Raw genomic sequence first — 72,089 nt, forward strand, 5'->3', positions numbered from 1 at the left:
AGACACAGAGAAACAGAGTGAGAGACACTGAGACACTGAGCGAGAGGCAATGAGACACGGAGTGAGAGACACAGAGACACTGAGTGAGAGAAACAGAGAAACTGAGTGAAAGAAACAGCGACACTAAGAGACACTGTGAATCAGAGTGAGAGACACAGAGACACTGAGTGAGAAACACAGAGACACAGATTGGGAGACACAGAGACACTGAGTGAGAGACACAGAGAAAATGATTGGGAGACACTGAGAAGCTGAGTCAGAGGCAGAGAGAAACTGAATGCGAGACACAGAGACACTGAATAAGAGACACCGAGGCACTCAGTGAGAGACACAGATAAACAGCGTGGGAGACACAGAGACACAGAATGAGAGACACAGAGACACTGGGTGAGAGACACAGAGAAACTGAGAGAGGTACACAGAGGCATTGAGTGCGAGACACAGAGACACTGAGTGAGAGACACTGAGACATTGAATAAGAGACACAGCGACGCTAAATAAGAGACACAGGGACACTGAGTGGGAGACACAGAGAAACAGAGTGAGAGACACTGAAACTCTGAGTGAGAGGCAATGAGTCACGGTGTGAGAGACAAGGAGAAATAGAGTGAGAGACACAGATACACTGAGTGGGAGGCAGTGAGAAAAAGAGTTGGAGACACAGAGACACTGAGTGAAAGACACAGAGACACTGAGTGAGAGAAACAGAGACACTGAGTGAGAGACACTGAGACATTGAATAAGAGACAAAGGGACACTGAGTGAGAGGCACAGAGAAACTGAGAGAGGTACACAGAGACATTGAGTGCGAGACACAGAGACACTCAGTGAGAGACACAGAGACACTGAAAGACACAGAGACACTGAGTGAGAGACACTGAGACACTGAATTCGAGACAAAGGGACACAGAGTGGGAGACGCAGAGACATTGAGTGCGAGACACAGAGACACTGAGTGAGAGACACTGAGACATTGAATAAGAGACACAGGGACACTGAGTGGGAGACACAGAGAAACAAAGTGAGAGAAAGTGAAACACTGAGCGAGAGGCAATGAGACACGGAGTGAGAGACAAAGAGAAATAGAGTGAGAGACACAGATACACTGAGCGGGAGACAGAGAGAAAAAGATTGGGAGACACAGAGACACTGAGTGAAAGACACAGAGACACAGAGTGAGAGAAACAGAGAAACTGAGTGAGAGAAACAGCGACACTAAGAGACACTGAGAATCAGAGTGAGAGACACAGAGACACTGAGTGAGAAACCCAGAGAAACTGCGTGAGAAACACAGAGACACAGATTGGGAGACACAGAGACACTGAGTGAAAGACAGAGGAACACTGAGCGAGAGACACAGAGAAACTGAGAGAGGTACACAGAGACATTGAGTGAGAGACACAGAGACACTGAGTGAGAGACACAGAGAAACTGAGAGAGGTACACAGAGACATTGAGTGAGAGGCACACAGAAACTGAGTGAGAGACGCAGAGACACTGAATAAGAGACACAGGGACACTGAGTGGGAGACACAGAAAAACAGAGTGAGAGACACAGAAACACTTAGCAAGAGGCAATGAGACACGGAGTGAGAGACACAGAGAAATAGAGTGAGAGACACAGAGACACTGAGTGGGAGACAGAGAAAAAAAGATTGGGAGACACAGAGACACTGAGTGAAAGACACAAAAACACAGATTGAGAGACACAGCGACACAGAGTGAGAAACACAGAGACACAGATTGAGAGACACAGAGACTCTGAGTGAGAAACACAGAGACACAGATTGAGAGACACAGAGACACTGAGTGAGAAATACAGAGACACAGATTGAGAGACACAGAGACATAGCGCGGGAGACTCAGAGACACTGTGCAAGAGACACAGAGAAAAAGATTGGGAGACAGTGAGATACAGAGTAAGAGACACAGAGACACTGAATATGAGACACAGAGCCACTGAGTGAGAGGCCCTGAATCACAGATTGAGAGACACAGAGACAGTGAATGAGAGACCCAGAGGCACTGAGTGAGAGACACAGACACACTGAGGGAGAGACACAGACACACTGAGTGAGAGGCCCTGAGACACAGATTGAGAGACAGAGACAGTGAGTGAGAGACCCAGAGACACTGAGTGAGAGACCCAGAGAAAATGATTGGGAGAAACTGAGATACTGAGTCAGTGGCACAGAGAAACTGAGTGAGAGACACAGAGACACTGAGAGAGACACAGAGAAACAGAATGAGAGTCACTGAAACACTGAGTGAGAGGCACAGAGATAGTGAGTAAGAGACACAGGGACTCTAAGTAAGAGACATGGAGTAGCTGAGTGAGGTACAGAGAGACATTGAGTGAGAGACACAGGGACCCTGAGTAAAAGACACAGAGATAAAGATTGGGAGGCACTGAGATACTGAGTGAGAGGCACTGAGACAATGAGTGAAAGACACAGAGACACTGAGTGAGAGAAACAGAGACACTGAGTGAGAGACACTGAGACATTGAATAAGAGACAAAGGGACACTGAGTGAGAGGCACAGAGAAACTGAGAGAGGTACACAGAGACATTGAGTGCGAGACACAGAGACACTGAGTGAGAGACACAGAGACACTGAAAGACACAGAGACACTGAGTGAGAGACACTGAGACACTGAATTCGAGACAAAGGGACACTGAGTGGGAGACGCAGAGACATTGAGTGCGAGACACAGAGACACTGAGTGAGAGACACTGAGACATTGAATAAGAGACACAGGGACACTGAGTGGGAGACACTGAGAAACAAAGTGAGAGAAACTGAAACACTGAGCGAGAGGCAATGAGACACGGAGTGAGAGACAAAGAGAAATAGAGTGAGAGACACAGATACACTGAGTGAGAAACACAGAGACACAGATTGAGAGACACAGAGACACTGAGTGAGAAACACAGAGACACAGATTGGGAGACACAGAGACACTGAGTGAGAGACACAGAGAAAATGATTGGGAGACACTGAGAAGCTGAGTCAGAGGCAGAGAGAAACTGAATGCGAGACACAGAGACACTGAATAAGAGACACCGAGGCACTCAGTGAGAGACACAGATAAACAGCGTGGGAGACACAGAGACACAGAATGAGAGACACAGAGACACTGGGTGAGAGACACAGAGAAACTGAGAGAGGTACACAGAGGCATTGAGTGCGAGACACAGAGACACTGAGTGAGAGACACTGAGACATTGAATAAGAGACACAGCGACGCTAAATAAGAGACACAGGGACACTGAGTGGGAGACACAGAGAAACAGAGTGAGAGACACTGAAACTCTGAGTGAGAGGCAATGAGTCACGGTGTGAGAGACAAGGAGAAATAGAGTGAGAGACACAGATACACTGAGTGGGAGGCAGTGAGAAAAAGAGTTGGAGACACAGAGACACTGAGTGAAAGACACAGAGACACTGAGTGAGAGAAACAGAGACACTGAGTGAGAGACACTGAGACATTGAATAAGAGACAAAGGGACACTGAGTGAGAGGCACAGAGAAACTGAGAGAGGTACACAGAGACATTGAGTGCGAGACACAGAGACACTCAGTGAGAGACACAGAGACACTGAAAGACACAGAGACACTGAGTGAGAGACACTGAGACACTGAATTCGAGACAAAGGGACACAGAGTGGGAGACGCAGAGACATTGAGTGCGAGACACAGAGACACTGAGTGAGAGACACTGAGACATTGAATAAGAGACACAGGGACACTGAGTGGGAGACACAGAGAAACAAAGTGAGAGAAAGTGAAACACTGAGCGAGAGGCAATGAGACACGGAGTGAGAGACAAAGAGAAATAGAGTGAGAGACACAGATACACTGAGCGGGAGACAGAGAGAAAAAGATTGGGAGACACAGAGACACTGAGTGAAAGACACAGAGACACAGAGTGAGAGAAACAGAGAAACTGAGTGAGAGAAACAGCGACACTAAGAGACACTGAGAATCAGAGTGAGAGACACAGAGACACTGAGTGAGAAACCCAGAGAAACTGCGTGAGAAACACAGAGACACAGATTGGGAGACACAGAGACACTGAGTGAAAGACAGAGGAACACTGAGCGAGAGACACAGAGAAACTGAGAGAGGTACACAGAGACATTGAGTGAGAGACACAGAGACACTGAGTGAGAGACACAGAGAAACTGAGAGAGGTACACAGAGACATTGAGTGAGAGGCACACAGAAACTGAGTGAGAGACGCAGAGACACTGAATAAGAGACACAGGGACACTGAGTGGGAGACACAGAAAAACAGAGTGAGAGACACAGAAACACTTAGCAAGAGGCAATGAGACACGGAGTGAGAGACACAGAGAAATAGAGTGAGAGACACAGAGACACTGAGTGGGAGACAGAGAAAAAAAGATTGGGAGACACAGAGACACTGAGTGAAAGACACAAAAACACAGATTGAGAGACACAGCGACACAGAGTGAGAAACACAGAGACACAGATTGAGAGACACAGAGACTCTGAGTGAGAAACACAGAGACACAGATTGAGAGACACAGAGACACTGAGTGAGAAATACAGAGACACAGATTGAGAGACACAGAGACATAGCGCGGGAGACTCAGAGACACTGTGCAAGAGACACAGAGAAAAAGATTGGGAGACAGTGAGATACAGAGTAAGAGACACAGAGACACTGAATATGAGACACAGAGCCACTGAGTGAGAGGCCCTGAATCACAGATTGAGAGACACAGAGACAGTGAATGAGAGACCCAGAGGCACTGAGTGAGAGACACAGACACACTGAGGGAGAGACACAGACACACTGAGTGAGAGGCCCTGAGACACAGATTGAGAGACAGAGACAGTGAGTGAGAGACCCAGAGACACTGAGTGAGAGACCCAGAGAAAATGATTGGGAGAAACTGAGATACTGAGTCAGTGGCACAGAGAAACTGAGTGAGAGACACAGAGACACTGAGAGAGACACAGAGAAACAGAATGAGAGTCACTGAAACACTGAGTGAGAGGCACAGAGATAGTGAGTAAGAGACACAGGGACTCTAAGTAAGAGACATGGAGTAGCTGAGTGAGGTACAGAGAGACATTGAGTGAGAGACACAGGGACCCTGAGTAAAAGACACAGAGATAAAGATTGGGAGGCACTGAGATACTGAGTGAGAGGCACTGAGACAATGAGTGAAAGACACAGAGACACTGAGTGAGAGAAACAGAGACACTGAGTGAGAGACACTGAGACATTGAATAAGAGACAAAGGGACACTGAGTGAGAGGCACAGAGAAACTGAGAGAGGTACACAGAGACATTGAGTGCGAGACACAGAGACACTGAGTGAGAGACACAGAGACACTGAAAGACACAGAGACACTGAGTGAGAGACACTGAGACACTGAATTCGAGACAAAGGGACACTGAGTGGGAGACGCAGAGACATTGAGTGCGAGACACAGAGACACTGAGTGAGAGACACTGAGACATTGAATAAGAGACACAGGGACACTGAGTGGGAGACACTGAGAAACAAAGTGAGAGAAACTGAAACACTGAGCGAGAGGCAATGAGACACGGAGTGAGAGACAAAGAGAAATAGAGTGAGAGACACAGATACACTGAGCGGGAGACAGAGAGAAAAAGATTGGGAGACACAGAGACACTGAGTGAAAGACACAGAGACACTGAGTGAGAGAAATAGCGACACTGAGTGAGAAACACAGAGAAACAGAGTGAGAGACACAGAGACATTGAGCGAGAGGCAACGAGACAAGGAGTGAGAGACACAGAGAAATAGAGTGAGAGACACAGAGAAACTGAGTGGGTGACAGAGAGAAAAATATTGGGAGACACAGAGACACTGAGTGAAAGACACAGAGACACTGAGTGAGAGAAACAGAGAAACTGAGTGAGAGAAACAGCGACACTAAGAGACACTGAGAATCAGAGTGAGAGACACAGAGACACTGAGTGAGAAACACAGAGAAACTGAGTGAGAAACACAGAGACACAGATTGGGAGACACAGAGACACTGAGTGAAAGACAGAGGAGCACTGAGCGAGAGACACAGAGAAACTGAGAGAGGTACACAGTGACATTGAGTGAGAGACACAGAGACACTGAGTGAGAGACACAGAGAAACTGAGAGAGGTACACAGAGACATTGAGTGAGAGGCACAGAGAAACTGAGTGAGAGACGCAGAGACACTGAATAAGAGACACAGGGACACTGAGTGGGAGACACAGAAAAACAGAGTGAGAGACACAGAAACACTTAGCAAGAGGCAATGAGACACGGAGTGAGAGACACAGAGAAATAGAGTGAGAGACACAGAGACACTGAGTGGGAGACAGAGAAAAAAAGATTGGGAGACACAGAGGCACTGAGTGAAAGACACAAAAACACAGATTGAGAGACACAGCGACACAGAGTGAGAAACACAGAGACACAGATTGAGAGACACAGAGACTCTGAGTGAGAAACACAGAGACACAGATTGAGAGACACAGAGACACTGAGTGAGAAACACAGAGACACAGATTGAGAGACACAGAGACATAGCGCGGGAGAGTCAGAGACACTGTGCAAGAGACACAGAGAAAAAGATTGGGAGACAGTGAGATACAGAGTAAGAGACACAGAGACACTGAATATGAGACACAGAGCGACTGAGTGAGAGGCCCTGAGACACAGATTGAGAGACACAGAGACAGTGAGTGAGAGACCCAGAGACACTGAGTGAGAGACACAGACACACTGAGGGAGAGACACAGACACACTGAGTGAGAGGCCCTGAGACACAGATTGAGAGACAGAGACAGTGAGTGAGAGACCCAGAGACACTGAGTGAGAGACACAGAGAAAATGATTGGGAGAAACTGAGATACTGAGTCAGAGGCACAGAGAAACTGAGTGAGAGACACAGAGACACTGAGAGAGACACAGAGAAACAGAATGAGAGTCACTGAAACACTGAGTGAGAGGCACAGAGATAGTGAGTAAGAGACACAGAGACTCTAAGTAAGAGACATGGAGTAGCTGAGTGAGGTACAGAGAGACATTGAGTGAGAGACACAGGGACCCTGAGTAAAAGACACAGAGATAAAGATTGGGAGACACTGAGATACTGAGTGAGAGGCACTGAGACAATGAGTGAAAGACACAGAGACTCTGAGTGAGAGAAACAGAGACACTGAATGAGAGACACAGAGAATCAGAGTGAGAGACACAGAGACACTGAGTGAGAAACACAGAGACACTGAGTGAGAAACACAGAGACACTGAATGAGAGAAAGAGAAATTGAGTGAGAGACACAGAGAAACTGAGAGAGGTACACAGAGACATTGAGTGCGAGACACAGAGACACTGAGTGAGAGACACTGAGACACAGATTGAGAGACAGAGACAGTGAGTGAGAGACCCAGAGACACTGAGTGAGAGACACAGAGAAAATGATTGGGAGAAACTGAGATACTGAGTCAGAGGCACAGAGAAACTGAGTGAGAGACACAGAGACACTGACAGAGACACAGAGAAACAGAATGAGAGTCACTGAAACACTGAGTGAGAGGCACAGAGATAGTGAGTAAGAGACACAGAGACTCTAAGTAAGAGACATGGAGTAGCTGAGTGAGGTACAGAGAGACATTGAGTGAGAGACACAGGGACCCTGAGTAAAAGACACAGAGATAAAGATTGGGAGACACTGAGATACTGAGTGAGAGGCACTGAGACAATGAGTGAAAGACACAGAGACTCTGAGTGAGAGAAACAGAGACACTGAATGAGAGACACAGAGAATCAGAGTGAGAGACACAGAGACACTGAGTGAGAAACACAGAGACACTGAGTGAGAAACACAGAGACACTGAATGAGAGAAAGAGAAATTGAGTGAGAGACACAGAGAAACTGAGAGAGGTACACAGAGACATTGAGTGCGAGACACAGAGACACTGAGTGAGAGACACTGAGACATTGAATAAGAGACACAGGGATACTAGGTGGGAGACACAGAGAAATAGAGTGAGAGACACTGAGACACTGAGTGAGAGGCAATGAGACACTGAGCGAGAGACAAAGAGAAATAGAGTGAGAGACACAGATACACTGAGTGAAAGACACAGAGACACAGAGTGAGAGACACAGAGACACAGAGTGAGAGAAACAGCGACACTAAGAGACAATGAGACACAGATTGAGAGACACAGAGACACTGAGTGAGAGACACAGAGAAACAGAGTGAGAGACACAGAGACACAGATTGAGAGACTCAGAGACACTGAGTGAAAGACACAGAGACAGAGTGAGTGACACAGAGACACAGAGTGAGTGACACAGAGACACTGAGTGAAAGACACAGAGACACAGAGTGAGAGACACAGAGACACAGAGTGAGAGAAACAGCGACACTAAGAGACAATGAGACACAGATTGAGAGACACAGAGACACTGAGTGAGAGACACAGAGAAACAGAGTGAGAGACACAGAGACACAGATTGAGAGACTCAGAGACACTGAGTGAAAGACAGTGAGACACAGAGTGAGAGACACAGAGACACAGAGTGAGAGAAACAGCGACACTAAGAGACACTGACACACAGATTGAGAGAAACAGAGACACTGAGTGAGAGACACAGAGAAACAGAGTGAGAGACACAGAGACACAGATTGAGAGACACAGAGACACTGAGTGAGAGACACAGAGGAACAGAGTGAGAGACACAGAGACACAGATTGAGAGACACAGAGACACTGAGTGAGAGACACAGAGGAACAGAGTGAGAGACACAGAGACACAGATTGAGAGACACAGAGACACTGATTGAGAGACACAGAGACACTGAGTGAGAGACACAGAGAAAGAGAGTGAGAGACACAGAGACACGAAGTGAAAGACACAGAGGCACTGAGTTAGAGACACAGAGACACTGAGTGAGAGACACAGAGAAGCTGAGTGAGAGACAGAAAGAAATTGAGTGAGAGACACAGAGAAAGAGAGTGAGAGAGCCGGAGACACAGAAAGGGAGACACAGACACACTGAATATGAGACACAGAGACACTGAGTGAGAGGCACTGAGACACAGAGTGAGAGACCCAGAGACAGTGAGTGAAAGACACAGAGAAACCGAGTGAGAGACACAGAGACACTTCGTGAGTCAGATTGGGTCACTGAGTGAGCGACACAGAGAAACAGAGTGAGAGACACAGAGAAACAGAGCGAGAGAAACAGAGACACTTAGTGAGTCAGATTGGGACACTGAGTGAGCGACACAGAGAAACAGAGTGAGAGACACAGAGACACTGAGTGAGAGACACAGAGACACTGAGTGAGAGACACTGAAACACTGAGTAAGAGACACAGAAAAAAAGGAGTGAGAGAAACAGAGACACTTAGTGAGTGAAACTGGGACACTGAGTGAGAGACACAGAGACACTGAGTAAGAGACACAGAGAAACTGAGTGAGAGAAACAGAGACACTTAGTGAGTCAGACTGGGACACTGAGTGAGAGACACAGAGACACTGAATAAGAGACACAGAGAAACTGAGTGAGAGACACAGAGACACTGAGTGAAAGACACAGAGACACAGAGTGAGAGACACAGAGACACAGAGTGAGAGAAACAGTGACACTAAGAGACAATGAGACACAGATTGAGAGACACAGAGACACTGAGTGAGAGACACAGAGAAACAGAGTGAGAGACACAGAGACACAGATTGAGAGACTCAGAGACACTGAGTGAAAGACACAGAGACACAGAGTGAGAGACACAGAGACACAGAGTGAGAGAAACAGCGTCACTAAGAGACAATGAGACACAGATTGAGAGACACAGAGACACTGAGTGAGAGACACAGAGAAACAGAGTGAGAGACACAGAGGCACAGATTGAGAGACTCAGAGACACTGAGTGAAAGACACAGAGACACAGAGTGAGAGACACAGAGACACAGAGTGAGAGAAACAGCGACACTAAGAGACACTGAGACACAGATTGAGAGACACAGAGACACTGAGTGAGAGACACAGAGAAACAGAGTGAGAGACACAGAGACACAGATTGAGAGACACAGAGACACTGAGTGAGAGACACAGAGAAACAGAGTGAGAGACACAGAGACACAGATTGAGAGACACAGAGACACTGATTGAGAGACACAGAGAAACAGAGTGAGAGACACAGAGAAACTGAGAGAGGTACACAGAGACATTGAGTGAGAGGCACAGAGACACTGAGTGAGAGACACACAGACACTGAATAAGAGACACAGGGACACTGAGTGGGAGACACAGAGACACTGAGAGAGGTACACGGAGACATTGAGTGAGAGACACAGCGACACTAAGAGACAATGAGACACAGATTGAGAGACACAGAGACACTGAGTGAGAGACACAGAGAAACAGAGTGAGAGACACAGAGACACAGATTGAGAGACTCAGAGACACTGAGTGAAAGACAGTGAGACACAGAGTGAGAGACACAGAGACACAGAGTGAGAGAAACAGCGACACTAAGAGACACTGACACACAGATTGAGAGAAACAGAGACACTGAGTGAGAGACACAGAGAAACAGAGTGAGAGACACAGAGACACAGATTGAGAGACACAGAGACACTGAGTGAGAGACACAGAGGAACAGAGTGAGAGACACAGAGACACAGATTGAGAGACACAGAGACACTGATTGAGAGACACAGAGACACTGAGTGAGAGACACAGAGAAAGAGAGTGAGAGACACAGAGACACGAAGTGAAAGACACAGAGGCACTGAGTTAGAGACACAGAGACACTGAGTGAGAGACACAGAGAAGCTGAGTGAGAGACAGAAAGAAATTGAGTGAGAGACACAGAGAAAGAGAGTGAGAGAGCCGGAGACACAGAAAGGGAGACACAGACACACTGAATATGAGACACAGAGACACTGAGTGAGAGGCACTGAGACACAGAGTGAGAGACCCAGAGACAGTGAGTGAAAGACACAGAGAAACCGAGTGAGAGACACAGAGACACTTCGTGAGTCAGATTGGGTCACTGAGTGAGCGACACAGAGAAACAGAGTGAGAGACACAGAGAAACAGAGCGAGAGAAACAGAGACACTTAGTGAGTCAGATTGGGACACTGAGTGAGCGACACAGAGAAACAGAGTGAGAGACACAGAGACACTGAGTGAGAGACACAGAGACACTGAGTGAGAGACACTGAAACACTGAGTAAGAGACACAGAAAAAAAGGAGTGAGAGAAACAGAGACACTTAGTGAGTGAAACTGGGACACTGAGTGAGAGACACAGAGACACTGAGTAAGAGACACAGAGAAACTGAGTGAGAGAAACAGAGACACTTAGTGAGTCAGACTGGGACACTGAGTGAGAGACACAGAGACACTGAGTAAGAGACACAGAGAAACTGAGTGAGAGACACAGAGACACTGAGTGAAAGACACAGAGACACAGAGTGAGAGACACAGAGACACAGAGTGAGAGAAACAGTGACACTAAGAGACAATGAGACACAGATTGAGAGACACAGAGACACTGAGTGAGAGACACAGAGAAACAGAGTGAGAGACACAGAGACACAGATTGAGAGACTCAGAGACACTGAGTGAAAGACAGTGAGAAACAGAGTGAGAGACACAGAGACACAGATTGAGAGACTCAGAGACACTGAGTGAAAGACACAGAGACACAGAGTGAGAGACACAGAGACACAGAGTGAGTGACACAGAGACACAGAGTGAAAGACACAGAGACACAGAGTGAGAGACACAGAGACACAGAGTGAGAGACACAGCGACACTAAGAGACAATGAGACACAGATTGAGAGACACAGAGACACTGAGTGAGAGACACAGAGAAACAGAGTGAAAGACACAGAGACACAGAGTGAGAGACACAGAGACACAGAGTGAGAGAAACAGCGACACTAAGAGACACTGAGACACAGATTGAGAGACACAGAGACACTGAGTGAGAGACACAGAGAAACAGAGTGAGAGACACAGAGACACAGATTGAGAGACACAGAGACACTGAGTGAGAGACACAGAGAAACAGAGTGAGAGACACAGAGACACAGATTGAGAGACACAGAGACACTGATTGAGAGACACAGAGAAACAGAGTGAGACACAGAGAAACTGAGAGAGGTACACAGAGACATTGAGTGAGAGGCACAGAGACACTGAGTGAGAGACACAGAGACACTGAATAAGAGACACAGGGACACTGAGTGGGAGACACAGAGACACTGAGAGAGGTACACAGAGACATTGAGTGAGAGACACAGAGAAACTGAGTGAGAGACACAGAGACACTGAATAAGAGACGCAGGGGCACTCAGTGAGAGACACAGAGAAACATAGTGAGAAACACTGAAACACTGAGCGAGAGGCAATGAGACACGGAGTGAGAGACACAGAGAAATAGAGTGAGAGACACAGAGACACTGAGTGGGAGACAGAGAGAAAAAGATTGGGAGACACAGAGACACGGAGTGAGAGAAACAGCGACACTAAGAGACACTCAGAATCAGAGTGAGAGACACAGAGACACTGATTGAGAAACACAGAGACACAGATTGAGAGATACAGAGACACTGAGTGAGAAACACAGAGACACAGATTGAGAGACACAGAGACATAGCGCGGGAGACTCAGAGACACTGTGCAAGAGACACAGAGAAAAAGATTGGGAGACAGTGGGATACAGAGTAAGAGACACAGAGACACTAAATATGAGACACAGAGCCACTGATTGAGAGGCCCTGAATCACAGATTGAGAGACACAGAGACAGTGAACGAGAGACCCAGAGACACTGAGTGAGAGACACACACACACTGAGTGAGAGGCCCTGAGACACAGAGTGAGAGACACAGAGACAGTGAGTGAGAGACCCAGAGACACTGAGTGAGAGACACACACGCACTGAGTGAGAGGCCCTGAGACACAGAGTGAGAGACACAGACACTCTGAGTGAGAGGCCCTGAGACACAGTTTGAGAGACAGAGACACTGAGTGAGAGACCCAGAGACACAGAGTGAGAGACACAGAGACAGTGAGTGAGAGACCCAGAGACACTGAGTGAGAGACACAGACACTCTGAGTGAGAGGCCCTGAGACACAGTTTGAGAGACAGAGACACTGAGTGAGAGACCCAGAGACACTGAGTGAGAGACACAGAGACACTGAGAGAGACACAGAGAAACAGAGTGAGAGTCACTGAAACACTGAGTGAGAAGCACAGAGACAGTGAGTAAGAGACACAGAGACTCTGAGTAAGTGACATGGAGTAGCTGAGTGAGGTACAGAGAGACATTGACAGAGAGACAGAGACACTGACTGACAGACAAAGAGACACTGATCGAGCGACACAGAGACCCTGAGTAAAAGACACAGAGATAAAGATTGGGAGACACTGAGATACTGAGTGAGAGGCACTGAGACAATGAGTGAAAGACACAGAGGCTCTGAGTGAGAGAAACAGAGACACTGAATGAGAGACACAGACAATCAGAGTGAGAGACACTGAAACACTGAGTGAGAGGCACAGAGATAGTGAGTAAGAGACACAGAGACTCTGAGTAAGTGACATGGAGTAGCTGAGTGAGGTACAGAGAGACATTGAGTGAGAGATACAGAGACACTGACTGACAGACACAGAGACACTGATCGAGAGACACAGACACCCTGAGTAAAAGACACAGAGATAAAGATAAGGAGACACTGAGATACTGAGTGAAAGGCACTGAGACAATGAGTGAAAGACACAGAGACTCTGAGTGAGAGAAACAGAGACACTGAATGAGAGACACAGAGAATCAGAGTGAGAGACACAGAGACACTGAGTGAGAAACACAGAGACACTGAATGAGAGACAGAGAAATTGAGTGAGAGACACAGAGAAATGGAGAGATGGACACATGAGACACAGAGCGGGAGACACAGAAACACTGTGTAGGAGACACAGAGACACTGGTTGAGAGACAGAGAAACTGTGTCGAGAGACACTGAAACACTGAGTAAGAGACATAGAGAAATAGAGCGGGAGACACAGAAACACTGTGTAAGAGACACAGAGACACTGAGTGAGAGACACAGAGACTCTGAGTGAGAGAAACAGAGACACTGAATGAGAGACACAGAGAATCAGAGTGAGAGACACAGAGACACTGAGTGAGAGACACAGAGAAAGAGAGTGAGAGACACATAGACACGAAGTGAAAGATACAGAGACACTGAGTGAGAGACACAGAGACACTGAGTGAGAGACACAGAGAAGCTGAGTGAGAGACAGAGAGAAATTGAGTGAGAGACACAGAGAAAGAGAGTGAGAGAGACGGAGACACAGAAAGGGAGACACAGACACACTGAATATGAGACACAGAGACACTGAGTGAGAGGCACTGAGACACAGAGTGAGAGACCCAGAGACAGTGAGTGAAAGACACAGAGAAGCTGAGTGAGAGACACTGAAGCACTGAGTGAGGCAGACAGAGACATTGAATGAGACACACATTGACACTGAGTGAGAGACACAGAGAAACCGAGTGAGAGACACAGAGACACGTGGTGAGTCAGATTGGGACACTGAGTGAGAGACACAGAGAAACAGAGTGAGAGACACAGGGACACTGAGTGAGAGACACAGAGACACTGTGTAAGAGACACTGAAACACTGAGTAAGAGACACAGAAAAAAAGGAGTGAGAGAAACAGAGACACTTAGTGAGTGAGACTGGGACACTGAGTGAGAGACACAGAGACACTGAGTAAGAGACACAGAGAAACTGAGTGGGAGAAACAGAGACACTGAGTAAGAGACACAGAGAAACTGAGTGAGAGAAACAGAGACACTCAGTGAGAGACACAGAGAAACTGAGTGAGAGACACAGAGTAACAGAGTGAGAGAAACAGAGACACTTCGTGAGTCAGACTCGGACACTGAGTGAAAGAAACAGAGACACTGAGTGAGAGACACAGAGACACTTAGTGAGAGACACAGAGAAACTGAGTGAGAGACACAGAGTAACAGAGTGAGAGAAACAGAGACACTGAGTGAGTCAGACTGGGACATTGAGTGAGAGATACAGAGACACTGAGTGAAAGACACAGAGACACAGAGTGAGAGACACAGAGACACAGAGTGAGAGAAACAGCGACACTAAGAGACAATGAGACACAGATTGAGAGACACAGAGACACTGAGTGAGAGACACAGAAACAGAGTGAGAGACACAGAGACACAGATTGAGAGACTCAGAGACACTGAGTGAAAGACACAGAGACACAGAGTGAGTGACACAGAGACACAGAGTGAGTGACACAGAGACACTGAGTGAAAGACACAGAGACACAGAGTGAGAGACACAGAGACACAGAGTGAGAGAAACAGCGACACTAAGAGACAATGAGACACAGATTGAGAGACACAGAGACACTGAGTGAGAGACACAGAGAAACAGAGTGAGAGACACAGAGACACAGATTGAGAGACACAGAGACACAGATTGAGAGACTCAGAGACACTGAGTGAAAGACACAGAGACACAGAGTGAGTGACACAGAGACACAGAGTGAGTGACACAGAGACACTGAGTGAAAGACACAGACACAGAGTGAGAGACACAGAGACACAGAGTGAGAGAAACAGCGACACGAAGAGACAATGAGACACAGATTGAGAGACACAGAGACACTGAGTGAGAGACACAGAGAAACAGAGTGAGAGACACAGAGACACAGATTGAGAGACTCAGAGACACTGAGTGAAAGACAGTGAGACACAGAGTGAGAGACACAGAGACACAGAGTGAGAGAAACAGCGACACTAAGAGACACTGACACACAGATTGAGAGAAACAGAGACACTGAGTGAGAGACACAGAGAAACAGAGTGAGAGACACAGAGACACAGATTGAGAGAAACAGAGACACTGAGTGAGAGACACAGAGGAACAGAGTGAGAGACACAGAGACACAGATTGAGAGACACAGAGACACTGAGTGAGAGACACAGAGACACAGAGTGAGAGAAACAGCGACACTAAGAGACACTGACACACAGATTGAGAGAAACAGAGACACTGAGTGAGAGACACAGAGAAACAGAGTGAGAGACACAGAGACACATATTGAGAGACACAGAGACACTGAGTGAGAGACACAGAGGAACAGAGTGAGAGACACAGAGACACAGATTGAGAGACACAGAGACACTGATTGAGTGACACAGAGACACTGAGTGAGAAACACAGAGACACTGAATGAGAGACAGAGAAATTGAGTGAGAGACACAGAGAAACGGAGAGATGGACACATGAGACACAGAGCGGGAGACACAGAAACACTGTGTAGGAGACACAGAGACACTGAATATGAGACACAGAGACACTGATTGAGAGACACAGAGACACTGAGTGAGAGACACAGAGAAAGAGAGTGAGAGACACAGATACACGAAGTGAAAGACACAGAGACAATGAGTGAGAGACACAGAGAAGCTGAGTGAGAGACAGAGAGAAATTGAATGAGAGACACAGAGAAAGAGAGAGAGAGACAGAGTCACAGAAAGGGAGACACAGACACACTGAATATGAGACACAGAGACACTGAGTGAGAGGCACTGAGACACAGAGTGAGAGACCCAGAGGCAGTGAGTGAAAGACACAGAGAAGCTGAGTGAGAGACACTGAAGCACTGAGTGAGGCAGACAGAGACATTGAATGAGACACACATTGACACTGAGTGAGAGACACAGAGAAACCGAGTGAGAGACACAGAGACACTTAGTGAGTCAGATTGGGACACTGAGTGAGAGACACAGAGAAACAGAGTGAGAGACACAGAGACACTTAGTGAGTCAGACTGGGACACTGAGTGAGAGACACATCGACACTAAGTGAGAGAAACAGAGACACTTAGTGAGTCAGCATGGGACACTGAGTGAGAGACACAGAGACACTGAGTGAGAGACACAGAGAAAGAGAGTGAGAGACACAGAGACACGAAGTGAAAGACACAGAGACACTGAGTGAGAGACACAGAGACACTGAGTGAGAGACACAGAGAAGCTGAGTGAGAGACAGAGAGAAATTGAGTGAGAGACACAGAGAAAGAGAGTGAGAGAGACAGAGACACAGAAAGGTAGACACAGACACACTGAATATGAGACACAGAGACACTGAGTGAGAGGCACTGAGACACAGAGTGAGAGACCCAAAGACAGTGAGTGAAAGACACAGAGAAGCTGAGTGAGAGACACTGAAGCACTGAGTGAGACAGACAGAGACATTGAATGAGACACACATTGACACTGAGTAAGAGACACAGAGAAACCGAGTGAGAGACACAGAGACACTTAGTGAGTCAGATTGGGACACTGAGTCAGAGACACAGAGAAACAGAGTGAGAGACACAGGGACACTGAGTGAGAGACACAGAGACACTGAGTGAGAGAAACTGAAACACTGAGTAAGAGACACAGAAAAACAGAGGGAGAGACACAAACACTGAGTAAGAGACACAGAAAAACAGAGGGAGAGACACAAACACTGAGTGAGAGACACAGAGAAACAGAGTGAGAGACACAGAGACACTTAGTGAGTCAGATTGGGACACTGAGTGAGAGACACAGAGAAACAGAATGAGAGAAACTGAAACACTGAGTAAGAGACACAGAGAAACAGAGGGAGAGACACAAACACTGAGTAAGAGACACAGAAAAAAAGGAGTGAGAGAAACAGAGACACTTAGTGAGTCAGACTGGGACACTGAGTGAGAGACACATCGACACTGAGTGAGAGAAACAGAGACACTTAGTGAGTCAGACTGGGACACTGAGTGAGAGACACATCGACACTGAGTGAGAGACACAGAGACACTGAGTGAGAGACACAGAGAAACAGAGTGAGAGAAACAGAGACACTTTGTGAGTCAGACTGGGGCACTGAGTGAGAGACACATCGACACTGAGTGAAAGACATAGAGACACAGAGTGAGAGAAACAGCGACACTAAGAGACACTGAGACACAGATTGAGAGACACAGAGACTCTGAGTGAGAGACACAGAGAAACAGAGTGAGAGACACAGAGACACAGATTGAGAGACACAAAGACACTGAGTGAGAGACACAGAGAAACAGAGTGAGAGACACAGAGACACAGATTGAGAGACACAGAGACACTGATTGAGAGACACAGAGACACTGAGTGAGAGATACAGAGAAAGAGAGTGAGACACAGAGACACGAAGTGAAAGACACAGAGACACTGAGTGAGAGACACAGAGAAGCTGAGTGAGAGACAGAGAGAAATTGAGTGAGAGACACAGAGAAAGAGATTGAGAGAGCCGGAGACACAGAAAGGGAGACACAGACACACTGAATATGAGACACAGAGACACTGAGTGAGAGGCACTGAGACACAGAGTGAGAGACCCAGAGACAGTGAGTGAAAGACACAGAGAAGCTGAGTGAGAGACACTGAAGCACTGAGTGAGGCAGACAGAGACATTGAATGAGAGACACATTGACACTGAGTGAGAGACACAGAGAAACCGAGTGAGAGACACAGAGACACTTAGTGAGTCAGATTGGGACACTGAGTGAGCGACACAGAGAAACAGAGTGAGAGACACAGAGAAACAGAGTGAGAGAAACAGAGACACTTAGTGAGTCAGATTGGGACACTGAGTGAGCGACACAGAGAAACAGAGTGAGAGACACAGGGACACTGAGTGAGAGACACAGTGACACTGAGTGAGAGACACTGAAACACTGAGTAAGAGACAGAGAAAAAAAGGAGTGATAGAAACAGAGACACTTAGTGAGTGAGACTGGGACACTGAGTAAGAGACTCAGAGACACTGAGTAAGAGACACTGAGAAACTGAGTGACAGAAACAGAGACAATGAATAAGAGACACAGAAAAACAGAGTGAGAGATACTGAAACACTGAGTAAGAGACACAGAGAAACTGAGTGAGAGAAACAGAGACACTTAGTGAGTCAGACTGGGACACTGAGTGAGAGAAACAGAGAAACAGAATGAGAGAAACTGAAACACTGAGTAAGAGACACAGAGAAACAGAGGGAGAGACACAAACACTGAGTAAGAGACACAGAAAAAAAGGAGTGAGAGAAACAGAGACACTTAGTGAGTCAGACTGGGACACTGAGTGAGAGACACATCGACACTGAGTGAGAGAAACAGAGACACTTAGTGAGTCAGACTGGGACACTGAGTGAGAGACACATCGACACTGAGTGAGAGACACAGAGACACTGAGTGCGAGACACAGAGAAACAGAGTGAGAGAAACAGAGACACTTTGTGAGTCAGACTGGGGCACTGAGTGAGAGACACATCGACACTGAGTGAAAGACATAGAGACACAGAGTGAGAGAAACAGCGACACTAAGAGACACTGAGACACAGATTGAGAGACACAGAGACTCTGAGTGAGAGACACAGAGAAACAGAGTGAGAGACACAGAGACACAGATTGAGAGACACAGAGACACTGACTGAAAGACACAGAGACACAGAGTGAGAGAAACAGCGACACTAAGAGACACTGAGACACAGATTGTGAGACACAGAGAAACAGAGTGAGAGACACAGAGACACAGATTGAGAGACACAGAGACACTGAGTGAGAGACACAGAGAAACAGAGTGAGAGACACAGAGACACAGATTGAGAGACACAGAGACACTGAGTGAGAGATACAGAGAAAGAGAGTGAGAGACACAGAGACACGAAGTGAAAGACACAGAGACACTGAGTGAGAGACACAGAGAAGCTGAGTGAGAGACAGAGAGAAATTGAGTGAGAGACACAGAGAAAGAGATTGAGAGAGCCGGAGACACAGAAAGGGAGACACAGACACACTGAATATGAGACACAGAGACACTGAGTGAAAGACACAGAGAAGCTGAGTGAGAGACACTGAAGCACTGAGTGAGGCAGACAGAGACATTGAATGAGAGACACATTGACACTGAGTGAGAGACACAGAGAAAACGAGTGAGAGACAAAGAGACACTTAGTGAGTCAGATTGGGACACTGAGTGAGCGACACAGAGAAACAGAGTGAGAGACACAGGGACACTGAGTGAGAGACACAGTGACACTGAGTGAGAGACACTGAAACACTGAGTAAGAGACAGAAAAAAAAAGGAGTGATAGAAACAGAGACACTTAGTGAGTGAGACTGGGACACTGAGTAAGAGACACAGAGAAACTGAGTGAGAGAAACAGAGACACTTAGTGAGTCAGACTGGGACACTGAGTGAGAGACTCAGAGACACTGAGTAAGAGACACTGAGAAACTGAGTGACAGAAACAGAGACAATGAATAAGAGACACAGAAAAACAGAGTGAGAGACACTGAAACACTGAGTAAGAGACACAGAGAAACTGAGTGAGAGAAACAGAGACACTTAGTGAGTCAGACTGGGACACTGAGTGAGAGAAACAGAGACACTGAGTGAGAGACACAGAGACACTTAGTGAGAGACACAGAGAAACTGAGTGAGAGACACAGAGACACTGAGTGAGAGAAACAGCGACACTAAGAGACACTGAGACACAGATTGAGAGACACAGAGACACTGAGTGAGAGACACATAGACATTGAGTGAGAGACGCAGAGACACTGAGTGAGAGACACTGAGACACTGAATAAGAGACACAGGGACGCAGAGAGAGTGACACAGAGAAACTGAGAGAGGTACACAGAGACATTGAGTGAGAAACACAGAGACACTGAGTAAGAGACACAGAGAAACTGTGTGAGTGAAACAGAGACACTGAGTGAGAGACACAGAGACACTTAGTGAGAGACACAGAGAAACTGAGTGAGAGACACAGAGACACTGAGTGAGAGAAACAGCGACACTAAGAGACACTGAGACACAGATTGAGAGACACAGAGACACTGAGTGAGCGACACAGAGACACTGAGTGAGCGACACAGAGACACTGAGTAAGAGACACAGAGAAACTGTGTGAGTGAAACAGAGACACTGAGTGAGAGACACAGAGACACTTAGTGAGAGACACAGAGAAACTGAGTGAGAGACACAGAGACACTGAGTGAGAGAAACAGCGACACTAAGAGACACTGAGACACAGATTGAGAGACACAGAGACACTGAGTGAGCGACACAGAGACACTGAGTGAGAGACACAGAGACATTGAGTGAGAGACACAGAGACACTGAGTGAGAGACACTGAGACACTGAATAAGAGACACAGGGACGCAGAGAGCGAGACACAGAGAAACTGAGAGAGGTACACAGAGACATTGAGTGAGAAACACAGAGACACTGAGTGAGAGACACTGATGCACTGAATAAGAGACACAGGGACACAGAGAGAGAGACACAGAGAAACTGAGAGAGGTTCACAGAGACATTGAGTGAGAAACACAGAGACACTGAGTGAGAGACACTGAGACACTGAATAAGAGACACAGGGACACAGAGAGAGACACACAGAGAAACTGAGAGAGGTACACAGAGACATTGAGTGAGAGACACATCGACACTGAGTGAGAGACACAGAGACACAGAGTGAGTGACACAGAGACACTGAGTGAAAGACACAGAGACACAGAGTGATAGACACAGAGACACAGAGTGAGAGAAACAGCGACACTAAGAGACAATGAGACACAGATTGAGAGACACAGAGACACTGAGTGAGAGACACAGAGAAACAGAGTGAGAGACACAGAGACACAGATTGAGAGACACAGAGACACAGATTGAGAGACTCAGAGACACTGAGTGAAAGACACAGAGACACAGAGTGAGTGACACAGAGACACAGAGTGAGTGACACAGAGACACTGAGTGAAAGACACAGACACAGAGTGAGAGACACAGAGACACAGAGTGAGAGAAACAGCGACACGAAGAGACAATGAGACACAGATTGAGAGACACAGAGACACTGAGTGAGAGACACAGAGAAACAGAGTGAGAGACACAGAGACACAGATTGAGAGACTCAGAGACACTGAGTGAAAGACAGTGAGACACAGAGTGAGAGACACAGAGACACAGAGTGAGAGAAACAGCGACACTAAGAGACACTGACACACAGATTGAGAGAAACAGAGACACTGAGTGAGAGACACAGAGAAACAGAGTGAGAGACACAGAGACACAGATTGAGAGACACAGAGACACTGAGTGAGAGACACAGAGGAACAGAGTGAGAGACACAGAGACACAGATTGAGAGACACAGAGACACTGATTGAGAGACACAGAGACACTGAGTGAGAAACACAGAGACACTGAATGAGAGACAGAGAAATTGAGTGAGAGACACAGAGAAACGGAGAGATGGACACATGAGACACAGAGCGGGAGACACAGAAACACTGTGTAAGAGACACAGAGACACTGAATATGAGACACAGAGACACTGATTGAGAGACACAGAGACACTGAGTGAGAGACACAGAGAAAGAGAGTGAGAGACACAGATACACGAAGTGAAAGACACAGAGACAATGAGTGAGAGACACAGAGAAGCTGAGTGAGAGACAGAGAGAAATTGAATGAGAGACACAGAGAAAGAGAGAGAGAGACAGAGTCACAGAAAGGGAGACACAGACACACTGAATATGAGACACAGAGACACTGAGTGAGAGGCACTGAGACACAGAGTGAGAGACCCAGAGGCAGTGAGTGAAAGACACAGAGAAGCTGAGTGAGAGACACTGAAGCACTGAGTGAGGCAGACAGAGACATTGAATGAGACACACATTGACACTGAGTGAGAGACACAGAGAAACCGAGTGAGAGACACAGAGACACTTAGTGAGTCAGATTGGGACACTGAGTGAGAGACACAGAGAAACAGAGTGAGAGACACAGAGACACTTAGTGAGTCAGACTGGGACACTGAGTGAGAGACACATCGACACTAAGTGAGAGAAACAGAGACACTTAGTGAGTCAGCATGGGACACTGAGTGAGAGACACAGAGACACTGAGTGAGAGACACAGAGAAAGAGAGTGAGAGACACAGAGACACGAAGTGAAAGACACAGAGACACTGAGTGAGAGACACAGAGACACTGAGTGAGAGACACAGAGAAGCTGAGTGAGAGACAGAGAGAAATTGAGTGAGAGACACAGAGAAAGAGAGTGAGAGAGACAGAGACACAGAAAGGTAGACACAGACACACTGAATATGAGACACAGAGACACTGAGTGAGAGGCACTGAGACACAGAGTGAGAGACCCAAAGACAGTGAGTGAAAGACACAGAGAAGCTGAGTGAGAGACACTGAAGCACTGAGTGAGACAGACAGAGACATTGAATGAGACACACATTGACACTGAGTGAGAGACACAGAGAAACCGAGTGAGAGACACAGAGACACTTAGTGAGTCAGATTGGGACACTGAGTCAGAGACACAGAGAAACAGAGTGAGAGACACAGGGACACTGAGTGAGAGACACAGAGACACTGAGTGAGAGAAACTGAAACACTGAGTAAGAGACACAGAAAAACAGAGGGAGAGACACAAACACTGAGTAAGAGACACAGAAAAACAGAGGGAGAGACACAAACACTGAGTGAGAGACACAGAGAAACAGAGTGAGAGACACAGAGACACTTAGTGAGTCAGATTGGGACACTGAGTGAGAGACACAGAGAAACAGAATGAGAGAAACTGAAACACTGAGTAAGAGACACAGAGAAACAGAGGGAGAGACACAAACACTGAGTAAGAGACACAGAAAAAAAGGAGTGAGAGAAACAGAGACACTTAGTGAGTCAGACTGGGACACTGAGTGAGAGACACATCGACACTGAGTGAGAGAAACAGAGACACTTAGTGAGTCAGACTGGGACACTGAGTGAGAGACACATCGACACTGAGTGAGAGACACAGAGACACTGAGTGAGAGACACAGAGAAACAGAGTGAGAGAAACAGAGACACTTTGTGAGTCAGACTGGGGCACTGAGTGAGAGACACATCGACACTGAGTGAAAGACATAGAGACACAGAGTGAGAGAAACAGCGACACTAAGAGACACTGAGACACAGATTGAGAGACACAGAGACTCTGAGTGAGAGACACAGAGAAACAGAGTGAGAGACACAGAGACACAGATTGAGAGACACAGAGACACTGACTGAAAGACACAGAGACACAGAGTGAGAGAAACAGCGACACTAAGAGACACTGAGACACAGATTGTGAGACACAGAGAAACAGAGTGAGAGACACAGAGACACAGATTGAGAGACACAAAGACACTGAGTGAGAGACACAGAGAAACAGAGTGAGAGACACAGAGACACAGATTGAGAGACACAGAGACACCGATTGAGAGACACAGAGACACTGAGTGAGAGATACAGAGAAAGAGAGTGAGAGACACAGAGACACGAAGTGAAAGACACAGAGACACTGAGTGAGAGACACAGAGAAGCTGAGTGAGAGACAGAGAGAAATTGAGTGAGAGACACAGAGAAAGAGATTGAGAGAGCCGGAGACACAGAAAGGGAGACACAGACACACTGAATATGAGACACAGAGACACTGAGTGAGAGGCACTGAGACACAGAGTGAGAGACCCAGAGACAGTGAGTGAAAGACACAGAGAAGCTGAGTGAGAGACACTGAAGCACTGAGTGAGGCAGACAGAGACATTGAATGAGAGACACATTGACACTGAGTGAGAGACACAGAGAAACCGAGTGAGAGACACAGAGACACTTAGTGAGTCAGATTGGGACACTGAGTGAGCGACACAGAGAAACAGAGTGAGAGACACAGAGAAACAGAGTGAGAGAAACAGAGACACTTAGTGAGTCAGATTGGGACACTGAGTGAGCGACACAGAGAAACAGAGTGAGAGACACAGGGACACTGAGTGAGAGACACAGTGACACTGAGTGAGAGACACTGAAACACTGAGTAAGAGACAGAGAAAAAAAGGAGTGATAGAAACAGAGACACTTAGTGAGTGAGACTGGGACACTGAGTAAGAGACACAGAGAAACTGAGTGAGAGAAACAGAGACACTTAGTGAGTCAGACTGGGACACTGAGTGAGAGACTCAGAGACACTGAGTAAGAGACACTGAGAAACTGAGTGACAGAAACAGAGACAATGAATAAGAGACACAGAGACACTGAGTGAGAGATACTGAAACACTGAGTAAGAGACACAGAGAAACTGAGTGAGAGAAACAGAGACACTTAGTGAGTCAGACTGGGACACTGAGTGAGAGAAACAGAGAAACAGAATGAGAGAAACTGAAACACTGAGTAAGAGACACAGAGAAACAGAGGGAGAGACACAAACACTGAGTAAGAGACACAGAAAAAAAGGAGTGAGAGAAACAGAGACACTTAGTGAGTCAGACTGGGACACTGAGTGAGAGACACATCGACACTGAGTGAGAGAAACAGAGACACTTAGTGAGTCAGACTGGGACACTGAGTGAGAGACACATCGACACTGAGTGAGAGACACAGAGACACTGAGTGAGAGACACAGAGAAACAGAGTGAGAGAAACAGAGACACTTTGTGAGTCAGACTGGGGCACTGAGTGAGAGACACATCGACACTGAGTGAGAGACACAGAGACACAGAGTGAGTGACACAGAGACACTGAGTGAAAGACACAGAGACACAGAGTGAGAGACACAGAGACACAGAGTGAGAGAAACAGCGACACTAAGAGACAATGAGACACAGATTGAGAGACACAGAGACACTGAGTGAGAGACACAGAGAAACAGAGTGAGAGACACAGAGACACAGATTGAGAGACACAGAGACACAGATTGAGAGACTCAGAGACACTGAGTGAAAGACACAGAGACACAGAGTGAGTGACACAGAGACACAGAGTGAGTGACACAGAGACACTGAGTGAAAGACACAGACACAGAGTGAGAGACACAGAGACACAGAGTGAGAGAAACAGCGACACGAAGAGACAATGAGACACAGATTGAGAGACACAGAGACACTGAGTGAGAGACACAGAGAAACAGAGTGAGAGACACAGAGACACAGATTGAGAGACTCAGAGACACTGAGTGAAAGACAGTGAGACACAGAGTGAGAGACACAGGGACACAGAGAGAGACACACAGAGAAACTGAGAGAGGTACACAGAGACATTGAGTGAGAGACACATCGACACTGAGTGAGAGACACAGAGACACAGAGTGAGTGACACAGAGACACTGAGTGAAAGACACAGAGACACAGAGTGATAGACACAGAGACACAGAGTGAGAGAAACAGCGACACTAAGAGACAATGAGACACAGATTGAGAGACACAGAGACACTGAGTGAGAGACACAGAGAAACAGAGTGAGAGACACAGAGACACAGATTGAGAGACACAGAGACACAGATTGAGAGACTCAGAGACACTGAGTGAAAGACACAGAGACACAGAGTGAGTGACACAGAGACACAGAGTGAGTGACACAGAGACACTGAGTGAAAGACACAGACACAGAGTGAGAGACACAGAGACACAGAGTGAGAGAAACAGCGACACGAAGAGACAATGAGACACAGATTGAGAGACACAGAGACACTGAGTGAGAGACACAGAGAAACAGAGTGAGAGACACAGAGACACAGATTGAGAGACTCAGAGACACTGAGTGAAAGACAGTGAGACACAGAGTGAGAGACACAGAGACACAGAGTGAGAGAAACAGCGACACTAAGAGACACTGACACACAGATTGAGAGAAACAGAGACACTGAGTGAGAGACACAGAGAAACAGAGTGAGAGACACAGAGACACAGATTGAGAGACACAGAGACACTGAGTGAGAGACACAGAGGAACAGAGTGAGAGACACAGAGACACAGATTGAGAGACACAGAGACACTGATTGAGAGACACAGAGACACTGAGTGAGAAACACAGAGACACTGAATGAGAGACAGAGAAATTGAGTGAGAGACACAGAGAAACGGAGAGATGGACACATGAGACACAGAGCGGGAGACACAGAAACACTGTGTAAGAGACACAGAGACACTGAATATGAGACACAGAGACACTGATTGAGAGACACAGAGACACTGAGTGAGAGACACAGAGAAAGAGAGTGAGAGACACAGATACACGAAGTGAAAGACACAGAGACAATGAGTGAGAGACACAGAGAAGCTGAGTGAGAGACAGAGAGAAATTGAATGAGAGACACAGAGAAAGAGAGAGAGAGACAGAGTCACAGAAAGGGAGACACAGACACACTGAATATGAGACACAGAGACACTGAGTGAGAGGCACTGAGACACAGAGTGAGAGACCCAGAGGCAGTGAGTGAAAGACACAGAGAAGCTGAGTGAGAGACACTGAAGCACTGAGTGAGGCAGACAGAGACATTGAATGAGACACACATTGACACTGAGTGAGAGACACAGAGAAACCGAGTGAGAGACACAGAGACACTTAGTGAGTCAGATTGGGACACTGAGTGAGAGACACAGAGAAACAGAGTGAGAGACGCAGAGACACTTAGTGAGTCAGACTGGGACACTGAGTGAGAGACACATCGACACTAAGTGAGAGAAACAGAGACACTTAGTGAGTCAGCATGGGACACTGAGTGAGAGACACAGAGACACTGAGTGAGAGACACAGAGAAAGAGAGTGAGAGACACAGAGACACGAAGTGAAAGACACAGAGACACTGAGTGAGAGACACAGAGACACTGAGTGAGAGACACAGAGAAGCTGAGTGAGAGACAGAGAGAAATTGAGTGAGAGACACAGAGAAAGAGAGTGAGAGAGACAGAGACACAGAAAGGTAGACACAGACACACTGAATATGAGACACAGAGACACTGAGTGAGAGGCACTGAGACACAGAGTGAGAGACCCAAAGACAGTGAGTGAAAGACACAGAGAAGCTGAGTGAGAGACACTGAAGCACTGAGTGAGACAGACAGAGACATTGAATGAGACACACATTGACACTGAGTGAGAGACACAGAGAAACCGAGTGAGAGACACAGAGACACTTAGTGAGTCAGATTGGGACACTGAGTCAGAGACACAGAGAAACAGAGTGAGAGACACAGGGACACTGAGTGAGAGACACAGAGACACTGAGTGAGAGAAACTGAAACACTGAGTAAGAGACACAGAAAAACAGAGGGAGAGACACAAACACTGAGTAAGAGACACAGAAAAACAGAGGGAGAGACACAAACACTGAGTGAGAGACACAGAGAAACAGAGTGAGAGACACAGAGACACTTAGTGAGTCAGATTGGGACACTGAGTGAGAGACACAGAGAAACAGAATGAGAGAAACTGAAACACTGAGTAAGAGACACAGAGAAACAGAGGGAGAGACACAAACACTGAGTAAGAGACACAGAAAAAAAGGAGTGAGAGAAACAGAGACACTTAGTGAGTCAGACTGGGACACTGAGTGAGAGACACATCGACACTGAGTGAGAGAAACAGAGACACTTAGTGAGTCAGACTGGGACACTGAGTGAGAGACACATCGACACTGAGTGAGAGACACAGAGACACTGAGTGAGAGACACAGAGAAACAGAGTGAGAGAAACAGAGACACTTTGTGAGTCAGACTGGGGCACTGAGTGAGAGACACATCGACACTGAGTGAAAGACATAGAGACACAGAGTGAGAGAAACAGCGACACTAAGAGACACTGAGACACAGATTGAGAGACACAGAGACTCTGAGTGAGAGACACAGAGAAACAGAGTGAGAGACACAGAGACACAGATTGAGAGACACAGAGACACTGACTGAAAGACACAGAGACACAGAGTGAGAGAAACAGCGACACTAAGAGACACTGAGACACAGATTGTGAGACACAGAGAAACAGAGTGAGAGACACAGAGACACAGATTGAGAGACACAAAGACACTGAGTGAGAGACACAGAGAAACAGAGTGAGAGACACAGAGACACAGATTGAGAGACACAGAGACACCGATTGAGAGACACAGAGACACTGAGTGAGAGATACAGAGAAAGAGAGTGAGAGACACAGAGACACGAAGTGAAAGACACAGAGACACTGAGTGAGAGACACAGAGAAGCTGAGTGAGAGACAGAGAGAAATTGAGTGAGAGACACAGAGAAAGAGATTGAGAGAGCCGGAGACACAGAAAGGGAGACACAGACACACTGAATATGAGACACAGAGACACTGAGTGAGAGGCACTGAGACACAGAGTGAGAGACCCAGAGACAGTGAGTGAAAGACACAGAGAAGCTGAGTGAGAGACACTGAAGCACTGAGTGAGGCAGACAGAGACATTGAATGAGAGACACATTGACACTGAGTGAGAGACACAGAGAAACCGAGTGAGAGACACAGAGACACTTAGTGAGTCAGATTGGGACACTGAGTGAGCGACACAGAGAAACAGAGTGAGAGACACAGAGAAACAGAGTGAGAGAAACAGAGACACTTAGTGAGTCAGATTGGGACACTGAGTGAGCGACACAGAGAAACAGAGTGAGAGACACAGGGACACTGAGTGAGAGACACAGTGACACTGAGTGAGAGACACTGAAACACTGAGTAAGAGACAGAGAAAAAAAGGAGTGATAGAAACAGAGACACTTAGTGAGTGAGACTGGGACACTGAGTAAGAGACACAGAGAAACTGAGTGAGAGAAACAGAGACACTTAGTGAGTCAGACTGGGACACTGAGTGAGAGACTCAGAGACACTGAGTAAGAGACACTGAGAAACTGAGTGACAGAAACAGAGACAATGAATAAGAGACACAGAGACACTGAGTGAGAGATACTGAAACACTGAGTAAGAGACACAGAGAAACTGAGTGAGAGAAACAGAGACACTTAGTGAGTCAGACTGGGACACTGAGTGAGAGAAACAGAGAAACAGAATGAGAGAAACTGAAACACTGAGTAAGAGACACAGAGAAACAGAGGGAGAGACACAAACACTGAGTAAGAGACACAGAAAAAAAGGAGTGAGAGAAACAGAGACACTTAGTGAGTCAGACTGGGACACTGAGTGAGAGACACATCGACACTGAGTGAGAGAAACAGAGACACTTAGTGAGTCAGACTGGGACACTGAGTGAGAGACACATCGACACTGAGTGAGAGACACAGAGACACTGAGTGAGAGACACAGAGAAACAGAGTGAGAGAAACAGAGACACTTTGTGAGTCAGACTGGGGCACTGAGTGAGAGACACATCGACACTGAGTGAGAGACACAGAGACACAGAGTGAGTGACACAGAGACACTGAGTGAAAGACACAGAGACACAGAGTGATAGACACAGAGACACAGAGTGAGAGAAACAGCGACACTAAGAGACAATGAGACACAGATTGAGAGACACAGAGACACTGAGTGAGAGACACAGAGAAACAGAGTGAGAGACACAGAGACACAGATTGAGAGACACAGAGACACAGATTGAGAGACTCAGAGACACTGAGTGAAAGACACAGAGACACAGAGTGAGTGACACAGAGACACAGAGTGAGTGACACAGAGACACTGAGTGAAAGACACAGACACAGAGTGAGAGACACAGAGACACAGAGTGAGAGAAACAGCGACACGAAGAGACAATGAGACACAGATTGAGAGACACAGAGACACTGAGTGAGAGACACAGAGAAACAGAGTGAGAGACACAGAGACACAGATTGAGAGACTCAGAGACACTGAGTGAAAGACAGTGAGACACAGAGTGAGAGACACAGAGACACAGAGTGAGAGAAACAGCGACACTAAGAGACACTGACACACAGATTGAGAGAAACAGAGACACTGAGTGAGAGACACAGAGAAACAGAGTGAGAGACACAGAGACACAGATTGAGAGACACAGAGACACTGAGTGAGAGACACAGAGGAACAGAGTGAGAGACACAGAAACACAGATTGAGAGACACAGAGACACTGATTGAGAGACACAGAGACACTGAGTGAGAAACACAGAGACACTGAATGAGAGACAGAGAAATTGAGTGAGAGACACAGAGAAACGGAGAGATGGACACATGAGACACAGAGCGGGAGACACAGAAACACTGTGTAAGAGACACAGAGACACTGAATATGAGACACAGAGACACTGATTGAGAGACACAGAGACACTGAGTGAGAGACACAGAGAAAGAGAGTGAGAGACACAGATACACGAAGTGAAAGACACAGAGACAATGAGTGAGAGACACAGAGAAGCTGAGTGAGAGACAGAGAGAAATTGAATGAGAGACACAGAGAAAGAGAGAGAGAGACAGAGTCACAGAAAGGGAGACACAGACACACTGAATATGAGACACAGAGACACTGAGTGAGAGGCACTGAGACACAGAGTGAGAGACCCAGAGGCAGTGAGTGAAAGACACAGAGAAGCTGAGTGAGAGACACTGAAGCACTGAGTGAGGCAGACAGAGACATTGAATGAGACACACATTGACACTGAGTGAGAGACACAGAGAAACCGAGTGAGAGACACAGAGACACTTAGTGAGTCAGATTGGGACACTGAGTGAGAGACACAGAGAAACAGAGTGAGAGACACAGAGACACTTAGTGAGTCAGACTGGGACACTGAGTGAGAGACACATCGACACTAAGTGAGAGAAACAGAGACACTTAGTGAGTCAGCATGGGACACTGAGTGAGAGACACAGAGACACTGAGTGAGAGACACAGAGAAAGAGAGTGAGAGACACAGAGACACGAAGTGAAAGACACAGAGACACTGAGTGAGAGACACAGAGACACTGAGTGAGAGACACAGAGAAGCTGAGTGAGAGACAGAGAGAAATTGAGTGAGAGACACAGAGAAAGAGAGTGAGAGAGACAGAGACACAGAAAGGTAGACACAGACACACTGAATATGAGACACAGAGACACTGAGTGAGAGACACTGAGACACAGAGTGAGAGACCCAAAGACAGTGAGTGAAAGACACAGAGAAGCTGAGTGAGAGACACTGAAGCACTGAGTGAGACAGACAGAGACATTGAATGAGACACACATTGACACTGAGTGAGAGACACAGAGAAACCGAGTGAGAGACACAGAGACACTTAGTGAGTCAGATTGGGACACTGAGTCAGAGACACAGAGAAACAGAGTGAGAGACACAGGGACACTGAGTGAGAGACACAGAGACACTGAGTGAGAGAAACTGAAACACTGAGTAAGAGACACAGAAAAACAGAGGGAGAGACACAAACACTGAGTAAGAGACACAGAAAAACAGAGGGAGAGACACAAACACTGAGTGAGAGACACAGAGAAACAGAGTGAGAGACACAGAGACACTTAGTGAGTCAGATTGGGACACTGAGTGAGAGACACAGAGAAACAGAATGAGAGAAACTGAAACACTGAGTAAGAGACACAGAGAAACAGAGGGAGAGACACAAACACTGAGTAAGAGACACAGAAAAAAAGGAGTGAGAGAAACAGAGACACTTAGTGAGTCAGACTGGGACACTGAGTGAGAGACACATCGACACTGAGTGAGAGAAACAGAGACACTTAGTGAGTCAGACTGGGACACTGAGTGAGAGACACATCGACACTGAGTGAGAGACACAGAGACACTGAGTGAGAGACACAGAGAAACAGAGTGAGAGAAACAGAGACACTTTGTGAGTCAGACTGGGGCACTGAGTGAGAGACACATCGACACTGAGTGAAAGACATAGAGACACAGAGTGAGAGAAACAGCGACACTAAGAGACACTGAGACACAGATTGAGAGACACAGAGACTCTGAGTGAGAGACACAGAGAAACAGAGTGAGAGACACAGAGACACAGATTGAGAGACACAGAGACACTGACTGAAAGACACAGAGACACAGAGTGAGAGAAACAGCGACACTAAGAGACACTGAGACACAGATTGTGAGACACAGAGAAACAGAGTGAGAGACACAGAGACACAGATTGAGAGACACAAAGACACTGAGTGAGAGACACAGAGAAACAGAGTGAGAGACACAGAGACACAGATTGAGAGACACAGAGACACCGATTGAGAGACACAGAGACACTGAGTGAGAGATACAGAGAAAGAGAGTGAGAGACACAGAGACACGAAGTGAAAGACACAGAGACACTGAGTGAGAGACACAGAGAAGCTGAGTGAGAGACAGAGAGAAATTGAGTGAGAGACACAGAGAAAGAGATTGAGAGAGCCGGAGACACAGAAAGGGAGACACAGACACACTGAATATGAGACACAGAGACACTGAGTGAGAGGCACTGAGACACAGAGTGAGAGACCCAGAGACAGTGAGTGAAAGACACAGAGAAGCTGAGTGAGAGACACTGAAGCACTGAGTGAGGCAGACAGAGACATTGAATGAGAGACACATTGACACTGAGTGAGAGACACAGAGAAACCGAGTGAGAGACACAGAGACACTTAGTGAGTCAGATTGGGACACTGAGTGAGCGACACAGAGAAACAGAGTGAGAGACACAGAGAAACAGAGTGAGAGAAACAGAGACACTTAGTGAGTCAGATTGGGACACTGAGTGAGCGACACAGAGAAACAGAGTGAGAGACACAGGGACACTGAGTGAGAGACACAGTGACACTGAGTGAGAGACACTGAAACACTGAGTAAGAGACAGAGAAAAAAAGGAGTGATAGAAACAGAGACACTTAGTGAGTGAGACTGGGACACTGAGTAAGAGACACAGAGAAACTGAGTGAGAGAAACAGAGACACTTAGTGAGTCAGACTGGGACACTGAGTGAGAGACTCAGAGACACTGAGTAAGAGACACTGAGAAACTGAGTGACAGAAACAGAGACAATGAATAAGAGACACAGAGACACTGAGTGAGAGATACTGAAACACTGAGTAAGAGACACAGAGAAACTGAGTGAGAGAAACAGAGACACTTAGTGAGTCAGACTGGGACACTGAGTGAGAGAAACAGAGAAACAGAATGAGAGAAACTGAAACACTGAGTAAGAGACACAGAGAAACAGAGGGAGAGACACAAACACTGAGTAAGAGACACAGAAAAAAAGGAGTGAGAGAAACAGAGACACTTAGTGAGTCAGACTGGGACACTGAGTGAGAGACACATCGACACTGAGTGAGAGAAACAGAGACACTTAGTGAGTCAGACTGGGACACTGAGTGAGAGACACATCGACACTGAGTGAGAGACACAGAGACACTGAGTGAGAGACACAGAGAAACAGAGTGAGAGAAACAGAGACACTTTGTGAGTCAGACTGGGGCACTGAGTGAGAGACACATCGACACTGAGTGAGAGACACAGAGACACAGAGTGAGTGACACAGAGACACTGAGTGAAAGACACAGAGACACAGAGTGATAGACACAGAGACACAGAGTGAGAGAAACAGCGACACTAAGAGACAATGAGACACAGATTGAGAGACACAGAGACACTGAGTGAGAGACACAGAGAAACAGAGTGAGAGACACAGAGACACAGATTGAGAGACACAGAGACACAGATTGAGAGACTCAGAGACACTGAGTGAAAGACACAGAGACACAGAGTGAGTGACACAGAGACACAGAGTGAGTGACACAGAGACACTGAGTGAAAGACACAGACACAGAGTGAGAGACACAGAGACACAGAGTGAGAGAAACAGCGACACGAAGAGACAATGAGACACAGATTGAGAGACACAGAGACACTGAGTGAGAGACACAGAGAAACAGAGTGAGAGACACAGAGACACAGATTGAGAGACTCAGAGACACTGAGTGAAAGACAGTGAGACACAGAGTGAGAGACACAGAGACACAGAGTGAGAGAAACAGCGACACTAAGAGACACTGACACACAGATTGAGAGAAACAGAGACACTGAGTGAGAGACACAGAGAAACAGAGTGAGAGACACAGAGACACAGATTGAGAGACACAGAGACACTGAGTGAGAGACACAGAGGAACAGAGTGAGAGACACAGAGACACAGATTGAGAGACACAGAGACACTGATTGAGAGACACAGAGACACTGAGTGAGAAACACAGAGACACTGAATGAGAGACAGAGAAATTGAGTGAGAGACACAGAGAAACGGAGAGATGGACACATGAGACACAGAGCGGGAGACACAGAAACACTGTGTAAGAGACACAGAGACACTGAATATGAGACACAGAGACACTGATTGAGAGACACAGAGACACTGAGTGAGAGACACAGAGAAAGAGAGTGAGAGACACAGATACACGAAGTGAAAGACACAGAGACAATGAGTGAGAGACACAGAGAAGCTGAGTGAGAGACAGAGAGAAATTGAATGAGAGACACAGAGAAAGAGAGAGAGAGACAGAGTCACAGAAAGGGAGACACAGACACACTGAATATGAGACACAGAGACACTGAGTGAGAGGCACTGAGACACAGAGTGAGAGACCCAGAGGCAGTGAGTGAAAGACACAGAGAAGCTGAGTGAGAGACACTGAAGCACTGAGTGAGGCAGACAGAGACATTGAATGAGACACACATTGACACTGAGTGAGAGACACAGAGAAACCGAGTGAGAGACACAGAGACACTTAGTGAGTCAGATTGGGACACTGAGTGAGAGACACAGAGAAACAGAGTGAGAGACACAGAGACACTTAGTGAGTCAGACTGGGACACTGAGTGAGAGACACATCGACACTAAGTGAGAGAAACAGAGACACTTAGTGAGTCAGCATGGGACACTGAGTGAGAGACACAGAGACACTGAGTGAGAGACACAGAGAAAGAGAGTGAGAGACACAGAGACACGAAGTGAAAGACACAGAGACACTGAGTGAGAGACACAGAGACACTGAGTGAGAGACACAGAGAAGCTGAGTGAGAGACAGAGAGAAATTGAGTGAGAGACACAGAGAAAGAGAGTGAGAGAGACAGAGACACAGAAAGGTAGACACAGACACACTGAATATGAGACACAGAGACACTGAGTGAGAGGCACTGAGACACAGAGTGAGAGACCCAAAGACAGTGAGTGAAAGACACAGAGAAGCTGAGTGAGAGACACTGAAGCACTGAGTGAGACAGACAGAGACATTGAATGAGACACACATTGACACTGAGTGAGAGACACAGAGAAACCGAGTGAGAGACACAGAGACACTTAGTGAGTCAGATTGGGACACTGAGTCAGAGACACAGAGAAACAGAGTGAGAGACACAGGGACACTGAGTGAGAGACACAGAGACACTGAGTGAGAGAAACTGAAACACTGAGTAAGAGACACAGAAAAACAGAGGGAGAGACACAAACACTGAGTAAGAGACACAGAAAAACAGAGGGAGAGACACAAACACTGAGTGAGAGACACAGAGAAACAGAGTGAGAGACACAGAGACACTTAGTGAGTCAGATTGGGACACTGAGTGAGAGACACAGAGAAACAGAATGAGAGAAACTGAAACACTGAGTAAGAGACACAGAGAAACAGAGGGAGAGACACAAACACTGAGTAAGAGACACAGAAAAAAAGGAGTGAGAGAAACAGAGACACTTAGTGAGTCAGACTGGGACACTGAGTGAGAGACACATCGACACTGAGTGAGAGAAACAGAGACACTTAGTGAGTCAGACTGGGACACTGAGTGAGAGACACATCGACACTGAGTGAGAGACACAGAGACACTGAGTGAGAGACACAGAGAAACAGAGTGAGAGAAACAGAGACACTTTGTGAGTCAGACTGGGGCACTGAGTGAGAGACACATCGACACTGAGTGAAAGACATAGAGACACAGAGTGAGAGAAACAGCGACACTAAGAGACACTGAGACACAGATTGAGAGACACAGAGACTCTGAGTGAGAGACACAGAGAAACAGAGTGAGAGACACAGAGACACAGATTGAGAGACACAGAGACACTGACTGAAAGACACAGAGACACAGAGTGAGAGAAACAGCGACACTAAGAGACACTGAGACACAGATTGTGAGACACAGAGAAACAGAGTGAGAGACACAGAGACACAGATTGAGAGACACAAAGACACTGAGTGAGAGACACAGAGAAACAGAGTGAGAGACACAGAGACACAGATTGAGAGACACAGAGACACTGATTGAGAGACACAGAGACACTGAGTGAGAGATACAGAGAAAGAGAGTGAGAGACACAGAGACACGAAGTGAAAGACACAGAGACACTGAGTGAGAGACACAGAGAAGCTGAGTGAGAGACAGAGAGAAATTGAGTGAGAGACACAGAGAAAGAGATTGAGAGAGCCGGAGACACAGAAAGGGAGACACAGACACACTGAATATGAGACTCAGAGACACTGAGTGAGAGGCACTGAGACACAGAGTGAGAGACCCAGAGACAGTGAGTGAAAGACACAGAGAAGCTGAGTGAGAGACACTGAAGCACTGAGTGAGGCAGACAGAGACATTGAATGAGAGACACATTGACACTGAGTGAGAGACACAGAGAAACCGAGTGAGAGACACAGAGACACTTAGTGAGTCAGATTGGGACACTGAGTGAGCGACACAGAGAAACAGAGTGAGAGACACAGAGAAACAGAGTGAGAGAAACAGAGACACTTAGTGAGTCAGATTGGGACACTGAGTGAGCGACACAGAGAAACAGAGTGAGAGACACAGGGACACTGAGTGAGAGACACAGTGACACTGAGTGAGAGACACTGAAACACTGAGTAAGAGACAGAGAAAAAAAGGAGTGATAGAAACAGAGACACTTAGTGAGTGAGACTGGGACACTGAGTAAGAGACACAGAGAAACTGAGTGAGAGAAACAGAGACACTTAGTGAGTCAGACTGGGACACTGAGTGAGAGACTCAGAGACACTGAGTAAGAGACACTGAGAAACTGAGTGACAGAAACAGAGACAATGAATAAGAGACACAGAAAAACAGAGTGAGAGATACTGAAACACTGAGTAAGAGACACAGAGAAACTGAGTGAGAGAAACAGAGACACTTAGTGAGTCAGACTGGGACACTGAGTGAGAGAAACAGAGAAACAGAATGAGAGAAACTGAAACACTGAGTAAGAGACACAGAGAAACAGAGGGAGAGACACAAACACTGAGTAAGAGACACAGAAAAAAAGGAGTGAGAGAAACAGAGACACTTAGTGAGTCAGACTGGGACACTGAGTGAGAGACACATCGACACTGAGTGAGAGAAACAGAGACACTTAGTGAGTCAGACTGGGACACTGAGTGAGAGACACATCGACACTGAGTGAGAGACACAGAGACACTGAGTGAGAGACACAGAGACACTGAGTGAGAGACACAGAGAAACAGAGTGAGAGAAACAGAGACACTTTGTGAGTCAGACTGGGGCACTGAGTGAGAGACACATCGACACTGAGTGAAAGACATAGAGACACAGAGTGAGAGAAACAGCGACACTAAGAGACACTGAGACACAGATTGAGAGACACAGAGACTCTGAGTGAGAGACACAGAGAAACAGAGTGAGAGACACAGAGACACAGATTGAGAGACACAGAGACACTGACTGAAAGACACAGAGACACAGAGTGAGAGAAACAGCGACACTAAGAGACACTGAGACACAGATTGTGAGACACAGAGAAACAGAGTGAGAGACACAGAGACACAGATTGAGAGACACAGAGACACTGAGTGAGAGACACAGAGAAACAGAGTGAGAGACACAGAGACACAGATTGAGAGACACAGAGACACTGAGTGAGAGATACAGAGAAAGAGAGTGAGAGACACAGAGACACGAAGTGAAAGACACAGAGACACTGAGTGAGAGACACAGAGAAGCTGAGTGAGAGACAGAGAGAAATTGAGTGAGAGACACAGAGAAAGAGATTGAGAGAGCCGGAGACACAGAAAGGGAGACACAGACACACTGAATATGAGACACAGAGACACTGAGTGAAAGACACAGAGAAGCTGAGTGAGAGACACTGAAGCACTGAGTGAGGCAGACAGAGACATTGAATGAGAGACACATTGACACTGAGTGAGAGACACAGAGAAAACGAGTGAGAGACAAAGAGACACTTAGTGAGTCAGATTGGGACACTGAGTGAGCGACACAGAGAAACAGAGTGAGAGACACAGGGACACTGAGTGAGAGACACAGTGACACTGAGTGAGAGACACTGAAACACTGAGTAAGAGACAGAAAAAAAAAGGAGTGATAGAAACAGAGACACTTAGTGAGTGAGACTGGGACACTGAGTAAGAGACACAGAGAAACTGAGTGAGAGAAACAGAGACACTTAGTGAGTCAGACTGGGACACTGAGTGAGAGACTCAGAGACACTGAGTAAGAGACACTGAGAAACTGAGTGACAGAAACAGAGACAATGAATAAGAGACACAGAAAAACAGAGTGAGAGACACTGAAACACTGAGTAAGAGACACAGAGAAACTGAGTGAGAGAAACAGAGACACTTAGTGAGTCAGACTGGGACACTGAGTGAGAGAAACAGAGACACTGAGTGAGAGACACAGAGACACTTAGTGAGAGACACAGAGAAACTGAGTGAGAGACACAGAGACACTGAGTGAGAGAAACAGCGACACTAAGAGACACTGAGACACAGATTGAGAGACACAGAGACACTGAGTGAGAGACACATAGACATTGAGTGAGAGACGCAGAGACACTGAGTGAGAGACACTGAGACACTGAATAAGAGACACAGGGACGCAGAGAGAGTGACACAGAGAAACTGAGAGAGGTACACAGAGACATTGAGTGAGAAACACAGAGACACTGAGTAAGAGACACAGAGAAACTGTGTGAGTGAAACAGAGACACTGAGTGAGAGACACAGAGACACTTAGTGAGAGACACAGAGAAACTGAGTGAGAGACACAGAGACACTGAGTGAGAGAAACAGCGACACTAAGAGACACTGAGACACAGATTGAGAGACACAGAGACACTGAGTGAGCGACACAGAGACACTGAGTGAGCGACACAGAGACACTGAGTAAGAGACACAGAGAAACTGTGTGAGTGAAACAGAGACACTGAGTGAGAGACACAGAGACACTTAGTGAGAGACACAGAGAAACTGAGTGAGAGACACAGAGACACTGAGTGAGAGAAACAGCGACACTAAGAGACACTGAGACACAGATTGAGAGACACAGAGACACTGAGTGAGCGACACAGAGACACTGAGTGAGAGACACAGAGACATTGAGTGAGAGACACAGAGACACTGAGTGAGAGACACTGAGACACTGAATAAGAGACACAGGGACGCAGAGAGCGAGACACAGAGAAACTGAGAGAGGTACACAGAGACATTGAGTGAGAAACACAGAGACACTGAGTGAGAGACACTGATGCACTGAATAAGAGACACAGGGACACAGAGAGAGAGACACAGAGAAACTGAGAGAGGTTCACAGAGACATTGAGTGAGAAACACAGAGACACTGAGTGAGAGACACTGAGACACTGAATAAGAGACACAGGGACACAGAGAGAGACACACAGAGAAACTGAGAGAGGTACACAGAGACATTGAGTGAGAGACACATCGACACTGAGTGAGAGACACAGAGACACAGAGTGAGTGACACAGAGACACTGAGTGAAAGACACAGAGACACAGAGTGAGAGACACAGAGACACAGAGTGAGAGAAACAGCGACACTAAGAGACAATGAGACACAGATTGAGAGACACAGAGACACTGAGTGAGAGACACAGAGAAACAGAGTGAGAGACACAGAGACACAGATTGAGAGACACAGAGACACAGATTGAGAGACTCAGAGACACTGAGTGAAAGACACAGAGACACAGAGTGAGTGACACAGAGACACAGAGTGAGTGACACAGAGACACTGAGTGAAAGACACAGACACAGAGTGAGAGACACAGAGACACAGAGTGAGAGAAACAGCGACACGAAGAGACAATGAGACACAGATTGAGAGACACAGAGACACTGAGTGAGAGACACAGAGAAACAGAGTGAGAGACACAGAGACACAGATTGAGAGACTCAGAGACACTGAGTGAAAGACAGTGAGACACAGAGTGAGAGACACAGAGACACAGAGTGAGAGAAACAGCGACACTAAGAGACACTGACACACAGATTGAGAGAAACAGAGACACTGAGTGAGAGACACAGAGAAACAGAGTGAGAGACACAGAGACACAGATTGAGAGACACAGAGACACTGAGTGAGAGACACAGAGGAACAGAGTGAGAGACACAGAGACACAGATTGAGAGACACAGAGACACTGATTGAGAGACACAGAGACACTGAGTGAGAAACACAGAGACACTGAATGAGAGACAGAGAAATTGAGTGAGAGACACAGAGAAACGGAGAGATGGACACATGAGACACAGAGCGGGAGACACAGAAACACTGTGTAGGAGACACAGAGACACTGAATATGAGACACAGAGACACTGATTGAGAGACACAGAGACACTGAGTGAGAGACACAGAGAAAGAGAGTGAGAGACACAGATACACGAAGTGAAAGACACAGAGACAATGAGTGAGAGACACAGAGAAGCTGAGTGAGAGACAGAGAGAAATTGAATGAGAGACACAGAGAAAGAGAGAGAGAGACAGAGTCACAGAAAGGGAGACACAGACACACTGAATATGAGACACAGAGACACTGAGTGAGAGGCACTGAGACACAGAGTGAGAGACCCAGAGGCAGTGAGTGAAAGACACAGAGAAGCTGAGTGAGAGACACTGAAGCACTGAGTGAGGCAGACAGAGACATTGAATGAGACACACATTGACACTGAGTGAGAGACACAGAGAAACCGAGTGAGAGACACAGAGACACTTAGTGAGTCAGATTGGGACACTGAGTGAGAGACACAGAGAAACAGAGTGAGAGACACAGAGACACTTAGTGAGTCAGACTGGGACACTGAGTGAGAGACACATCGACACTAAGTGAGAGAAACAGAGACACTTAGTGAGTCAGCATGGGACACTGAGTGAGAGACACAGAGACACTGAGTGAGAGACACAGAGAAAGAGAGTGAGAGACACAGAGACACGAAGTGAAAGACACAGAGACACTGAGTGAGAGACACAGAGACACTGAGTGAGAGACACAGAGAAGCTGAGTGAGAGACAGAGAGAAATTGAGTGAGAGACACAGAGAAAGAGAGTGAGAGAGACAGAGACACAGAAAGGTAGACACAGACACACTGAATATGAGACACAGAGACACTGAGTGAGAGGCACTGAGACACAGAGTGAGAGACCCAAAGACAGTGAGTGAAAGACACAGAGAAGCTGAGTGAGAGACACTGAAGCACTGAGTGAGACAGACAGAGACATTGAATGAGACACACATTGACACTGAGTGAGAGACACAGAGAAACCGAGTGAGAGACACAGAGACACTTAGTGAGTCAGATTGGGACACTGAGTCAGAGACACAGAGAAACAGAGTGAGAGACACAGGGACACTGAGTGAGAGACACAGAGACACTGAGTGAGAGAAACTGAAACACTGAGTAAGAGACACAGAAAAACAGAGGGAGAGACACAAACACTGAGTAAGAGACACAGAAAAACAGAGGGAGAGACACAAACACTGAGTGAGAGACACAGAGAAACAGAGTGAGAGACACAGAGACACTTAGTGAGTCAGATTGGGACACTGAGTGAGAGACACAGAGAAACAGAATGAGAGAAACTGAAACACTGAGTAAGAGACACAGAGAAACAGAGGGAGAGACACAAACACTGAGTAAGAGACACAGAAAAAAAGGAGTGAGAGAAACAGAGACACTTAGTGAGTCAGACTGGGACACTGAGTGAGAGACACATCGACACTGAGTGAGAGAAACAGAGACACTTAGTGAGTCAGACTGGGACACTGAGTGAGAGACACATCGACACTGAGTGAGAGACACAGAGACACTGAGTGAGAGACACAGAGAAACAGAGTGAGAGAAACAGAGACACTTTGTGAGTCAGACTGGGGCACTGAGTGAGAGACACATCGACACTGAGTGAAAGACATAGAGACACAGAGTGAGAGAAACAGCGACACTAAGAGACACTGAGACACAGATTGAGAGACACAGAGACTCTGAGTGAGAGACACAGAGAAACAGAGTGAGAGACACAGAGACACAGATTGAGAGACACAGAGACACTGACTGAAAGACACAGAGACACAGAGTGAGAGAAACAGCGACACTAAGAGACACTGAGACACAGATTGTGAGACACAGAGAAACAGAGTGAGAGACACAGAGACACAGATTGAGAGACACAAAGACACTGAGTGAGAGACACAGAGAAACAGAGTGAGAGACACAGAGACACAGATTGAGAGACACAGAGACACTGATTGAGAGACACAGAGACACTGAGTGAGAGATACAGAGAAAGAGAGTGAGAGACACAGAGACACGAAGTGAAAGACACAGAGACACTGAGTGAGAGACACAGAGAAGCTGAGTGAGAGACAGAGAGAAATTGAGTGAGAGACACAGAGAAAGAGATTGAGAGAGCCGGAGACACAGAAAGGGAGACACAGACACACTGAATATGAGACACAGAGACACTGAGTGAGAGGCACTGAGACACAGAGTGAGAGACCCAGAGACAGTGAGTGAAAGACACAGAGAAGCTGAGTGAGAGACACTGAAGCACTGAGTGAGGCAGACAGAGACATTGAATGAGAGACACATTGACACTGAGTGAGAGACACAGAGAAACCGAGTGAGAGACACAGAGACACTTAGTGAGTCAGATTGGGACACTGAGTGAGCGACACAGAGAAACAGAGTGAGAGACACAGAGAAACAGAGTGAGAGAAACAGAGACACTTAGTGAGTCAGATTGGGACACTGAGTGAGCGACACAGAGAAACAGAGTGAGAGACACAGGGACACTGAGTGAGAGACACAGTGACACTGAGTGAGAGACACTGAAACACTGAGTAAGAGACAGAGAAAAAAAGGAGTGATAGAAACAAAGACACTTAGTGAGTGAGACTGGGACACTGAGTAAGAGACACAGAGAAACTGAGTGAGAGAAACAGAGACACTTAGTGAGTCAGACTGGGACACTGAGTGAGAGACTCAGAGACACTGAGTAAGAGACACTGAGAAACTGAGTGACAGAAACAGAGACAATGAATAAGAGACACAGAAAAACAGAGTGAGAGATACTGAAACACTGAGTAAGAGACACAGAGAAACTGAGTGAGAGAAACAGAGACACTTAGTGAGTCAGACTGGGACACTGAGTGAGAGAAACAGAGAAACAGAATGAGAGAAACTGAAACACTGAGTAAGAGACACAGAGAAACAGAGGGAGAGACACAAACACTGAGTAAGAGACACAGAAAAAAAGGAGTGAGAGAAACAGAGACACTTAGTGAGTCAGACTGGGACACTGAGTGAGAGACACATCGACACTGAGTGAGAGAAACAGAGACACTTAGTGAGTCAGACTGGGACACTGAGTGAGAGACACATCGACACTGAGTGAGAGACACAGAGACACTGAGTGAGAGACACAGAGACACTGAGTGAGAGACACAGAGAAACAGAGTGAGAGAAACAGAGACACTTTGTGAGTCAGACTGGGGCACTGAGTGAGAGACACATCGACACTGAGTGAAAGACATAGAGACACAGAGTGAGAGAAACAGCGACACTAAGAGACACTGAGACACAGATTGAGAGACACAGAGACTCTGAGTGAGAGACACAGAGAAACAGAGTGAGAGACACAGAGACACAGATTGAGAGACACAGAGACACTGACTGAAAGACACAGAGACACAGAGTGAGAGAAACAGCGACACTAAGAGACACTGAGACACAGATTGTGAGACACAGAGAAACAGAGTGAGAGACACAGAGACACAGATTGAGAGACACAGAGACACTGAGTGAGAGACACAGAGAAACAGAGTGAGAGACACAGAGACACAGATTGAGAGACACAGAGACACTGAGTGAGAGATACAGAGAAAGAGAGTGAGAGACACAGAGACACGAAGTGAAAGACACAGAGACACTGAGTGAGAGACACAGAGAAGCTGAGTGAGAGACAGAGAGAAATTGAGTGAGAGACACAGAGAAAGAGATTGAGAGAGCCGGAGACACAGAAAGGGAGACACAGACACACTGAATATGAGACACAGAGACACTGAGTGAAAGACACAGAGAAGCTGAGTGAGAGACACTGAAGCACTGAGTGAGGCAGACAGAGACATTGAATGAGAGACACATTGACACTGAGTGAGAGACACAGAGAAAACGAGTGAGAGACAAAGAGACACTTAGTGAGTCAGATTGGGACACTGAGTGAGCGACACAGAGAAACAGAGTGAGAGACACAGGGACACTGAGTGAGAGACACAGTGACACTGAGTGAGAGACACTGAAACACTGAGTAAGAGACAGAAAAAAAAAGGAGTGATAGAAACAGAGACACTTAGTGAGTGAGACTGGGACACTGAGTAAGAGACACAGAGAAACTGAGTGAGAGACACAGAGACACTGAGTGAGAGAAACAGCGACACTAAGAGACACTGAGACACAGATTGAGAGACACAGAGACACTGAGTGAGCGACACAGAGACACTGAGTGAGAGATACAGAGACATTGAGTGAGAGACACAGAGACACTGAGTGAGAGACACTGAGACACTGAATAAGAGACACAGGGACGCAGAGAGAGAGACACAGAGAAACTGAGAGAGGTACACAGAGACATTGAGTGAGAAACACAGAGACACTGAGTGAGAGACACTGATGCACTGAATAAGAGACACAGGGACACAGAGAGAGAGACACAGAGAAACTGAGAGAGGTTCACAGAGACATTGAGTGAGAAACACAGAGACACTGAGTGAGAGACACTGAGACACTGAATAAGAGACACAGGGACACAGAGAGAGACACACAGAGAAACTGAGAGAGGTACACAGAGACATTGAGTGAGAGACACATCGACACTGAGTGAGAGACACAGAGACACTGAGTGAGAGACACAGAGAAACAGAGTGAGAGAAACAGAGACACTTAGTGGGTCAGACTGGGACACTGAGTGAGAGACACATCGACACTGAGTGAGAGACACAGAGACACTGAGTGAGCGACACAGAGACATTGAGTGAGAGACACAGAGACACTGAGTGAGAGACACTGATACACTGAATAAGAGACACAGGGACACAGAGAGAGACACACAGAGAAACTGAGAGAGGTACACAGAGACATTGAGTGAGAAACACAGAGACACTGAGTGAGAGACACTGATACACTGAATAAGAGACACAGGGACACAGAGAGAGACACACAGAGAAACTGAGAGAGGTGCACAGAGACATTGAGTGAGAAACACAGAGACACTGAGTGAGAGACACTGATACACTGACTGAGATACACAGAGACACTGAGTGAGAGACACAGAGACACAAAGGGAGAGACACAGAGAAGCTGAGATACACAGAGACACTGAGTGAGAGACACAGGGACATGGAGTGAGAGACTCTGTGACATTGAGTAAGAGACACAGATACAGTGAATGAGAGGCACTCAGACACAGAGTGAGAGACAGCGAAAATGAGCAAGAGACACAGAGAAACAGAGTGAGAGACACTGAAACACTGAGTAAGAGACACAGACACTCTGAGTGAGAGACGGAGAGGAACAGAGTGAGAGACACTTAAACACTGAACGAGAAACATTGCGTGAGTGACACCGAGAAACATATCGAGAGACTCCGTGGCACTGAGTGAGAGACACAGCGGTACGGAGTGAGGGACACAGAGTGAAAGACGCTGAGACACTGAGTGAGAAACATAGAGACACTGAGTGAGAGACACAGAGACACTGAGTGAGGGAAACTGAGTGAGAGACACTGAGACACTGAGTGAGAAACATAGAGTCACTGAGTGAGAGACACAGCGATATGGAGTGAGAGACAGTGAGTGAGAGACACTGAGACACTGAGTGAGAAACATAGAGACACTGAGTGAGAGACACAGAGAAACCGAATGAGAGACACAGAGTGATAGACACTGAGACACTGAGTGAGAAACATAGAGACACTGAGTGAGAGACACAGAGAAACAGAATGAGAGACACAGAGTGAGAGACACTGAGACACTGAGTGAGAAACATAGAGACACTGAGTGAGAGACACAGCGATACGGAGTGAGAGACACTGAGTGAGAGACACTGAGACACTGAGTGAGAAACATAGAGACACTGAGTGAGAGACACAGAGAAACAGAATGAGAGACACAGAGTGAGAGACACTGAGACACTGAGTGAGAGACACTGAGACACTGAGTGAGAAACATAGAGACACTGAGTGAGAGACACAGAGACACTGAATGAGAGACACTGAGACACTGAGTGAGAAACATAGAGACACTGAGTGAGACACAGAGACACTGAGTGAGAAACATAGGGACACTGAGTGAGAAACACAGAGACACTGAGTGAGAAACATAGGGACACTGAGTGAGAGACACAGCGATACGGAGTGAGAGACACTGAGCCACAGTTTGAGAGATTCAGAGACACTGAGTCAGTGACAGTGAGGGAGGGACAATGAGAGAGTGTGTGAGAGACACAGAGACAGAGTGAGGGACACAACGGCACTGAGTGAGAGACACTGAGAGAGAGGCACAGAGGCACTAAATGAGAGACACAGAGAAACTGAATGAAAGTCACAGAGAAACAGAGTGAGAGACACCGAGAAACTGAGTTTGAGACATAGAGACACTAAGTGAGGGACGCAGAGAAACAGAGTGAGAGAAAGAGGCTGTGTGAGAGGCACTGAGACACTGAATGCAAGACCCTGAGATACTGAGGGAGAGACACAGAGACACTGAGTGAGAGACATTGAGTGAGAGACACTGAGACACTGAGTGAGAAACACAGAGATATCGAGTAAGAGACAGAGAGACACAGAGCGAGAGACAGAAAGACACTGAGTGAGAGACAGGGAGAAACAGATTGAGAGACACTGTGATACAGAGTGAGAGACACAGAGATATTGAGTGAGAGAGAGAGGAACACAGATTGAAAGAAAAGATGCTGAATGGGAGACACTGAGACACTGAATGAGAGACACAGAAAAACAGAGTGAGAGACACTGAGACACTGAATGAGAGACCCTGAGTTACCGAGTGAGAGACACAGAGAATCAGTGTGAGAAACGCAGAGACAATGAGTGAGAGGCACTGAGACACAAAGTGATTGACACAGAGACACTGAATGAGGGAGAAAGGGACATTGAGTGTGAGACACACAGACATTGAATGAGAGACGCTGACATACTGTCTGAGAGAGACAGGGATACAGAGTGAGAGACAGTGCATGAAAGACACTGAGGCACTGGTCGAGAGAGAGAGAGAGACACTGAGTGAGCGACTCAGAGACAGAGTGAGAGACCAAGGGACACTGAGCGAGAGACACTGAGACACTGAATGAGAGACACAGAGAATCAGTGAGAGAGACACAGATACACTGAGTGAGAGATAGTTAGACACTGAGTGAGAGACACAGAGAAAAAGAGTGAAGAAAAAAGATACTGAGTGAGAGACAGAGAGACACAGAGCGAGAGACACAGAAACACTGTGTGAGAGACACAGAGTCTGAGTGAGAGGCACTGAGACACTGAATGCAAGACTCTGAGATACTGAGGGAGAGACACAGAGACACTGAGTGAGAAACATAGAGACACTGAGTGAGAGACAAAGAGACACAGAGCGGTAGACAGTAAGACACTGAGTGAGAGACAGGGAGAAACAGATTGAGAGACACAACGACACTGAGTGAGAGACACTGAGAGAGAGACACAGAGAAACGGAGTGAGAGATACCGAGACACTGAATGAGAGACGCTGAGTTACTGTGTGAGGGACGCAGGGATACGGAGTGTGAGACAAAGACAGAGTGGGAGACAAAATGACATTGAGCCAGAGCCATAGAGCACTGAATGAGGAACACAGAGAAACAGTGTGAGAAACGCAGTGACACTGAGTCAGGGACAGACAGACTGAGAGAGATACAGAGGCACTGAGTGAGGAGGCCGGAGATACTGAGTGAGTGACACAGAGAAACAGAGTGAGAGACACTGAAACATTGAGTGAGAGATAGAGAGAAACAGACTGAGAGATACACAGATAAATTGAGTGAGAGGCACAGAGAAATTGAGCAAGAAACACAGAGACAGAGTGAGAGACACAGAGACACAGAGGGAAAGACACAGAGACACAGTGAGAGACAAAGGGACACTGAGTGATAGACACTTAGAAACTGAGATACACAGAGACACTGAGTGAGAGACACAGAGACACAAAGGGAAAGACACAGAGACACAGTGAGAGACAAAGGGACACTGAGTGAGGAGGCCGGAGATATTGAGTGAGTGACGCAGAGAATCAGTGAGTGAGAGACACAGAGAAAAAGAGTGAGAAACACAGAGACACTGAGTGAGAGAAACTACAACACAGAGTGAGAGACACAGAAAAACAGAGTGAGAGACACAAAGAAACCGAATGAGAGAGGCTGACATACTGTCTGATAGAGGCACGGATACGGAGTGAGAGACAGTGAATGAAAGACACTGAGACACTGATAGAGAGACAGAGAGACACTGAGTGAGACACAGAGACAGAGTGAGAGACAAAGAGACACTGAGCGAGAGACACTGAGAATCAGTGTGAGAGACACAGAGACACTGAGTGAGAGACACAGAGAGAGACACACAGAGACAGTGAGTGAGAGACGCAGAGAAAAAGAGTGCGAAACACGGAGATACTGAGTGAGAGACCGAGAGACACTGAGCGAGAGGCACAGAGACCCTGAGTGACATACACCGAGAGACTGAGTGAGAGACACAGCGACACTGAGTGAGAGACACAGAGACAGAGAGTGAGAAACACTGAGTGAGAGACTCAGAGATACAGAGTAAGCAACACAGAGATACTGAATGAGAGACACAGAGACACAATGTGGGAGACACAGAGACACAGAGTAAGAGACACAGAGAAACAGATTGAGAGGCACTGAGACACTGATTGAGAGACACAGAGCAAAAGTTTGCGAGACGAGACACTGAGTGAGAGGCACTGAGGTTCAGAGTGTGAGACACAGACACGGGGTGAACGACACAGAGAAAAAGAGTGAGAGACACTGAGACACTGAGTGAAGACAGAGAGAAACTGAGTGAGAGACACTGAGATACTGAATGAGAGGCAATGAGGGAGAGGCGGTGAGACACAGAGTAAGAGACACCGAGACACTGAATGAGAAACACAAAGAAACTCAGTGAGGGACACGGAGACATGAGTGAGAGATACTGAGATATTGAGTGAGAAACAGAGACAGTGAGTGAGGGACAAAGAGATTCAGAGTGAAATACACAGACAAACTGCGTGAGAGACACTGAGACACTGAGTGAGAGATGCAAAGATGCTGAGTGAGAGACACAGAGACACTCAGAGGGAGACAGAGTGACACTGAGTGTGAGACACATAGAAACTGAGTGAGGGACATGGAGACACTGAGTGAGAGGCACAGAGAACCTCTGTGAGAGATTCAGAGACACTGAGTGAGAGACACAGAGACACTGAGTGAGAGACTCCGAGACACTGAGTGAGAGACACAGAGACACTGAATGAGAGACTCCGAGACACTGAGTGAGAGACACAGAGACACTGAGTGAGAGGCAAAGCAGCTGAGTGAGAGGCACTGAGATACAGAGTGAAAGATACAGGGATATGGAGTGAAAGACTGTGCATGAAAGACACTGAGTGAAAGACACAGGGACACTGAGTGAGAGACACAGAGATACTGAGTGAGTGACAGTGAGGGAGAGACACTGAATGACAGACACAGAGACACTGAATGTGAGACTCAGAGAAACAGAGTGAGAAACATTGAGAGACTGAGTGAGAGACACTGAGACACTGAGGGAGAGACAGAGAGACATTGAGTGAGAGACGGAAACACTGAGTGGGGGACACTGAGAAACAGAGTGAGAGACACGGACACACTGGGTGAGATACACTGAGACACTGTGTGAGGGACACAGAGAAATTGAGCAAGAAACACAGTGTAAGAGACATTAAGGCAGAGACACAGAGGCACTGAGTGAGAGACACAGAGACATTGATGGAGACACAGAGACAGAGTGAGCGACACAGAGAAAGGGTGTGAGAGACACAGAGACACAGTATGAGAGACATAGAGACACTGAGTGAGTGACAGTTAGTGAGAGACACTGAGTGAGAGACAGAGAGACACTGAATCAGAGACACAGAGACACTGAGTGAGACACAAAGAGACACTGAGTGCAAGACACAGAGATACTGAATGTGAGACAGAGAGACACTGAGTGAGAGACAGAGAGACACTGAATCAGAGACACAGAGACACTGAGTGAGACTCAAAGAGACACTGAGTGCAAGACACAGAGATACTGAATGTGAGACTCAGAGAAACAGAGTGAGAGACATGGAGTGAGAGACACTGAGACATGGAGTGAGAGACACAGACACTGAGCGAGAGACAGAAACACTGAGTGGGAGACGCTGAGAAACAGAGTGAGAGACACCGAGACACTGAGTGAGAGACACTGAGTGAGAGACACTGAGAAACAGAGTGAGAGACACCGAGACACTGAGTGAGAGACAGTGAGACACTGAATGAGAGACACAGAGACACTGAATGAGAGACAAAGAGACATGGAGTAAGACACAGAGACAGAGTGAGAGAAACAGAGACAGAGAGAGAGAGACAGAGAGAGACTGAGTGAGAGACACAGAGACACAGAGTGGGAGATACGGAGACACTGAGTGAGAGACACCGAGAAAGAGAGTCAGAGACTCAGACAGACAGAGTGAGAGACACAGAGAAACAGAGGGAAAGTCACAGAGACACTGAGTGAAAGACACTGACTGAGAGACACAGAGACAGTGAGCAAGAGACAGTGAGGCAGAGATACTGAGACACTGAGTAAGAGACACCGAGCCACTGAGTGAGAGACACAGACACATTGATTGAGACACAGAGACAGAGTGAGAGACACAATGAAACAAAGTGAGAGATACAGAGACACAGTGTGAGAGACAGTGATGGATAGACATTGAGTGAGAGACAGAGAGTCACTGAATGACAGACACCGAGAGACTGAGTGAGACACAAAGAGACATTGAATGCGAGAAACAGAGGCATTGAATGTGAGATTCAGAGTAACAGAGTGTGAGACACTGAGACACTGAGTGAGAGACACAGAGGCACTGAGTGAGAGACACAGACACACGGAGTGAGAGACACAGAGACACTGAGTGACAGACACAGAGACATTGAGCAAGAGACCCAGAGACACTGAGCAAGAGACACAGAGATATTGAGTGAGAGACATAGAGACACTGAGTGAGAGACACAGAGACACTGAGTGAGAGGCCCAGAGACACTGATCGGGAGATGCAGACACACTGGGGAGATACACAAAGACACTGAGTCAGACAGACTGAGGCAGATAGAGACTTCGCAGTACAAAATAGTCAACACATTTTCCTGATATGTTTTGATCTGTGAAATCTGTTCCCAACCCTGAGTCAGGCGCTGTTACTCCGAGTGCATCCCTAATTGCATCTGTTAAATAGCTGAACAGGCCCAGGGCAACAATTGTCTTCAGTTGTTGCTGTTTCTAGTGTCGTAGTCATGTTCTCCCTCTATCCCTCACTCTCTCTCTCTATCCCTCACTCTCTCTCTCTATCCCTCACTCTCTCCCACTATCCCTCACTCTCTCCCACTATGCCTCACTCTCTCCCTCTATCCCTCACTCTCTCTCTCTATCCCTCACTCTCTCTCTCTATCCCTCACTCTCTCCCACTATCCCTCACTCTCTCCCACTATGCCTCACTCTCTCCCACTATCCCTCACTCTCTCCCTCTATCCCTCACTCTCTCTGTCTATCCCTCACTCTCTCTCTCTATCCCCAACTCTCTCCCACTATCCCTCCCTCTCTCCCACTATCCCTCACTCTCTCTCTCTATCCCTCACTCTCTCCCTCTATCCCTCACTCTCTCCCACTATCCCTCACTCTCTCCCACTATCCCTCACTCTCTCTCTCTCTATCCCTCACTCTCTCCCTCTATCCCTCACTCTCTCCCACTATCCCTCACTCTCTCTCTCTATCCCCAACTCTCTCCCACTATCCCTCCCTCTCTCCCACTATCCCTCACTCTCTCCCACTATCCCTCACTCTCTCCCACTAGCCCTCACTCACTCTCTCTATCCCTCACTCTCTCCCACTATCCCTCAATCTCTCTCTCTATCCCTTACTCTCTCCCACTATCCCTCACTCTCTCCCACTAGCCCTCACTCACTCTCTCTATCCCTCACTCTCTCCCACTATCCCTCACTCTCTCCCTCTATCCCTCACTCTCTCCCACTATGCCTCACTCTCTCCACTATGCCTCACTCTCTCCCACTATCCCTCACTCTCTCTCTCTATCCCTCACTCTCTCTCTCTATCCCTCACTCTCTCTCTCTATCCCAAACTCTCTCCCACTATCCCTCACTCTCTCCCACTATCCCTCACTCTCTCTCTCTATCCCTCACTCTCTCCCTCTATCACTCACTCTCTCCCACTATGCCTCACTCTCTCCCACTATCCCTCACTCTCTCCCACTATCCCTCACTCTCTCTCTCTATCCCTCACTCTCTCTCTCTATCCCTCACTCTCTCTCTCTATCCCAAACTCTCTCCCACTATCCCTCACTCTCTCCCACTATCCCTCACTCTCTCTCTATCCCTCACTCTCTCCCTCTATCACTCACTCTCTCCCACTATGCCTCACTCTCTCCCACTATCACTCACTCTCTCTCTCTATCCCTCACTCTCTCCCACTATCTCTCACTCTCTCCCACTATGCCTCACTCTCTCCCACTATCACTCACTCTCTCTCTCTATCCCTCACTCTCTCCCTCTATCCCTCACTCTCTCCCACTATGCCTCACTCTCTCCCACTATCCCTCACTCTCTCTCTCTATCCCTCACTCTCTCTCTCTATCCCCAACTCTCTTCCACTATCCCTCACTCTCTCCCACTATGCCTCACTCTCTCCCACTATCCCTCACTCTCTCCCACTATCCCTCACTCTCTCTCTCTATCCCTCACTCTCTCCCTCTATCACTCACTCTCTCCCACTATGCCTCACTCTCTCCCTCTATCCCTCAATCTCTTCCACTATCCCCAACCCTCTCCCACTATCCCTCACTATCTCCCACTATCCCTCACTCTCTCTCTCTATCCCTCACTCTCTCCCACTATCACTCACTCACTCTCTCTATCCCTCACTGTCTCCCACTATCCCTCATTCTCTCCCACTAGCCCTCACTCTCTCTCTCTATCCCCAACCCTCTCCCACTATCCCTCACTCTCTCCCACTATCCTTCACTATCTCCCACTATCACTCACTCACTCTCTCTATCCCTCACTCTCTCTCTCTATCCCTCACTCTCTCCCACTATCCCTCACTCTCTCTCTCTATCCCTCACTCTCTCTCTCTATCCCTCTCTCTCTCTCTCTATCCCCAACTCTCTCCCACTATCCCTCACTCTCTCTCTCTATCCCTCACTCACTCTCTCTATCCCTCACTCTCTCCCACTATCCCTCCCTCTCTCCCACTATCCCTCACTCTCTCTCTCTATCCCTCACTCTCTCCCTCTATCCCTCACTCTCTCCCACTATCCCTCACTCTCTCCCACTATCCCTCACTCTCTCTCTCTATCCCTCACTCTCTCCCTCTATCCCTCACTCTCTCCCACTATCCCTCACTCTCTCTCTCTATCCCTCACTCTCTCTCTCTATCCCCAACTCTCTCCCACTATCCCTCCCTCTCTCCCACTATCCCTCACTCTCTCCCACTATCCCTCACTCTCTCCCACTATCCCTCACTCACTCTCTCGATCCCTCACTCTCTCCCACTAGCCCTCACTCTCTCTCTCTATCCCTCACTCTCTCCCACTATCCCTCAATCTCTCTCTCTATCCCTCACTCTCTCCCACTATCCCTCACTCTCTCCCACTAGCCCTCACTCACTCTCTCTATCCCTCACTCTCTCCCACTATCCCTCACTCTCTCCCTCTATCCCTCACTCTCTCCCACTATGCCTCACTCTCTCCACTATGCCTCACTCTCTCCCACTATCCCTCACTCTCTCTCTCTATCCCTCACTCTCTCTCTCTATCCCTCACTCTCTCTCTCTATCCCAAACTCTCTCCCACTATCCCTCACTCTCTCCCACTATCCCTCACTCTCTCTCTCTATCCCTCACTCTCTCCCTCTATCACTCACTCTCTCCCACTATGCCTCACTCTCTCCCACTATCCCTCACTCTCTCCCACTATCCCTCACTCTCTCTCTCTATCCCTCACTCTCTCTCTCTATCCCTCACTCTCTCTCTCTATCCCAAACTCTCTCCCACTATCCCTCACTCTCTCCCACTATCCCTCACTCTCTCTCTCTATCCCTCACTCTCTCCCTCTATCACTCACTCTCTCCCACTATGCCTCACTCTCTCCCACTATCACTCACTCTCTCTCTCTATCCCTCACTCTCTCCCACTATCTCTCACTCTCTCCCACTATGCCTCACTCTCTCCCACTATCACTCACTCTCTCTCTCTATCCCTCACTCTCTCCCTCTATCCCTCACTCTCTCCCACTATGCCTCACTCTCTCCCACTGTCCCTCACTCTCTCTCTCTATCCCTCACTCTCTCTCTCTATCCCCAACTCTCTTCCACTATCCCTCACTCTCTCCCACTATGCCTCACTCTCTCCCACTCTCCCTCACTCTCTCCCACTATCCCTCACTCTCTCTCACTATCCCTCACTCTCTCCCTCTATCACTCACTCTCTCCCACTATGCCTCACTCTCTCCCTCTATCCCTCAATCTCTTCCACTATCCCCAACCCTCTCCCACTATCCCTCACTATCTCCCACTATCCCTCACTCTCTCTCTCTATCCCTCACTCTCTCCCACTATCACTCACTCACTCTCTCTATCCCTCACTGTCTCCCACTATCCCTCATTCTCTCCCACTAGCCCTCACTCTCTCTCTCTATCCCCAACCCTCTCCCACTATCCCTCACTCTCTCCCACTATCCTTCACTATCTCCCACTATCACTCACTCACTCTCTCTATCCCTCACTCTCTCTCTCTATCCCTCACTCTCTCCCACTATCCCTCACTCTCTCTCTCTATCCCTCACTCTCTCTCTCTATCCCTCTCTCTCTCTCTCTATCCCCAACTCTCTCCCACTATCCCTCACTCTCTCTCTCTATCCCTCACTCACTCTCTCTATCCCTCACTCTCTCCCACTATCCCTCACTCTCTCCCACTATCCCTCACTATCTCCCACTATCCCTCACTCTCTCTCTCTATCCCTCTCTCTCTCTCTATCCCCAACTCTCTCCCACTATCCCTCACTCTCTCCCACTATCCCTCACTCTCTCTCTCTATCCCTCACTCTCTCCCACTATCCCTCACTCTCTCCCACTATCCCTCACTCACTCTCTCTATCCCTCACTCTCTCCCACTAGCCCTCACTCTCTCTCTCTATCTCTCACTCTCTCCCACTATCCCTCAATCTCTCTCTCTATCCCTCACTCTCTCCCACTATCCCTCACTCACTCTCTCTATCCCTCACTCTCTCCCACTATCCCTCACTCTCTCCCACCAGCCCTCACTCTCTCTCTCTATCCCTCACTCTCTCCCACTAACCCTCACTCTCTCCCACCAGCCCTCACTCTCTCTCTCTATCCCTCACTCTCTCCCACTATCCCTCACTCTCTCCCACTATCCCTCACTCACTCTCTCTATCCCTCACTCTCTCCCACTATCCCTCACTCTCTCCCACCAGCCCTCACTCTCTCTCTCTATCCCTCACTCTCTCCCACTAACCCTCACTCTCTCCCACCAGCCCTCACTCTCTCTCTCTATCTCTCACTCTCTCCCACTATCCCTCAATCTCTCTCTCTATCCCTCACTCTCTCCCACTATCCCTCACTCACTCTCTCTATCCCTCACTCTCTCCCACTATCCCTCACTCTCTCCCACCAGCCCTCACTCTCTCTCTCTATCCCTCACTCTCTCCCACTAACCCTCACTCTCTCCCACCAGCCCTCACTCTCTCCCACGATCCCTCACTCTCTCCCACTATCCCTCACTCACTCTCTCTATCCCTCACTCTCTCCCACTATCCCTCACTCACTCTCTCTATCCCTCACTCTCTCCCCCTATCCCTCACTCACTCTCTCTATCCCTCACTCTCTCCCACTATCCCTCACTCTCTCCCACTAGCCCTCACTCTCTCTCTCTATCCCTCACTCTCTCCCACTATCCCTCACTCTCTCCCACTAGCCCTCACTCTCTCTCGCTATTCCTCACTCTTTCCCACTATCCCTCACTCTCTCTCTCTTTCCCCAAATCTCTCCCACTATCCCTCACTCTCTCTCTCTATCCCCAACCCTCTCCCACTATCCCTCACTCTCTCTCGCTATTCCTCACTCTTTCCCACCATCCCTCAATCTCTCTCTCTTTCCCCAACTCTCTACCACTATCCCTCACTCTCTTCCACTATCCCCAACCCTCTCCCACTATCCCTCACTATCTCCCACTATACCGCACTCTCTCTCTCTATCCCCAACTCTCTCCCTCTATCCCTCACTCCCACTATCCCTCACTCTCTCTCTCTATCCCTCACTCTCTCCCACTATCACTCACTCTCTCTCTCTATCCCCAACTCTCTCCCACTATCCCCAACTCTCTCCCACTATCCCCAACTCTCTCCCACTATCCCTCACTCTCTCCCACTATCCCGCACTCTCTCTCTCTATCCCCAACTCTCTTCCACTATCCCTCACTCTCTCCCCCTATCCCTCACTCACTCTCTCTATCCCTCACTCTCTCCCACTATCCCCAACTCTCTTCCACTATCCCTCACTCTCTCCCACTGTCCCTCACTCTCTCCCACTATCCCTCACTCTCTCTCTCTATCCCTCACTCACTCTCTCTATCCCTCACTCTCTCCCACTATCCCTCACTCTCTCTCTCTATCCCCAACTCTCTCCCACTATCCCGCACTCTCTCTCTCTATCCCCAACTCTCTCCCACTATCCCTCACTCTCTCCCCCTATCCCTCACTCACTCTCTCTATCCCTCACTCTCTCCCACTATCCCCAACTCTCTCTCTCTATCCCCAACTCTCTCCCACTATCCCTCACTCTCTCCCACTATCCCGCACTCTCTCTCTCTATCCCCAACTCTCTCCCACTATCCCTCACTCTCTCCCCCTATCCCTCACTCACTCTCTCTATCCCTCACTCTCTCCCACTATCCCTCACTCTCTCCCACTATACCGCACACTCTCTCTCTATCCCCAACTCTCTCCCTCTATCCCTCACTCTCTCCCACTATCCCTCACTCTCTCCCACTATCCCGCACTCTCTCTCTCTATCCCTCACTCTCTCTCGCTATTCCTCACTCTCTCCCACTATCCTTCAATGTCTCTCTCTTTCCCCAAATCTCTCCCTCTATCCCTCACTCTCTCCCACTATCCCGCACTCTCTCTCTCTATCCCCAACTCTCTCCCACTATCCCTCACTCTCTCCCCCTATCCCGCACTCTCTCTCTCTATCCCTCACTCTCTCTCGCTATTCCTCACTCTCTCCCACTATCCTTCAATGTCTCTCTCTTTCCCCAAATCTCTCCCTCTATCCCTCACTCTCTCTCTCTATCCCCAACTCTCTCCCACTATCCCTCACTCTCTCCCACTATACCGCACTCTCTCTCTCTATCCCCAACTCTCTCCCTCTATCCCTCACTCCCACTATCCCTCACTCTCTCTCTCTATCCCCAACTCTCTCCCTCTATCCCTCACTCCCACTATCCCTCTCTCTCTCCCACCATCCCCAACTCTCTCCCACTATCCCTCACTCTCTCCCACTATCCCGCACTCTCTCTCTCTATCCCCAACTCTCTCCCACTATCCCCAACTCTCTCCCACTAGCCCTCACTCTCTCCCACTATCCCGCACTCTCTCTCTCTATCCCCAACTCTCTCCCACTATCCCTCACTCTCTCCCACTATCCCTCACTCTCTCTCTCTATCCCCAACACTCTCCCACTATCCCCAACTCTCTCCCACTGTCCCTCACTCTCTCCCACTATCCCTCACTCACTCTCTCTATCCCTCACTCTCTCCCACTATCCCTCTCTCTCTCCCACTATCCCCAACTCTCTCCCACTATCCCTCACTCTCTCCCACTATCCCGCACTCTCTCTCTCTATCCCCAACTCTCTCCCACTATCCCTCACTCTCTCCCACTATCCCTCACTCTCTCCCACTATCCCGCACTCTCTCTCTCTATCCCCAACTCTCTCCCACTATCCCCAACTCTCTCCCACTATCCCTCACTCTCTCCCACTATACCGCACTCTCTCTCTCTATCCCCAACTCTCTCCCTCTATCCCTCACTCCCACTATCCCTCACTCTCTCTCTCTATCCCCAACTCTCTCCCTCTATCCCTCACTCCCACTATCCCTCACTCTCTCTCTCTATCCCCAACTCTCTCCCACTATCCCTCACTCTCTCCCACTATCACTCACTCTCTCTCTCTATCCCTCACTCTCTCCCACTATCTCTCACTCTCTCCCACTATGCCTCACTCTCTCCCACTATTCCTCACTCTCTCTCTCTATCCCTCACTCTCTCTCTCTATCCCTCACTCTCTCTCTCTATCCCAAACTCTCTCCCACTATCCCTCACTCTCTCCCACTATCCCTCACTCTCTCTCTCTATCCCTCACTCTCTCCCTCTATCACTCACTCTCTCCCACTATGCCTCACTCTCTCCCACTATCCCTCACTCTCTCCCACTATCCCTCACTCTCTCTCTCTATCCCTCACTCTCTCTCTCTATCCCTCACTCTCTCTCTCTATCCCAAACTCTCTCCCACTATCCCTCACTCTCTCCCACTATCCCTCACTCTCTCTCTCTATCCCTCACTCTCTCCCTCTATCACTCACTCTCTCCCACTATGCCTCACTCTCTCCCACTATCACTCACTCTCTCTCTCTATCCCTCACTCTCTCCCACTATCTCTCACTCTCTCCCACTATGCCTCACTCTCTCCCACTATCACTCACTCTCTCTCTCTATCCCTCACTCTCTCCCTCTATCCCTCACTCTCTCCCACTATGCCTCACTCTCTCCCACTATCCCTCACTCTCTCTCTCTATCCCTCACTCTCTCTCTCTATCCCCAACTCTCTTCCACTATCCCTCACTCTCTCCCACTATGCCTCACTCTCTCCCACTATCCCTCACTCTCTCCCACTATCCCTCACTCTCTCTCTCTATCCCTCACTCTCTCCCTCTATCACTCACTCTCTCCCACTATGCCTCACTCTCTCCCTCTATCCCTCAATCTCTTCCACTATCCCCAACCCTCTCCCACTATCCCTCACTATCTCCCACTATCCCTCACTCTCTCTCTCTATCCCTCACTCTCTCCCACTATCACTCACTCACTCTCTCTATCCCTCACTGTCTCCCACTATCCCTCATTCTCTCCCACTAGCCCTCACTCTCTCTCTCTATCCCCAACCCTCTCCCACTATCCCTCACTCTCTCCCACTATCCTTCACTATCTCCCACTATCACTCACTCACTCTCTCTATCCCTCACTCTCTCTCTCTATCCCTCACTCTCTCCCACTATCCCTCACTCTCTCTCTCTATCCCTCACTCTCTCTCTCTATCCCTCTCTCTCTCTCTCTATCCCCAACTCTCTCCCACTATCCCTCACTCTCTCTCTCTATCCCTCACTCACTCTCTCTATCCCTCACTCTCTCCCACTATCCCTCCCTCTCTCCCACTATCCCTCACTCTCTCTCTCTATCCCTCACTCTCTCCCTCTATCCCTCACTCTCTCCCACTATCCCTCACTCTCTCCCACTATCCCTCACTCTCTCTCTCTATCCCTCACTCTCTCCCTCTATCCCTCACTCTCTCCCACTATCCCTCACTCTCTCTCTCTATCCCTCACTCTCTCTCTCTATCCCCAACTCTCTCCCACTATCCCTCCCTCTCTCCCACTATCCCTCACTCTCTCCCACTATCCCTCACTCTCTCCCACTATCCCTCACTCACTCTCTCGATCCCTCACTCTCTCCCACTAGCCCTCACTCTCTCTCTCTATCCCTCACTCTCTCCCACTATCCCTCAATCTCTCTCTCTATCCCTCACTCTCTCCCACTATCCCTCACTCTCTCCCACTAGCCCTCACTCACTCTCTCTATCCCTCACTCTCTCCCACTATCCCTCACTCTCTCCCTCTATCCCTCACTCTCTCCCACTATGCCTCACTCTCTCCACTATGCCTCACTCTCTCCCACTATCCCTCACTCTCTCTCTCTATCCCTCACTCTCTCTCTCTATCCCTCACTCTCTCTCTCTATCCCAAACTCTCTCCCACTATCCCTCACTCTCTCCCACTATCCCTCACTCTCTCTCTCTATCCCTCACTCTCTCCCTCTATCACTCACTCTCTCCCACTATGCCTCACTCTCTCCCACTATCCCTCACTCTCTCCCACTATCCCTCACTCTCTCTCTCTATCCCTCACTCTCTCTCTCTATCCCTCACTCTCTCTCTCTATCCCAAACTCTCTCCCACTATCCCTCACTCTCTCCCACTATCCCTCACTCTCTCTCTCTATCCCTCACTCTCTCCCTCTATCACTCACTCTCTCCCACTATGCCTCACTCTCTCCCACTATCACTCACTCTCTCTCTCTATCCCTCACTCTCTCCCACTATCTCTCACTCTCTCCCACTATGCCTCACTCTCTCCCACTATCACTCACTCTCTCTCTCTATCCCTCACTCTCTCCCTCTATCCCTCACTCTCTCCCACTATGCCTCACTCTCTCCCACTGTCCCTCACTCTCTCTCTCTATCCCTCACTCTCTCTCTCTATCCCCAACTCTCTTCCACTATCCCTCACTCTCTCCCACTATGCCTCACTCTCTCCCACTCTCCCTCACTCTCTCCCACTATCCCTCACTCTCTCTCTCTATCCCTCACTCTCTCCCTCTATCACTCACTCTCTCCCACTATGCCTCACTCTCTCCCTCTATCCCTCAATCTCTTCCACTATCCCCAACCCTCTCCCACTATCCCTCACTATCTCCCACTATCCCTCACTCTCTCTCTCTATCCCTCACTCTCTCCCACTATCACTCACTCACTCTCTCTATCCCTCACTGTCTCCCACTATCCCTCATTCTCTCCCACTAGCCCTCACTCTCTCTCTCTATCCCCAACCCTCTCCCACTATCCCTCACTCTCTCCCACTATCCTTCACTATCTCCCACTATCACTCACTCACTCTCTCTATCCCTCACTCTCTCTCTCTATCCCTCACTCTCTCCCACTATCCCTCACTCTCTCTCTCTATCCCTCACTCTCTCTCTCTATCCCTCTCTCTCTCTCTCTATCCCCAACTCTCTCCCACTATCCCTCACTCTCTCTCTCTATCCCTCACTCACTCTCTCTATCCCTCACTCTCTCCCACTATCCCTCACTCTCTCCCACTATCCCTCACTATCTCCCACTATCCCTCACTCTCTCTCTCTATCCCTCTCTCTCTCTCTATCCCCAACTCTCTCCCACTATCCCTCACTCTCTCCCACTATCCCTCACTCTCTCTCTCTATCCCTCACTCTCTCCCACTATCCCTCACTCTCTCCCACTATCCCTCACTCACTCTCTCTATCCCTCACTCTCTCCCACTAGCCCTCACTCTCTCTCTCTATCTCTCACTCTCTCCCACTATCCCTCAATCTCTCTCTCTATCCCTCACTCTCTCCCACTATCCCTCACTCACTCTCTCTATCCCTCACTCTCTCCCACTATCCCTCACTCTCTCCCACCAGCCCTCACTCTCTCTCTCTATCCCTCACTCTCTCCCACTAACCCTCACTCTCTCCCACCAGCCCTCACTCTCTCTCTCTATCCCTCACTCTCTCCCACTATCCCTCACTCTCTCCCACTATCCCTCACTCACTCTCTCTATCCCTCACTCTCTCCCACTATCCCTCACTCTCTCCCACCAGCCCTCACTCTCTCTCTCTATCCCTCACTCTCTCCCACTAACCCTCACTCTCTCCCACCAGCCCTCACTCTCTCTCTCTATCTCTCACTCTCTCCCACTATCCCTCAATCTCTCTCTCTATCCCTCACTCTCTCCCACTATCCCTCACTCACTCTCTCTATCCCTCACTCTCTCCCACTATCCCTCACTCTCTCCCACCAGCCCTCACTCTCTCTCTCTATCCCTCACTCTCTCCCACTAACCCTCACTCTCTCCCACCAGCCCTCACTCTCTCCCACGATCCCTCACTCTCTCCCACTATCCCTCACTCACTCTCTCTATCCCTCACTCTCTCCCACTATCCCTCACTCACTCTCTCTATCCCTCACTCTCTCCCCCTATCCCTCACTCACTCTCTCTATCCCTCACTCTCTCCCACTATCCCTCACTCTCTCCCACTAGCCCTCACTCTCTCTCTCTATCCCTCACTCTCTCCCACTATCCCTCACTCTCTCCCACTAGCCCTCACTCTCTCTCGCTATTCCTCACTCTTTCCCACTATCCCTCACTCTCTCTCTCTTTCCCCAAATCTCTCCCACTATCCCTCACTCTCTCTCTCTATCCCCAACCCTCTCCCACTATCCCTCACTCTCTCTCGCTATTCCTCACTCTTTCCCACCATCCCTCAATCTCTCTCTCTTTCCCCAACTCTCTACCACTATCCCTCACTCTCTTCCACTATCCCCAACCCTCTCCCACTATCCCTCACTATCTCCCACTATACCGCACTCTCTCTCTCTATCCCCAACTCTCTCCCTCTATCCCTCACTCCCACTATCCCTCACTCTCTCTCTCTATCCCTCACTCTCTCCCACTATCACTCACTCTCTCTCTCTATCCCCAACTCTCTCCCACTATCCCCAACTCTCTCCCACTATCCCCAACTCTCTCCCACTATCCCTCACTCTCTCCCACTATCCCGCACTCTCTCTCTCTATCCCCAACTCTCTTCCACTATCCCTCACTCTCTCCCCTATCCCTCACTCACTCTCTCTATCCCTCACTCTCTCCCACTATCCCCAACTCTCTTCCACTATCCCTCACTCTCTCCCACTGTCCCTCACTCTCTCCCACTATCCCTCACTCTCTCTCTCTATCCCTCACTCACTCTCTCTATCCCTCACTCTCTCCCACTATCCCTCACTCTCTCTCTCTATCCCCAACTCTCTCCCACTATCCCGCACTCTCTCTCTCTATCCCCAACTCTCTCCCACTATCCCTCACTCTCTCCCCCTATCCCTCACTCACTCTCTCTATCCCTTACTCTCTCCCACTATCCCCAACTCTCTCTCTCTATCCCCAACTCTCTCCCACTATCCCTCACTCTCTCCCACTATCCCGCACTCTCTCTCTCTATCCCCAACTCTCTCCCACTATCCCTCACTCTCTCCCCCTATCCCTCACTCACTCTCTCTATCCCTCACTCTCTCCCACTATCCCTCACTCTCTCCCACTATACCGCACACTCTCTCTCTATCCCCAACTCTCTCCCTCTATCCCTCACTCTCTCCCACTATCCCTCACTCTCTCCCACTATCCCGCACTCTCTCTCTCTATCCCTCACTCTCTCTCGCTATTCCTCACTCTCTCCCACTATCCTTCAATGTCTCTCTCTTTCCCCAAATCTCTCCCTCTATCCCTCACTCTCTCCCACTATCCCGCACTCTCTCTCTCTATCCCCAACTCTCTCCCACTATCCCTCACTCTCTCCCCCTATCCCGCACTCTCTCTCTCTATCCCTCACTCTCTCTCGCTATTCCTCACTCTCTCCCACTATCCTTCAATGTCTCTCTCTTTCCCCAAATCTCTCCCTCTATCCCTCACTCTCTCTCTCTATCCCCAACTCTCTCCCACTATCCCTCACTCTCTCCCACTATACCGCACTCTCTCTCTCTATCCCCAACTCTCTCCCTCTATCCCTCACTCCCACTATCCCTCACTCTCTCTCTCTATCCCCAACTCTCTCCCTCTATCCCTCACTCCCACTATCCCTCTCTCTCTCCCACCATCCCCAACTCTCTCCCACTATCCCTCACTCTCTCCCACTATCCCGCACTCTCTCTCTCTATCCCCAACTCTCTCCCACTATCCCCAACTCTCTCCCACTAGCCCTCACTCTCTCCCACTATCCCGCACTCTCTCTCTCTATCCCCAACTCTCTCCCACTATCCCTCACTCTCTCCCACTATCCCTCACTCTCTCTCTCTATCCCCAACACTCTCCCACTATCCCCAACTCTCTCCCACTGTCCCTCACTCTCTCCCACTATCCCTCACTCACTCTCTCTATCCCTCACTCTCTCCCACTATCCCTCTCTCTCTCCCACTATCCCCAACTCTCTCCCACTATCCCTCACTCTCTCCCACTATCCCGCACTCTCTCTCTCTATCCCCAACTCTCTCCCACTATCCCTCACTCTCTCCCACTATCCCTCACTCTCTCCCACTATCCCGCACTCTCTCTCTCTATCCCCAACTCTCTCCCACTATCCCCAACTCTCTCCCACTATCCCTCACTCTCTCCCACTATACCGCACTCTCTCTCTCTATCCCCAACTCTCTCCCTCTATCCCTCACTCCCACTATCCCTCACTCTCTCTCTCTATCCCCAACTCTCTCCCTCTATCCCTCACTCCCACTATCCCTCACTCTCTCTCTCTATCCCCAACTCTCTCCCACTGTCCCTCACTCTCTCCCACTATCCCTCACTCTCTCTCTCTATCCCCAACTCTCTCCCACTATCCCCAACTCTCTCCCACTATCCCTCACTCTCTCCCACTATCCCGCACTCTCTCTCTCTATCCCCAACTCTCTCCCACTATCCCTCACTCTCTCCCACTATCCCTCACTCTCTCTCTCTATCCCCAACACTCTCCCACTATCCCCAACTCTCTCCCACTGTCCCTCACTCTCTCCCACTATCCCTCACTCACTCTCTCTATCCCTCACTCTCTCCCACTATCCCTCTCTCTCTCCCACTATCCCCAACTCTCTCCCACTATCCCTCACTCTCTCCCACTATCCCGCACTCTCTCTCTCTATCCCCAACTCTCTCCCACTATCCCTCACTCTCTCCCACTATCCCTCACTCTCTCCCACTATCCCGCACTCTCTCTCTCTATCCCCAACTCTCTCCCACTATCCCCAACTCTCTCCCACTATCCCTCACTCTCTCCCACTATACCGCACTCTCTCTCTCTATCCCCAACTCTCTCCCTCTATCCCTCACTCCCACTATCCCTCACTCTCTCTCTCTATCCCCAACTCTCTCCCTCTATCCCTCACTCCCACTATCCCTCACTCTCTCTCTCTATCCCCAACTCTCTCCCACTGTCCCTCACTCTCTCCCACTATCCCTCACTCTCTCTCTCTATCCCCAACACTCTCCCACTATCCCCAACTCTCTCCCACTGTCCCTCACTCTCTCCCACTATCCCTCACTCACTCTCTCTATCCCTCACTCTCTCCCACTATCCCTCTCTCTCTCCCACTATCCCCAACTCTCTCCCACTATCCCTCACTCTCTCTCTCTATACCCAACACTCTTCCACTATCCCTCACTCTCTCTCTCTATCCCTCACTCTCTCCCTCTATCCCTCACTCTCTCCCGCTAACCCTCATTCTCTCCCATTATCCATCACAATCACCCTCTATCCCTCACTCTCTCCCACTTTCCCAAATTCACTCCCACTCACCGTCACAATTTCCCTCAATCCCTCACTCTCTCCCACTACCCTTCACACTCTCCCTCTATGCCTCACTCTCTCCCTCTATGCCTCACTCTCTTATACTATCCCTTATTCACTCCCACTATCCCTCAAAATCTCCCTCTATCCCTCATTCACTCCCACTATCCCTCATTCACTCCCACTATCCCTCACACTCTCCCTCTATCCCTCACACTCTCCTTCCAGCCATGACTCTCCCTCTCCCACTGATTCCCTCTTGACCCCGTCTCTCTCCCTCTGCACCAGAATCTCTCTCTCTCTCACCACTGAATCTCCTTCTACCCTTGACTCGCTCTCTCTCCTGCAGAATCTATCCCTCTCCACCTGACACTCTCCCTTGACCCCTGAATCTCTCCCTCTATCCCACAATTTCTCCCTCGACCCCTGACTTTCTCCCTCTACCCCGAATCCCTCCCTCTATCCCTCACTCTCTCCCCTGTATCCCTGTCTCTCCCTCTCCCCGACTCTGTCCCTCCATCCCTGACTCACTCCCCCTATCCCTGACTCTCCCTCTTCCCATGACTCACTCTCTACCCTGCTCTCTCTCGATAGCCCTGACTATCCCTCTACCCGTGACTCTCACCTTTTACCCCTGGTCTCTCCCGCTGCCTTTGACTCTCTCCCTCTACCCCTGACTCTCTCCCTCGACCCCGACTCTCACTCTCTACTCTCGGTAGATAAGTCCCCAGGGCCTGTTGGGATCTACCCTAGAATACTGAGTGAGGCAAGGGAAGAAATTGCTGGGGCCTTGATAGAAATCTTTGCATCCTCATTGGCTACAGGTGAGGTCCCAGAGGACTGGAGAATAGCCAATGTTGTACCTTTGTTTAAGAAGGGTGGTAAGGATAATCCAGGAAATTATAGGCCGGTGAGCCTTACGTCAGTGGTAGGGAAACTATTAGAGAGGATTCTTCGGGACAGGATTTACTCCCATTTGGAAACAAACGAACTTATTATCGAGAGACAGCATGGTTTTGTGAAGGGGGGGTCGTTTCTTACTAATTTGATTGAGTTTTTTGAGGAAGTGACGAAGATGATTGATGAAGGAAGGGCAGTGGATGTTATCTATATGGACTTTAGTAAAGCCTTTGACAAGGTCCATCATGGCAGACTGGTACAAAAGGTGAAGTCACATGGGATCAGAGGTGAGCTGGCAAGATGGATACAGAACTGGCTCTGTCATAGAAGACAGAGGGTATCAGTGGAAGGGTGCTTTTCTGAATGGAGGGATGTGACTAGTGGTGTTCCACAGGGATCAGTGCTGGGACCTTTGCTGTTTGTAGTATATATAAATGATTTGGAGGAAAATGTAGCTGGACTGATTAGTAAGTTTGCGGACGACACAAAGGTTGGTGGAGTTGCGGATAATGATGAGGATTGTCACAGGATACAGCAGGATATAGATCGGTTGGAGACTTGGGTGGAGAAATGGCAGATGGAGTTTAATCCGGACAAATGTGAGGTAATGCATTTTGGAAGGTCTAATGCAGGTGGGAAGTATACAGTAAATGGCAGAACCCTTAGGAGTATTGACAGGCAGAGAGATCTGGGCGTACAGGTCCACAGTCACTGAAAGTGGCAACGCAGGTGGATAAGGTAGTCAAAAAGGCATACGGCATGCTTGCCTTCATCGGTCGGGGCATAGAGTATAAAAATTGGCAAGTCATGTTGCAGCTGTACAGAACCTTAGTTAGGCCACACTTAGAATATTGCGTGCAATTCTGGTCACCACACTACCAGAAGGACATGGAGGCTTTGGAGAGGGTACAGAAGAGGTTTACCAGGATGTTGCCTGGTCTGGAGGGCATTAGCTATGAGGAGAGGTTGGATAAACTCGGATTGTTTTCACTGGAACGACGGAGGTGGAGGGGCGACATGATAGAGGTTTACAAAGTTATGAGCGGCATGGACAGAGTGGATAGTCAGAAGCTTTTTCCCAGGGTGGAAGAGTCAGTTACTGGGGGACATAGGTTTAAGGTGCGAGGGGCAAAGTTTAGAGGGGATGTGCGAGGCAAGTTTTTTACACAGAGGGTGGTGAGTGCCTGGAACTTGCTGCCAGGGGAGGTGGTGGAAGCAGATACGATAGCGACGTTTAAGAGACATCTTGACAAATATATGAATAGGAAAGGAATAGAGGGACATGGGCCCCGGAAGTGCAGAAGTTTTTAGTTTAGGCAGGCATCAAGATCGGCGCAGGCTTGGAGGGCCGAATGGCCTGTTCCTGTGCTGTACTGTTCTTTGTTCTTTGTTCTTTGTGCTACCCCTGACTTTCTCCCTCTACCTCTGACTCTCTCACTCTACCCTGACTCTCACTCTCTCCCCCTGACTTTCTCACTCTAACCCGACTCTCACTCTCTACCCCTGACTCTCTCACTCTACCCCAACTCTCACTCTCTACCCCTGACTTTCTCCCTCTATCCCTGACTCTCCCCCTGTACCCCTGATTCTCTCCCTCTATCCCTGACCCACTCCCTCTACCCCTGATTCTCTCCCTCTGCTCCTGACTCACTCTCTCCCCCGACTCTCTCCCTGCATCCCTGACTGACTCCCTCTCCCCCGATTCTCTCCCTCTACCCCTGACTCTCTCCCTCTACCCCTGACTCTCTCCCTCTACCCCTGACTCTCTCCTTCTACCCCTGACTCTCTCCCTCTACCCCTGACTCACTCTCTCCCCCTGATTCTTTCCCTCTACCCCTGACTCACTCTCTACCTGTGACATTCACTCTCTATCCCTGAATCTCCATCTACCCCTGACTCTCTCTCTCACCCTGACCCGATCTCTCTTCCCATGACTCACTCTCTACCCTGCTCTATCCCTTTTTCGCTGATTCTCCCACTACCCCTGACACTCTCCCTCTACCCATGGCTGTCTCTCTTCCCCTGCTCTTGCCCTCTACCCCTGATTTCTCCCTCTCCCCCTGACTCTCTCACTCTAGCCCGACTCTCACTCTCTACCTCTGAATTTCTCCCTCTATCCCTGACTCGCTCCCTCTACCCCTGACTCTCTCACTCTGCTTTGACTCTCACACTCTCACTCTGACTTGCTCCCTCTATCCCTGACTCTCTCCCTCCATCCCTGACTCTCTTCCTCCAGCCCTGAATCTCTCTTTACCTCTGACTCCCTCTACCACTGACTCTCTCTCTCTGCTTTGACTCTCACACTCTCACTCTGACTTTCTCCCTCTATCCCCCACTCTCTCCCTCTACCTCCGACTCTCTCCATCTACCCCTGACTCTCACTATCTGCCCCTGACTTTCTCCCTCAATTCCTGACTCTCCGCCTGTAGCCCTTCTCTTCTCTCTACCCCGACTCTCACTCTCTACCCTGACTTTCTCCCTCAATCCCTGACTTTCTCTTTCTACCCTGACTTTCTCCTCTACCCCTGCTCTCTCCCTCTACCCCTAACTCTCACTCTCTACCCTGATTTTCTCCTCTATCCCTGACTCTCACTCTCTATCCCTGACTCTCTCCCTCTACCCCTGACTCTCACTCTCTATATCTAACTCTCTTCCTCTACCCCTGACTCTCACTCTCTATCCCTGACTCTCACTCTCCATCCCTGACTCTCTCCCTCTACCCCTGACTCTCTTCCTCTACCCCTGCTCTCTCCCTCTACCCCTAATTCTCACTCTCTACCCTGATTTTCTCCTCCATCCCTGACTCTCACTCTCGATCCCTGACTCTCTCCCTCTATCCCTGACTCTCTTCCTTTACCCCTGACTCTTACTCTCTATCCCTAACTCTCTTCCTCTACCCCTGACTCTCACTCTCTACCCCTGACTCTCTTCCTCTACCCCTGACTTTCTCCCTCTATCCCTGACTTTCTCCCTCTAGCCGGAATCTCTCTCTACCCCTGACTCTCTACCTTTACCCCTGACTCTCACTCTCTACCCCTGACATTCCCCCTCTATCCCTGAAACTCTCACTCTAGCCGGAATCTCTCTCTAACTCTGACTCTCTCCCTCTACCCCGACACTCTCCCTCCATCCCTGACTCTCACTCTCTACCCTGACTCTCTCCCTCTAGCCCTGACTCTCACTCTCTATCCCTGACTCTCCCCCTGTACCCCTGACTCTCTCCCTCTAGCCCTGACTCTCACTCTCTATCCCTGGCTCTCCCCCTGTACCCCTGACTCACTCTCTCCCCCTGATTCTCTCCCTCTACTCCTGACTCACTCTCGCCCCGATTCACTCCCTCCATCCCTGACTCACTCCTTCTCTCCCGATTCTCTCCCTCTACCCCTGATTCTCTCCCTCTATCCCTGACTCTCCCTCTACTCCTGACTCTCTTCCTCTACCCCTGACTCTAACTCTCTATCCCCGACTCTCTCCCTCTACCCCGACTCTCTTTCTCTATCCCTGAAACTCTCACTCTAGCCGGAATCTCTCTCTAACTCTGACTCTCTCCCTCTACTCCGACACTCTCCCTCTATCCCTGACTCTCACTTTCTAGCCCTGACTCTCCCCCTCTACCCCTGACTCTCTCTCTCCCCCGACTCACTCACTCCATCCCTGACTCACTCCTTCTCCCCCGATTCCCTCCCTCTACCCCTGACTCACTCCCTCTACCTCTGACTCACTCCCTCTACCTCTGACTCTCTCTCTACCCGAGACATTCAATCTCTATCCCTTCATCTCTATCCACCCCGACTCTCTCTCTACCCCTGACACTCTCCCTCTACACCTGACTCTCACCCTCTACCCCTGACTCTCTCCCACTACGTCGACTCTCACTCTCCAACTCTGACTTTCTCCCTCTATCACTGGCTCTCTTCCTCTACCCCTGACTCTCTCCCTCTACCCTTGACACTGTCCCTCTATCCCTGACTCTCACTCTCTCCCCTGACATTCGCCCTCTATCCCTGACTCTCTCTCTCTCCCCCTGACTCTCTCCCTCCATCCCTGACTCACTCCCTCTACCCCTGACTTTCACCCTCTACCCATGACTCTCTCCCTCTACCCCTGACTCTCTGCCTCTGCCCCTGACTCTCTCCCTCTACTCCTGACTCACTCTCTCCCCTGACTCTCTCCCTCTACTGCTGACTCTCTTCCTCTGCCCCGACACTCTCCC

The sequence above is a fragment of the Heterodontus francisci genome, chromosome 28 (genome assembly GCF_036365525.1).
Source record: "Heterodontus francisci isolate sHetFra1 chromosome 28, sHetFra1.hap1, whole genome shotgun sequence".
In the NCBI taxonomy this organism is placed as follows: Eukaryota; Metazoa; Chordata; class Chondrichthyes; order Heterodontiformes; family Heterodontidae; genus Heterodontus; species Heterodontus francisci.